Here is a 72,089-nt window from a genome sequence, read left to right as displayed (position 1 = left end):
GTACAAACCTATTTGTATATCCTTTCTAGATCTAATATGAGCTTACAAAGAATTATTTACTCTTTGTGTTCTTGAGTTTACATGATGATTCACTAGATCTTTTCTTATTCCGCACATGCCATCATAATCAACACCACTACACATAGCCCATCAGCTGTAAACCAAAAGGCCCAAGTCCAAACCCAATACATCCAATTTTAATTAAAATGAAAAACATTTTGAAGACTTAAAAAATTAAAATAAAATAAAATCTAAAAATTTAAATTCAAACTAATAATAACGATTAATTAATTTTGATTTTTTAATTTTTAGAAAATAAAATTAAAAATAAAAATAAACTAAAATAACTCTAATTGCTTTTCACCATTTCATTTTTTTTAATATACATTTGGGATCAAAGTTTTTAGACAGCGTTAACCTGTTTTTCTATACCTGCACCTTCATGAATAGATCTGGTCAATCACCGGTATTGTTGTCCACTTAAACACGAAAGATTGTGACAAAATTTTGACAGACAATAAGTGACAAGACTTTTGACCCTGTGTTCCTAAATAGTATTCCTAAAGGACCATTTAGCTGACGACGGCCAAGGATATTGTTGTCCACCTAAATTTAGCAGCGAGATCTACAGACAACCTATTAAAGGTTCAATTTTAAATGTGCTAGAATGTGATTCCTGCTTCCTGATATACCCCGGTAATCAAGAACTTCCAAAGTACTCCTTACTTTAGATGAGCAGACAATTATTAAGGAAGAAGATAGATTTAGAAATGCATATGTCGTATTCCCAGGTCGGATCTCTTCCAATCACGCAGAGGGATAACATATGACTAACTGAATTAGAGGGATTGAGAAGTAGAATGTTGCATATGCTGTGTTCCAGGTCGAATCTCTTCCAATCACGCAAATGAGACAACGTATGACTAACAGATAGAAAGAATTGCATAGATAAGAAGATGCATAGAGATAGAGTTGCATATGTTGCAGTCTAGGTCGGATCTCTTTCAATCACGCAGAGGAGGCAACATATAACTGACAGAAAGAAAACAAGAAAATAACCTTCTACATACCTACTTTATCGGAACTCCCCAGTCGGCCCATCAGTACCAGAATTAAGGACATGAGTCCTTACGTCGAGGAGTAAAGCCACAATTCTAGATATAGATTATTTTAGTGTATCCCGCAGATTCCCTTGTATATCTCACTGCTTAATCTACCTGAGCGTCTTATTGTCAAACCAAATGGAACTATCTAAGTCAATATTTGTCAAGTCCTTTCATTGTCAATCTATGCCTAGTTTAGTCTGTTTAAATCCTTCGTGCCTACCAACGCATTGAACACAGAGCCTAGACAATTCAACTTTGGTACCTTACACATGTTAAAATTGCCTGTTATTACACTTTTGATATCACTTTCCCAAATAATCACCTTCAAATGAGCCATCACGAGACAATGTTATTTGGATTTTTGCTGTATAATTGTTTTGTTTTTATATCTCCGCCTAAATTTGTGCATAGGAGAGAAAGGAAATAAATGCGCAAATTTAAACTATTCTAAAATAAAATTAGTCTTCAAAACTTATCATTTTCAAAAAGCTCATAAGCACATTGAATCGAGCTTTATTGAACGGTTTGGTGAACAGATCCGCCACATTATTATCAGTGTGAATCTGTTCCAAACGAGTGAGCGAGCGCTCATAAAAATATCTAATAAAATGAACTTTGATGTCGATGTGCTTGGTTTTGGAGTGTTGGACAGGATTTTTAGCTATTTGGATTGCAACATAATTATCATAAAAAATTGGGGTTTCTAGAAAATTCAAACCATAGTCCAGAAGTTGGTGTTGAATCCAGATGACTTGGGAGCAACATGCAAAGGCAGCAACATATCCAGCCTCAGCTGTTGATGTTGACACAGTTTGTTGCTTCTTACATTGCCAAGACACGAACCGATCTCCTAAAAATTGACACCCTCTCGATGTTGATTTCCTGTCAAGCTCACATCCTCCATAGTTACTGTCAACAAATGCATATAGATCGAAATCGGGATTTTTAGGATACCAAAGACCCAATTTAGGGCTACCTTCAAGATACCTAAAAATCCTTTTGACAACTATTAAATGAGAGAGTTTAGGGTTAGCATGATAACGCGCGCATTGACAGACTGCAAACATGATGTCGGGTTTGTTGACCGTTAGATACATCAGGGAACCAATCATCGAGCGGTAGTCAGTTTGATCAACAGGCTCCCCCTCAGGGTCGGGAGACAACAACGGTCTTTCTGCCATTGGATTCAAAGCGATCTTTGAATCTTTAAATCCGAACTTCTCCAGCATATCTTCAATGTATTTGCCTTGATGTAACAAGATTCCGGCTGAATCTTGTCTAACTTGAAGTCCTAAGAACATGGTCATTCCTCCCAACGAACTCATCTCAAATCTCTTCTTCATGACTTTCTCGAACTCTTTGCACAACTTGGAACTTGTCTACCCAAAGATAATGTCATCAACATAGATTTGCACAAGAACCAGGTCTGCACCCACATGCCAGATGAATAAGGTAAGATCGATCGTCCCCCGTGTATACCCATGAGCAAGCAAGAGCTCTGTAAGAGTTACATACCAAGATCTGGGAGCCTGAGGTAACCTATATAGAGCCTTGTCCAACTTGAAGACGTGATTCGGAAGCTTTGAATTGACAAACCTAGGAGGTTGATAAACATAAATTTCTTCTTTCACATCACCGTACAAGAAGGTGATCTTGACACCCATCCGATAAACAGTAAAGTTCATGTAGGAAGCATATGCAAGGAATATACGGATGGCTTCCAAACGTGCAACCGGAGCATATACTTTCGTGTAGTCGAGACCCTCAATTTTCTTGATTCCACGGACGACCAATTGAGCCTTATTTCACACAATCACCCCGGAATCGTCTTGCTTATTTTTGAACACCCGGCGTGTGTCTAAAGACTTCTTGCCCTTCGGTAACTCAACTAGCTTCCAAACACCCAGTTTCTCAAACTGATTTAACTCTTCGTGCATCGCATCAACCCAACTTGGTTCATTCAATGCCATTGTCACATTCTTGGGCTTGATCTGAAAGATAAAGCAAGAATAGAGACATGTATTGACATCTCCACTCTGAGTTCTCGTTTTAACCCCTTCTCCCAGTGGGCCGATGACATTTTCGATCGGATGATCGTTTTGAATTCTAGACGGGATCTCTTGGCTGATGTCATTGATTGTGATAGGAAGGTTGTTGATATTGATTAATCCATCATCTGCCGAATCATCTGCCTCAGACGATCTGGAGCCGTGAGCGGTGCTTGCTATGTACTCGTTTGTAATTGGTTCGGGAAAGAGAAGCTCCATGAATGATTGAGTGGCAGTGGAAGTATCTCTAGTCATGAATTCTCTTTTAGTCGGAGTAAGAGGAGTGGTATCAGAATCAGGATTGATTCTTTAACTTGGAGAATCTGAAGATGTCACACCCCAAACCAGAACGGCGGAAACGTTCGGGGGTGGATGACTTCATGTATAGTATCATAACAATGAATATAATAGTGAATAACGTAAACACAACCATCATAAATATAATTTAAAAGGTTACATTGTTGCACGAGCTACATGTTTCCAAATAAATTACAACATGATGACAAAATGAGTTTTGAACTTAACGCCTTAGCGTCCCGTCCTCAAAATAGAATCCATGTCCTAGGTGTATCAAAAAACATTCTTTTCACTAAGCGTATATAATAAAATAGAGTGAAAGGGTCCACCCCAAAACCAAGGGGGTACTAACTAACATCTGAGTCCTCTCCGAACTGCAGGAGATAGTTGCCCATCATACGGCTCACCAACTTCACTTGCCTTTATGGGGGCTCGCTCCGGGTAGGTTCGGATCACTTACAATACATGGCTCTAGGAAGGAAGGGCTTGGGTTAGGAGCGTTTTCAATATGATTCTTTTCTTGTATTGGTTCGATGAGAAATGCGAATCTGTTTTGTCCACTTTCTCCATCCCCCTCTATAAAAATGAAAAAAAAGGTAATGGAATTACTTCTTATTCCCGTGTTTGATCTATTCCATCGCGGCCTCGCTCCTTGTCACCTATGTTGAAGAAAGGTTTGGAACCCTATAGAGAATGAAGAGGGGCCAAAGATCTTCCTCTCAATAGTGCTTCTCGAGGCTCCACTCTCCCCCCTGAATAAGTAAGGCCCCGTTAGCCTGGGCGCCTTCCCGGCCCGAAACTTCGCTTCTGAAGACTAGCTTCTACCGCTAGCGCTTGGACTTGGAAGCAAGCTAAAGCTACCTTGAATCAAATCAATCAATGAATGAAAAAAAACCGCTTACCGAGAAATAGAAAGGAAGGACAAGTTAGTTTGAGGACCCGTTGGTCAAAGGAAAGGGGGGTCCTGATTCCGGGACGGAGCCGTATGACGCGAGAGTCTCACGTACGGTTCCTTTGAGAAGGGTGTGATACCACCACCTATCAGGCTGGGCATTACCTGTTCACTGATTTCCTGAGAATACAAGTAGTTTTGAAAAAGTGTCAACAATTAAGTTCGTGAGTTCATAAGAGTTTTATTTGAGAAAGATGTCGTTTTCCTTGTAAAAGTGATAGAGTATGATTCCAAAAAATCCAATATTTTCTTTATAAAATGGGAAGTGTAAGTTTTTATGTTATACAATAGTGTACCCTAGAAAGACTCATAGGTTTCTTCTATAACCTCCCAGTGTATATAAGTTATATAAAATTAAAGTTAAATAAACCGTCGAATATAATGGGTCTGCCCTAGGCCCACAACCAAACAAGGAACATGAAATAAGGCGGACCCACCAATTCTAAGTCGATCGCAACTAAATTTTTATATAACTCTAACATATACACTTAGCAATTATAGCTGGAAACTAACAATTCTAGAAGAAATATAGTTTTAATACCATAAAAACGTTTTGTGTAATTACTGTTCTACTATATAATAATGTAATGTAGTTTTAGTTTATAATAAAACTTTTTGTATAACCCGGTACTTTGCGTTTATGCCCCGTTTAGTAAAACCAGGTACTTTGTAGTTGTACCCCGTTTGGTAAAACCCGGTACTTTGTAGTTGTACCCCTTTAGTGTAAACTCGGTACTTTGCATTTGTACCCCGTTTAGTAAAAACGCGGTACTTTGTAGTTGTACCACTTTAGTGTAAACCCGGTATTTTGCATTTGTACCCCGTTTAATAAAACCCGGTACTTTGTAGTTGTACCCCTTTAGTGTAAACCGGGTACTTTGCATTTTTACCCCGTTTAGTAAAACCTGGTACTTTGTAGTTGTACCCTTTAGTGTAAACCCAGTACTTTGCATTTGTACCCCGTTTAGTAAAAATGAAAACCTTTCGTAGTGAGTTCGTAGTGTAAATGAAACATAAACTATACAAATTATAGTTTATCATAATTGTTTGTAGTGTATATGAAACCTAACTATGCCTATTATAGTTTATCATAATTGTTTGTAGTGATAGTAATCCTTTGGATATGATTTATACCTTTTTAATAAGGTAAATGATATGAAATATAAACAACATGTATTTATATAATAGTACACACCTTGCTCAGCAAGTTACAAGGTGTAAATGGAATTGTTAACTATTTGCTAGTTTTTAACTTTTCTGTTCCTGTTTTTAGAATAATTATAGAAAAATCATTGAAGGTCGAAATCAGAATCCGTAAACTCTGAGAGTTTTTAAAATGTGTATTTTGATATTAACTTTTATTATAATTTTTAGTAGCCTCTAACTTGTGTAAAAATGTTCAACTTCACAGACTGGTCCGAAATTGTTTTTGAAATGATAGACAGTTTTGTAAAAATTGGCATAAATTCTAGAAAAATAGTATGAACATGTGCAAGTAGTCCTTAGAAAGGTATGAACCTGAACCACTTGCCTCTTTTAAATTTTTGAAAGATAAAAATCTTAAGATGTTCAAAACAGTCCGTGAATGGAAATCAACTTTCCTGTTGAAAGCTGATGTTTGAGTTTAGTTAAGTTTTTGGTGTTATAACTTGTATTCCCCCCCCCCCCTCCCCCCTAAAACTTGAAGAAACTTGAAACATGTAAGGGTATGAACTCACCTTGAGTGATTCCTTGAGATGGATGTTGAAGAAAAGAGGTTTCCAAGTCAAGAACACTTGGAGAATGCTTGAAGATTTGAAGATCCTTAGAACAAAGACGAAGATATTTGTATAAGAAATCCATGATATGAGTGAAGGAGTGTGGAATATTCAAGAGTAGGATGAAGTTACTTACCAAGAGTGGATGAGAAGCTCAAGATCAGCCTTGAAATCTTGAATTCTTAGAGAGAGAAAGTGAGAGAGAAATGAGTTTGCTTTTGGTGAGAAGTGAAGTCTTAGAGGAGAAGGTAAGGTTTGTCTAAGGCTTGATTAAGGAAACTTGTTCAAGAAGGGTGAGAGTACAATGAGTAGACTAAGGCTGGTGTGAATAGTGACATAAAGCATGAATAGTCACCAGAAGGTGTCATAGCTTTATGGAAAAGTCAAAGAGTACCTTATCGTACTTTGGACTTATCTTAAACAATAGTAGGGATTATATCTTAGAAATCCCCAAGATATGGATGGATTATGATTTTAGAGGGTTGAAAATAATAAAATATGGATTTATATGAAAATCCCACGTCAAAATCACAAAAAACGGGCTTAAAACGTGAAAGTGGTCGAAAACCGGGAAGAAGGAAGCGAACCTACGAATATCCAAGGTCAGGACCGAAGGTTCGATCAAATGAAGTTGAGAACCGAAAGTGTGTTCGGTCTTAGAGGGAGTTCAGTCGCAAGGATAGGGACCGAAGTTGGAGGGAACCGAAAGTAGCTGAACCGGATGTGAGTCTCGGACCGAAGGTTGATAAACCGAACTAAAGGTGAGTATCCATACCGAAAGTGAGTTCGGTCCTTAGGTGGCTTCGGTCCAATGGGCAGTTTCGGTCGTAATGGAGCTTCGGCTCCGAGAGGTTCGGTTCTTATGGTTTCGGTTCCTAAGGGTTCGGTTCTTAACGGTTCAGTTCCTAAGGGTAGTTTAGGTTCTAAATGGCTGTTTTTCAATTAAACTTACCGTTTTGAGTGGTTTTTGACTAAGTTAAGGGTCGGGATGCCGCGGGTGATTATAAAAAGTTTAAATAGATTTTGAGAGAGATTTCAAAGAGATTTGGGAGAGAGAGAGATAGAGTGAAAGAGATTGAGAGAGATCATGTTTGTGACTTTTGCGAGTGTTTAGCCTCGTATTGCAAAGTTTGTAAACCCCGTTAAGCCTCTTTATGAGTGTTATACGCCCCTGAAAGATATGAAATAGTGTTTTATCGAGTCGTTACATCACTTACCCTGATTAGGGTTTTGGATTTCTGAACATGCGAAATTTCCAAGCGATACTTTGTATTAATATAGCGAGTTGTACAATAGTAAACATAATGTAAACCCTAATATACAAGGGTTAGTTGAGTTGACCGGTTTGACTTGTTGACTTTATTTGACTTTGACTTGACCAGAAATTGACGGTTGTCACATCATCCACCGGTTAGAAGGAATTTCATCCCGAAATTAGTGTTCAGAATGGGACTTGAAGACTTTGGGGGAAAGATGTGGGTACTTTTCGTAGTACAAGAAAATGATATGGTGCGGACCAAGCCAACTTATGTTACATAACGACGTTGGGACATCTTATTGTAACCGGTGTTAAGTCGATTTAAAACCAAAAGTGATTGTTTTGTAATGATAGTGTATTCTATGTGTATGCCTTTATACTCTCCGCTTTATCCTGGTTATTACTACTACGGATATTTTATACCGTAGTTAGTGAGTACTAGCAGTACGAGTGCTTCGACAAATAGTGATGAAATTTCGTAGTATGATTCCTACCAGTTCTTTTATAATCCCTTGGTGTAAACTAGTCGTATATCATTAAGATTGCAAGGGCAGTCGAATGAGTGACTCTGCCTTAACCCCACAACCAAACAAAGAACAAGAAATAAGGCGGAATTACACATTCTAAGTCTATAGAATCTTAATGATATATGACCATAATGTTTACACTAGCCATCATAGATTATTTGTAAGAATCCTGAGTTTTTATATAAATGATATGACTTATGTGGGAGAGAGAGGCAGTTTATGACTAGGGTTTGTCGTGTTCTCGAGATATATGGTTGATAAAATTTAATTGACGCTAGTTTTAGTAAAAATTTAAAACCTAAACGTTGTGGTTAGAAGCACGTACCGATATCCACGGGTGGTTCCGGGGGTGTTTCTCCTGCAGTGATCATAAGCACCCTTCCACCATCACCAACATTCCTTGCTCTTGGACAGTCTCTCTTGAAGTGTCTCGTTTCACCGCACTAGTAACAAGCAGGGCTTACTCTAATGTCGGGGACCTAGGTGATAGGTTGTGTTGGTGCCATACAGAAACAGACGGTGTGCCCCTTCCTATTGCAATTTTTGCAATGCATCTCACGTCAAACCCCAGTATGATGGAAGTTACACTTATTGCATTTAGGAAGGGTTCCAACGTATCGATTTATGGGTGCTGGAGTGGCACGGGTTGAGGCAGCATGAACAACAACAATCTGTTGTTTCTTGGTGGAGTTCTGGTCCGGGTGGTCCTTATTGTTGTTCTAGTACTTCCTTTTTTGTTTCCCCTCTTGCTTGCTCCGAGGTGGTTGTCACAGTGCTATGGATGGCCGTATAATCGATGAGTTGTTGTGCCAACTCCTTGGCACTGTCAAAGGTAGTTGGTCTTGAGGCCAACACGCTACTTTGAATTTGGGGAGACAATCCCCAGACGTATCGTTCCACCTTCTTGTCTTCCGGAGTGACCATCGCGGGACAAAGGAGTGCTAGATCATTGAATCGGGCAGTATAAGTTTCAAGGTCACAACCTGTCATCTTGAGATTCCACAGTTCTTGCTCTAGTTTTTGCACTTCGCCCCTTGGGTAGTACTCTTTCAGCATCATCGTCTTTAAGTCCTCCCATCTTATCGAGTTAACCACTGCAAGCGTCAGTGATTTAACATGGCTGTTCCACCAAGTAATGGCCCTGTCGGAGAAAGTGCAAGCTGCAAATTTGACCTTGCTTGCTTCGGGGCATGCACAAATATCAAAGACTGATGCAGTCCTGTCGAACCATTGCATTAGTGTGATGACACCCCCGCTTCCATTGAAAGAATTGGGTTTTCCATTAGTAAAGTCCTTATGGGAACATTCCCTTGAATGTCCCTGGCTATCTCCATGAGTAGATTTAATAGTACCGCTCCCCGTCCTTCTGGTACCGTCGGTGCTGATTTGTGACATGGCAGCTGCCACTGCGGCTGTGACGGCAGCCTGAAAAATAGTAGGGCAATACTGGGGAGGCGGCGGCGGGGGTGGACTTTTTTGTGTTCGGTTAACACGTCTGGTCGATCTACGAGGTGGCATTTTTCTGTCATAGAGTTTAGAAATGATGGTAAGTTTCCAGTAGTGGTTATAAGTCGGGTATTCTAGAACTATGTTATCCCAACTCTTTACATATTATATTCCGAATTTAAAGTAATTGCAAGCAATTCATGGTAGAATTCTATATAAATAAACGTATGAATTTAGTAGTAGTGACTCGAATGTAATTTCTATGACTTGAACCATGCTTGATCCCCTCCTAAGATCACTTGACGTATACCAGTTGCGTGTAATTAAGGTTCAATAGGCCGTTGAACTTAATAAGTCTTCCCTAAATCCACAACCAAACAAGGAACAGGACCCAAGGCGGACTCACCATTTCTAAGTCGACCGTCTCTTAATTACACATAACCTTGAGGTCTACATTAAGTAATTTTAGATTTACCATAAGCAAATCGTTTGTAATACCAAGTTATGAAATATATGGTAAACTCCCAATGAAATAAAATGCGTGCCAATTTCATTGATATAATCTAATACATAGAGTTCGGGAAAGTTTGTCCTTATATTAGGTCTACATTTCATTAATGTAAGGAAAAATTTTGACAGCGACACGACCCCTTGAATAGTGTAGTCTCTTAATTTGAAGGGTTGAATTTTATATATATGCAAGGGTAGTAGTTAAACGCATGCTAGTAGTCCGAGTCTGTATCCATATGTCAGTAGTGTACACACTACTCGCGGCGGGTGATGTTCCGTGGGGCATAGAATGAAGGCATGAAAGTCCGCATTGCCCTAACCTCCGCCCTGGCTTCTGTCATTTGATGTTTTGCTTTTATCACGCATTTTCTCTAATGCTGTTTGACATTCCCGATACTCTCTAATCTCGGCTCGAGTTGAGGTCACTTTTCTCTGAAGGGCTTTAGTGTGGTTCTTGGTCTGTTCATCGTCTTCGTCCAGGTGACGAAAGCGAATTGCGGTGATCTCGTTGGTAGCGCCAACCTCCACGATTTGGTTGACCGATACTTGTGTTTGTACACTCTGGCGAGCGATGCGGCGTACTATGACAAGGAGGGCTCTGTCTACTCATCCTCCTCTGTTGAGGTTGTAGAAGCCTCTTCCATACTGTAGGGAGGGCGTTGAACTTATCCCTGACTCCATCTCTATAAATCCACGACTGCACGAGGTCTCGGACCATGGAAGTCTCGTTGGGGTGCAGAGATGGGAGGTGGATTGTAGACCTCGGGCTCCTCGTCAGGGTCCTCTCCCATTTCTTCTTTGTCTTTGTCTTCTTTCAGTTTCTCTTCCTCTGGCTCCTCATATGAATTGTCTTCGGGGTCTTACTCTTTTATTTCCTCAGGATCCTCTTCGGGATTCTCTACGATCGAACCACCATTTTCCTTGTTAGGAAAATAGGGGTCTCCTGGTAGGTGAGATACTGTCATGTTGTCCGCGCGAGAATGGGGAGACGAGAATTATATGAAAAACTTACATCTGATTTTGCCATATTTTTAAAGGACAGGAATATTTTTAATTAAAATTTTGTAATGAGACCTTAACCAGTCTTCCTATAATTACTTAGTGTATACCAGTTGTATACAATAAAGATTCAATAGGCTGTTGAATTTAATGAGTTTGCCTTAAGCCCACAACCAAACAAGGAACAGGGCTTATTGCGGACCCACCAATTCTAAGTCGGTTGAGTCCTAACTGTAAACAGCCCTAGCATATACACCTTTGAAATTATAGATCCACCAGTAAGGGTCCTTAATTTTTATGTAAAGGATTTTTACTTATCATTCGGCGAGAAGGATTCCTTATGTCTACTATTTGTAATAACTATCGAGGCCTAGAATATTTACGGTTTATAGTTTTGCAAAATACTCCTATAGTATTTTAAGCCTTAGGTTTCATTCCGGAGTTCCTTGGTATGTAAGGTTGGTAAGTTTTAGACTTGTTTCCCACTACGACTATCCCCTGGCATATGCTAGTCACCTCTCCAACAAATATAGTTGATCATGCTATATCTATCCTAGACGTGATTACATATTCCAAGGCATACTCACAGTGTTCAACTCATCCTTATACTTTTGTATTGTTCTATCTATAAAACTATACTAGCATGTATGTATGTGTTTATACTTTTATAAAATATTATCCTATTTGAAAAGTATAATTCTTAGTCAGGGTGTTTTTGTCCCATTATATTTATAGTTTGTATATCTTTTATGGTTCGATATACGTAGTTCATTATATACAATGCTCTGATACCAATCTGTCACACCCCCAAACCAGAACAACGAAAACATTCGGGGGCGGATGACTTCATGTATAGTATCATAACAACGAATATAATTGTGAAGAAAGCAAACACAACCATCATAAATATAATTTACAAGGTTACATTGTTTCACGAGTTACATGTTTCCAAAGAAATTAAAGCATGATGACAAAATGAGTTTTGAACTTAACGCCTTAGCGTCCCATCCTCAAAAGCTGGGCATTACTTGTTCACTGATTTCCTGAGAATACAAGTAGTTTTGAAAAGTGTCAACAATTAATTTGGGGAGTTCATAAGAGTTTTATTTCAGAAATATGCCGTTTTCCTTGTAAAAGTGATAGAGTATGATTCCAGAAAATCCAATATTTTCTTTATAAAATGGGAAGTGTAAGTTTCTATGTTATATAATAGTGTACCCTAGAAAGACTCATAGGTTTCTTCTATAACCTCCCAGTGTATATAAGTTATATAAAATTAAAGTTAAATAAACCGGCAAATATAGGCAGTTTTGTAAAAATCGCCATAAATTGTAGAAAAATAGTATGAACGTGTGCAAGCAGTCCATAGAAAGGTATGAACATGAACTACTTTCCTATTGTACAGTTTTGAAAGATAAAAAGTTTAAGATATTCAAAACAGTCCGTGAATGGAACTCAACTTTCTTGTTGAAAGCTGATGTTTGAGTTTAGTTAAGTTTTTGGTGTTATAACTTGTATTCCCCCCTAAAACTTGAAGAAACATGAAAAATGTAGGGGTATGAACTCAACTTTAGTGATTCCCTGAGATGGATGTTGAAGAAAAAAGGTTTCCAAGTCAAGAACACTTGGAGAATGTTTGATGAGTTGAAGATCCTAAGAACAAAGATGAGGATATTTGTATAAGAAATCCATGATGTGACTGAAGGAGTGTAGAATATTCAAGAGTAGGATGAAGTTACTTACCAAGAGTGGATGAGAAGCTCAAGATCAGCCTTGAAATCTCGAATTCTTAGAGAGAGAAAGTGAGAGAGAAATGAGTTTGCTTTTGGTGAGAAGTGAAGTCTTAGAGGAGAAGGTAAGGTTTGTCTACGACTTGATTAAGGAAACTTATTCAAGAAGGGTGAGAGTACAATGAGCAGACTAAGGCTAATGTGCATGGTGACATAAAGCATGAATAGTGACCTGAAGGTGTCATAGCTTTATGGAAAAGTCAAAGAGTACCTTATCGTACTTTGGACTTATCTTAAACAATAGTCGGGATTATATCTTAGAAATCCCCAAGATATGGATGGATTATGATTTTAGAGGGTTGAAAATAATAAAATATGGATTTATATGAAAATCCCACGTCAAAATCACGAAAAACAGGCTTAAAACGTGAAAGTGGTCGAAAACCGGGAAGAAGGAAGCGAACCTACGAATATCCAAGGTAAGGACCGTAGGTTTAGTCCAATGAGGTTGAGAACCAAAAGTGTGTTCGGTCTTACAGGGAGTTCAGTCGCAGGGATAGGGACCGAAGTTGGAGGGAACCGAAAGTAGCTGAACCGGATGTGAGTCTCGGACCGAAGGCTGATGAACCGAACCGAAGGTGAGTATCCAGACCGAAAGTGAGTTCGGTCCTTAGGTGGCTTTGGTCCAATGGGCAGTTTCGGTCCTAATGAAGCTTCGGCTTCGAGAGGTTCGGTTCTTATAGGTTCGGTTCCTAAGGGTTCAGTTCTTAAGGGTTCGGTTCCTAAGGGTAGTTTTGGTTGTAAATGGCTGTTTTTCAATTAAACTTCCCGTTTTGAGTGGTTTTTGACTAAGTTAAGGTTCGGGATGCCCCGGCTGATTATAAAAAGTTAAAAGAGATTTTGAGAGAGATTTGGGAGAGATTTCAGAGAGATTTGGGAGAGAGAGAGATAGAGTGAAAGAGATTGAGAGAGATCATGTTTGTGACTTTTGCGAGTGTTTACCCTCGTAATGGAAAGTTTGTAAACCCCGTGAAGTGTCGTTGTGAGTATTATACGCCCCTGAAAGCTATGACATAATGTTTTATCGAGTCGTTACATCACTTACCCTGATTAGGGTTTTGGATTTCTAAACATGCGAAATTTCCAAGTGATACTTTGTATTAATATAACGAGTTTTACAATAGTAAACATATTGTAAACCCTAATATACAAGGGTTAGTTGAGTTGACCGGTTTGATTTGTTGACTTTATTTGACTTTGACTTGACTAGAAATTGACGGTTGTCACATCATCCCCACGTTAGAAGGAATTTCATCCTGAAATTAGTGTTCCGACTTGGACTTCAAGAGTTTGGAGGAAAGATGTGGGTACTTTTCGTAGTACTAGAAAATGATATGGTGCGGACCAAGCCAACTTATGTTACATAACGACGTTAGGACATCTTATTGTAACCGGTGTCAAGTCGATTTAAAACCAAAAGTGATTGTTTTGGAATGATAGTGTATTCTATGTATATGCCTTTATACTCTCCGTTTTATCATGTTTATTACTACTTCGAATATTTTATACCGTAGTTAGTTAGTACTAGCAGTATGAGTGCTTCGACAAATAGTGATGAAATTTCGTAGTATGATTCCTACCAGTTCTTTTATAATTGCTTGGTGTAAACTAGTCGTATATCATTAAGATTGCAAGGGCAGTCGAATGAGTGACTCTACCTTAAGCCCACAACCAAACAAGGAACAGGAAATAAAGCGGAATTTCACATTCTAAGTCTATAGAATCTTAATGATATATGACCATAATGTTTTCACTATCCATCATAGATTCATTTGTAAGAATCCTGAGTTTTTATATAAATGATATGACTTTTGCGGGAGAGAGAGGCAGTTTACGACTAGGGTTTGTCGTATTCTCGAGATCTATGGTTGATAAAATTTAATTGACGCTAGTTTTAGTAAAAATTTAAAACCTAAACGTTGTGGTTAGAAGCACGTACCGATATCTATGGGTGGTTCTGGGGGAGTTTCTCCTACAGTGATCATAAGCTCCCTTCCACCATCACCAACATTCCTTGCTCTTGGATAGTGTCTCTTAAAGTGTCCCATTTCACCGCACTCGTAACAAGCTGGGCTTACTCCAATGTCGGGGACCTGGTTGATGGGTTGTGCTGGTGCCTTACAGAAACGGACGGTGTGCCCCTTCCTGTTGCAATTTTTTCAATGCATCACCCAGCAAACCCCAGTGTGATGGAAGTTACACTTGTTGCATTTAGGATGGGTTCCAACGTATCGATTTATGGGTGCTGGAGTGGCACGGGTTGTGGCAGCATGTATAACAACAATCTGTTGTCTCTTGGTGGAGTCCTGGGCTGGTTGGTCCTTCTTGTTGGTCCAGTACTTCCTTTTTTTGTTTCCCCTCTTGCTTATTCCGGGGTGGTTGTCACAGTGCTATTGTTGGCCCTATAATCGATGAGTTGTTGTGCCAACTCCTTGGCACTGTCAAAGGTAGTTGGTCTTGAGGCCAACACGCTACTTTGAATTTGGGAAAACAATCCCCAGAGGTATCGTTCCACCTTCTTGTCTTCCGGAGTGACCATTACGGGACAAAGGAGTGCTAGATCATTGAATCGGGCAGTATAAGCTGCAAGGTCAGAGCCTGTCATCTTGAGATTCCACAACTCTTGCTCTGGTTTCTGCACTTCTCCCCTTAGGAAGTACTCTTTCAGCATCATCGTATTTAAGTCCTCCCATCTCATCGAGTTAGCCACTGCAAGCGTCAGTGACTTAACGTGGCCGTTCCACCAAGTAAGGGCCCTGCCAGAGAAAGTGCAAGCTGCAAATTTGACCTTGCTTGCTTCGGGGCATGCACAAATCTCGAAGACTGATTCAGTCCTTTCGAACCATTACATCAGTGTGATGACACCCCCGCTTCCATTGAAAGAATCGGGTTTGCCATTAGTGAAGTCCTTATAGGAACATTCCCTTGAACGTCCCTGGCTATCTCCTTGATTAGAGTTAATAGTATTGCCCCCCGTCCACCTGGTACCGTCAGTGTTGATTTGTGACATGGCAGCTGCCACTGCGGCTGTGACGATAGCCTGAAAAATAGCAGGATCATACTGGGGAGGCGGCGGCGGTGGTGGATTTGTTTGTGTTCGGTTAACACGTCTGGTCAATCTACGAGGTGACATTTTTTTGTCATAGAGTTTAGAAATGATGGTAAGTTTCCAGTAGTGGTTATAAGTCGGGTATTCTAGAACTATGTTATGCCAACTCTATACATATTATATTCCGACTTTAAAGTAATTGCAAGCAATTCTTTGTAGAAGTCTATATAAATAAACTTATGAATTTAGTAGTAGTGACTCGAATGTACTTTCTGTGACTTGAACCATGCCTGATCCCCTCCTAAGATCACTTGACGTATACCAGTTGCGTGTAATTAAGGTTCAATAGGCCGTTGAACTTAATGAGTCTGCCCTAAATCCACAACCAAACAAGGAGCAGGACCCAAGGTGAACTCACTATTTCTAAGTCGATCGTCTCTTAATTACACATAACCTTGAGGTATACAGTAAGTAATCTTAGGGTTACCATAAGCAAATCATTTGTAATACCAAGTTATGAAATATATGGTAAACTCCCAATGAAATAAAATGCATGCCAATTTCATTGATATAATATAGTACATAGAGTTCAGGAATGTTTGACCTTATATTAGGTCTACATTTCACTAATGTAAGGAAAAATTTTGACAGCGACACGACCCCTTGAATAATGTAGTCTCTTAATTTGAAGGGTCAAATTTTATATATATGCAGGGGTAGTAGTTAAACGCATGCTAGTAGTCCGATTCTATATCGATATGTCAGTAGCGTACACACTACTCGCGGCGGGTGATGTTCCGTGGGCCATAGAATGAAGGCATGAAATTCCGCATTTCCCTAACCTCCGCCCTACCGTCTGTCATTTGATTTCTGCTTTTATCATGCGTTTTCTCTATTGATGTTTGACGTTCCCGATACTCTCTAATCTCGGCTCGAGTTAAGGTCACTTTTCTCTGAAGGGATTTGGTGTGGTTCCTGGTCTGTACATGGTCTTCGTCCAGGTGACGAAAGTGAATTGTGGTGATCTCGGTGGTAGCGCCAACCTCCACGATTTTGTTGACCGATACTCGTGATTGTACAGTCTGGCGAGCGATGCGGCATACTATGACAAGGAGGGCCCTGTCTACTCATCCTCCTCTATTGAGGTTGTAGAAGCCTCTTCCGTACCGTAGGGAGGGCGTTGACCTTGTTCCTGACTCCATCTCCGTAAATCCACGGCCCATCGAGGTGTCGGACCATGGAAGTCTCGTCAGGATGCGGAGACGGGTGGTCGATTGTAGACCTCGGTGTAACATCCCAAAAATACATGCAAAAAAAATTTCATTTTTAAATACATTATTATAAAACCAACGGTATAAGAAAACATAAATAATATAATGTCATGTAAAAACCCAAGTAGAAATAATCAAAACATGTTATCATAAAACAATATCAGAGTGTGAACCCAAAGGTCTCGTGTGCGGAAAACCATAGTGTGATGCGCTGCGATCAAGCTGGCTCCTTTCCTTCAAAAACGAAGTTCCTGAAACCAAAACTGAAAACTGTAAGTACAAAGCTTAGTGAGTTCCTCCATCATACCACATACCATACAATCACATAACATACATACTGCCGGGCAATTCTGGGGTGCTCGACCTACCCGGTACGACCATTCTGGGGTGCCGACCTACCCATGTCAAGCCATTCTGGGGTGTCGACCTACCCATGTCAAGCCATTCTGGGGTGCTGACCTACCCGTCGGTCCTAACAGCCGACCCTCGGGGACTATTCCACCCCCTACTGCTACTATCACATATATCATAACATAAACATACTATCAGACATATCTGGGGTGTCCGAACTACCCTTCGGTCCTAACAAGCGAACTTGGGGACTATTCCCCTCCTACTACCACTATCACATTTAACATATCATGCTAGCATATAAACATATGATCACATACTGTCAGACATATATGGGGTGTCTGACCTACCCTTCGGTCCTAACAACCGAACTCTACTACTATCATATATAAGATATCATGCCAGCATATAACATATCAGGTAGTAGCAAACCTAGATGATATCACAAAGACAATCATCTAACATACAACTCCTACTGGTGGGCCGACATTGTGGCCGTAGACCCACCGCTACTGGAAGGTAACTCACCTCACACCGCTGAAGTTCCGCAGACTCAATCCCACACTACTGAAGTCCCGCAGACTCAACCCCAGCTGCTGGATGACAGATTCCTGAACTGTCAACACCAAAATAACACCCAATTAATAATTGGCTCACAACACATATCCATAAATACATACTTGGATAATTACTACATTACCCCAAGGTTGGCTTTATTCAAGCCCAAGGCCCAATCTATAGGCTCAAAGTCCAACTAGGAATCAAGGCCCAACATATGGCCCAATTTTCCAAATTAGGCCCAAGCCTATACATGGTCTTATTCTGAGGTCCAACATCATATAGTCATTAAGGCCCAACTATGGCCCATCTATGGCCCAATTTTCCAAATTGGGCCCAAATCCTCGTATGGGCCTTACCTCAAAGCCCATTAATATTTCTAATCCATTTGCTTGATCTTGGATGGCCCATTAATAATCCAATCATCATGACCCAATAAAAGGCCCAACAATAAAACCAAGTGAAATTAGGGTTTCACGTAAAATGACAATTAGCGTTAGGTTTCCTACTTAACCCATTAAGGACTTATTCCTCTAAGGACTTAATCCATTAAGTCTAATATCGCTTAGATTAATCTTGCCAATGTTTATTATTTAATATTTCTAGTTATTAAATAATTCCCGTGTGTCCCGACTAATTCCCCAAATTAGGGTTTCCAACCCATATACTAGCCCACTAGTCAATTTGTTGGGCTTTTAGGTCAATTAGGGCTTTATTGGGCCTATTAAGCCCACTAGAATATTATTAAGCCCATTAGGATTTTATTGGGTTCATTACAGTCCATTAAGCTTCTTTGGGCCCATTAGGGTTCCAAGCACCCCAAACGAATCAACACCACGAGGCAAAGCACACCGCCACCCGACACGGCGGCCGGTGGCGGCAGGAGGCGGCAGCCACCACCCTAAGGTGGTGGTTTGAGTTTCTTTCTCATTATTCCATTTCCAATTACATTTTACAATGCTAAAACTCGAAATAAACACGCACACTAAACAACATAAACACACACACACAGCCACCTTATGGTGGCCGGTGGTGGTAGAAGGTGGCAGCCACCACCTCACGGTGGTGGCGGTGGTTGTTCTAGTTTCTCCGGCCAACAAGCTACATATATAACACATGCTACAGAAAGAACAAACACCCACACACTTTTCTTGCTTGCAAACAGATCCATCCACCCTCCTGGTGGATGTTGGCGGCGGCAGAAGTACAAAGCGACGGCAGTAGCGACGGCCAAGGGCCACTTCCGGCGACAACAGCAGCCTGAACGATGTCGAACACTAGAGAAGAGTGGAGGTGCGAGACGAGGTTGGTCTGACCGGTGGTTCTGGTCGTCAACGACCTTTTCTTCTTCGTTCAGAGCCCACACATGGTCTCGGTGGGGGGGTTTCCCAGCCACTCACGTCATTACGGCGACATCAGGCGGCGGAGAGACCTTGCTCGTCGACGCGGCAGCAGGTAGAGCAGCAGCGCTACGGCGGCGCTTACAGCGGCAGTTGAGGAAGGAGAAGAAGAATGAGAACGGTGGAGGCTTTGGTGGTCGGATAAGCGAGGAAGAGTAGGGTGGTGGTCGGCTGGGAATGATAGTGGAGAAGGTGGCGGCTAGAGGGCTCCGACGATGGCGGCTACCGGAATGAAGAAAGAGATGGCGACTGCAACTGTTTGCGCTAGGGTTAGGTTACGGGACCTTAAATACCCGACACCTTTAAAAGTTTTCCATACTGGCAACAGCAGTCCCTCCCTCCCACTTTTCTTTCGAATCAAGTCAATAATTTTCCCTTTCTACCCTAACCTCGAAAATCCTTTTCAAATCCAACCCATGAATTACTACACAACCCCTAATATCGTAATTATGACATATTCAGCCCCTTCACCTCTTTTCCTTTTTAAATTATATTCAATTAATTACCACGGGGTCCCTGTCTTCACATATTTTTACAAACTGAGTTCGGAAGTTACACTTTTAATCCGTGACTTCTAAAATCTTTACAATTAGCTCCTTGAAATCACACCTTGCTAAGTAATTATTGATTTTAGGGCTATAATACAATCATTAATTAATTTATTTATTTATTAAATAAACGGGTGTTACAACTCTCCCCCACTTAAATTAGATTTCATCTTCGAAATCATTCCTTACCATTCCTTACACGCCCAATCACTCTAGTAACATGGTCATCCTTCTGGGCACACCCTAGCCATCGCAGGGTAGCCGTGACCAATCTTCACAAAGACCTAAAATCCGCAGGTAAACGAACTCCTCGCAACAAGATCATATCTACTCCGTCTGAAATCTACTGTCTGGAGATGGGATGCTTCCCTGAAAGACCACTCATACTGAATCATTGTCAATGAAACCAGTCCGTTATCCCTTAGCCGACTACTCAGCTTCTAATAGCTTGAGGCTCCCACTAGAAAACTGAATTCACAGACCCAATTATCCCTGTAGATCACGTATACTTGGCCAAGGCTCAGCTAATCCCGCTGTGAGTGACTTGTCACTCCCCAATAAACCAGCTATCCGTGTGTACTTACAACCTAAAACACGAATATTAACACTGCCCAAACGCAGAAATTGCTCGAACACTGAACTGCCTGAGGCATTATGTCGCCAAATGGCTACTTTCCAAAATCTAACGAGACCTCCCTGGTCTCTATTCGTTCACCAATCATCTAAAATACCAGGTTCCGGCCCGGCTGCAGAGCCAAAGGACTCCTACTTAGTCGCCTCACACGACTTCTGAACGAAATCCTTCTCTGGAACTAGTTACCACCAGCTATCATGCCACTATGGCTCAAACATCCTTCTGATCTAACCGACCGGTTCCATGCGTCGAATCTTGTCATCATTAAAATCCAAGACTAAAAGTGATTGCTACCTGACTGATGGTAGACTTATATCATAAATGGCCTCATATGGTCCATTGCTTTCCTGATCTTATAACTGTAGTGGCGTTCCAACTATCGTATCGCTGGCTCAACCAGATCTAATCCCTTTGGGTAATTCCGAAATCATATCCGTGGATTTCCATATCTTCATTACTACACCCGAACTGGTGCGTACTACTGTTCCTTCCGCGTTCTAACAACACACTCAAACTATCTACCAACCTAGTGAATGCTACGACTACCCGCAGTCTCACGACACTCTATTACTATCTGACCGCTAGTGAATGCTACGGCTACCCACAGTCTCACGACACTCTATCACTATCTGACCGCTAGTGAATGCTACGGCTACCGTCGTAGTCTTACAGCACTTCCCATGCTAACTGACCGCTAGTGAATGCTACGGCTACCCTCGTAGTCTTACAACACTTCCCATGCTAACTGACCACTAGTGAATGCTACGGCTACCCCCGCAGTCTTACAACACTTCCCATACTAACTGGCCACTAGTGCATGCTACGGCTACCCCCATAGTCTTACAACACTTTCCATACTATCTGACTACTAGTGAATGCTACGACTACCCCCGTAATCTTACAACACTTTCCATACTATCTGACTACTAGTGAATGCTACTACTACCCCCGTAGTCTTACAACAGTTTCCATACTATCTGACTACTAGTGAATGCTACGGCTACCCCCGTAGTCTTGCAACACTTTCCATATTGGGTCGAACACGCACTCGACCTAACACATCACTGAACTAGAGTCCTAACCGGAACTCTAACCTGGTTCCCAAAACCTGCTATCACGTGACCCCACTGTATCAGTACCATACCCGTGCCTGTGATCAAAGCGTCATAGTAAACCACGAAATCATCTACACCCTATGGCAGGGTGAGAATCGGTGCCTTACACAACCGCTGTCTGAGAGTCTCGAAGGCTACTTGCTGCTCAGGCCCCCAGCGAAAGGCCACCGATTTCTTGGTCAGTCGGGTCAAAAGGAACCTCAATCTCGAAGAATTCCCGTATAAATATTCGGTAATAACCCACTAGACCCAGGAAACTCTGAATCTCGGATGGAGACCTCGGAATCTCCCACTGCATCACGACCTCTATCTTGGTCGGATCGACTAGAATACCCTTCTGATTGACAAGGTGCCCAAGAGATTGCACCCCGTGCAACCAGAACTCACATTTGGAGGACTTTATAAAAAGTCTCTCCCCCACTTAGATTCGACTAAGTCTTCACTACACGCAAGAATTGAAGGATTTCCAATCCCATTCTGGTTAACGAGGTGCCCTAGGAACTGGACCTCTCGTAACCAAAAATCACACTTGGAGAATTTGGCATAAAGCCTCTCCGGTCTCAAAACTCCAAGTAACTCTCTCAAGTGCTCCTCATGCTGCTCTCTAGACCTCGAATACACCATTATATCATCGATGAACACGATCACCGAACGGTCCAACATCGGTCTGCATACCCTGTTCATGAGATCCATGAACGCCGCTGGTGCATTGGTGAGCCCGAAAGGCATCACCACGTACTCGTAATGCCCGTAACGAGTCCTGAACGCTGTCTTCTGGATATCCTCATCTCGTACTTTCATATGATGATATCCAGACCTCAAGTCGATCTTGGAGAACCAAGACGCTCCCTGTAACTGAACGAATAAATCGTCGATCCTCGGTAAGGGGTAACGGTTCTTGACCGTCAGTTTGTTCAGCTCCCGATAATCAATGCACATCCGGTGTGAACCATCGTTTTTCTTGACAAAAAGGATCGGCGCTCCCCACGGCGAGCTACTCGGTCGTATAAACCCCTTCCCCAACAGCTCCTGAAGCTGCGAGGATAACTCCTGCATCTCTGGTGGCGCAAGGCGATCGGGCGCCTTGGCGATAGGCGCTGCCCCCAGAACCAAATCAATACGGAACTCTACCTGCCTCTCGGGAGGTACACCCGGCAACTCCTCGGGGAAAACATCCGGGAACTCACGCACTATCGGAACCTCATCGACCGACCTCGGTCTCTCTGCATCTACTCTCGTATCCACCACATAAGCCACAAACCCACTACAACCCTGCTGTAGACTCTGCCTCGCCCTGGCGGCCGAACAAAATGCTGACCCAGAACGGGTACCCTCGCCGTACACCGTAAGTACTCCCCCACTGGGGTCTCGGATCGTCACCAACTGTCGTTCACAGTCTATCACAGCCCCGAATCGGCTCAACCAATCCATACCCACTATAACACACACGTCCCCCATCGCAATCGGGACCAGATCAATCGGAAACTCGACACCGAAGATCTCGAGCACACACCCCCGGAACACGTCCGTAGCATACACTAATCGCTCGTCGGCTATAGAAACTCGTAGAGGTCGACTCAACGCCTCTCACTGAACACTGATGTGCCGACTGAACGCCATCGACACGAATGAACGACTCGCACCCGAGTCAAATAACACTAAAGCGGGTACATAACTCACAAGAAAAGTACCTACGCATAACATAATATAAACACAATATCACAAAATTAGCATAAGCAAAGAAAGAATACATACCAGCCACAACATCGGGTGCTGCGCGGACCTCCTCCGCGGTCAACTGGAAGGCTCTCCCTCGTGCCTTCGGCGCTTCGACCTTCACTGGCCGACTATCGGTAGCTCTCACTGCAGTAGGGGCAGATCCCGGAGATGCTCCCTGTGCTGACCCACGTAATTGCGGATACTCTGCCTTCCGGTGTCCGGTCTGGTTGCAGTGAAAACAGACTGCGAACCCCTTGGGACAATCCTTGGCCATATGCCCCTCCTTGCCACACTTGTAGCAAGACCCTGCTCTGCACACTCCATCATGACCCTTGCCGCACTTGCCACAAGTGCGGCCCTTCTGGCACCCAGATCTCGAATCGGCGGGCTTGACCCGCTTGGCTGCCGGCTGAGACTGTGCCGGTCGCCGATTCCTCCCCTGAGACTCCGCCTCCTCCCTAGCCTGAGTCTCCAGCTCTATCTCCCTCTTCCGAGCATTTACCTGAAGCTCGGCAAATGTCTGGTACGACGAGTTCGCCACGAACTCTCGTATATCCCTCCTCAAAACACTCAGATATCGGCTCATACGTGCCTGCTCGGAAGACACGTGCTCTGGGCAGAACGTCGCCCTCTCATGGAACATCCTCGTAATCGCTGTAACAGACTCGGTACCCTGCTTGAGGGTCAGAAACTCCTGGGCCAAACGCTCCCTCTCCACCTGGGGAACGTACTCATCTCGGAACATAGCGGTAAACCTCTCCCAGGTTACCGCAGCGAGCTCAGCAGACGAATAATGCGCCGTCACAAATTTCCACCAGTCCTTCGCGCCCAAGCGAAGCTGGTTCAGCGCGAACCACACCCTCAGATGCTCTGGACAAGAACATGTGTAGAAACACCCCTCAATGTCAGAGATCCACCTCATCACGGCTATCGGATCCTGCGTCCCATCAAACTCTGGTGGCTTCGTGTTGCTGAACTCCCGGTACAGCAACGCGTCACCCCCCTGCGGCCTGGCAGCAGCAACGGCTGCAGTGGCTGCAACAATAGCAGCATCAGTAAGAGCAGCATACCGCTCATAAAAAGTCTCAATCAATGTGGTCTTAATAGACCCGAACATCTCTGGAATCTCAGCGCGGATGGCAGCAGCCACCTCATCATGAATCATCTGGCGGAGCTCCTCATCGCTCACAACCCCCTCGTTAGTCCCTGGCCTGTGGCGTGTCCCAACCATGTCGTCTCTCTGAAATACAACATAATAAATTTCAGGGACTCACTCGAGTATACTCACACTCGATAACTCAACTCTACTTGCTCCTTAGTACCCAATGGATTTTTACTTAGGGTGCGCACTGCTCCGGTGTATTCAGTAGTACGGACCCTATACTACCGTCCCCACCGCATCAACATTCACTCTAAGTCCTCCTCCTTGGATACCAAGTCCCAAGTACTCTACTCTCCTTAACCATATGCTACTCACTAGCAGTTCTCTCATAAACTCCTCGCTGCTATCTAAACACTCTCTCAAGCATCCCTAGCAGCAAAACTCCTAGACTAAAGCATCACATATCAGGCCACTCTAGTCCTAATAAGAATACCTAGTCTACTCTAGCATGCATAACATAACTCATCATATATCATAATAAATATCATAACACCAGTTGCAAGGGTATTTTGGGAAATCACCGTTCGGGCGCTGGCTGATCGTACACACTGTTCTGCTCTGCTCTTTCAAAACATTTTACTCTTTAATAAAATTTTGTGAATTTTATTTTGAAAATTTCTCAAATCCTCAGTTTGAGTTCAGATACGCCCGAAGGTGCACCCGAATCCCTCAAACCAAGGCTCTGATACCAACTTGTAACACCCAAATTTTTCAAACAAATTTTTACATTTTAAAAACACCTTATTTCATAATATTATAAAACTCATTGTTTCATACATCCAAACATAGGTCAAAATCCAAAGATCATGACATATATAAAACTCCGCGTGTGTGTGTACTGATCATGTCGGCGCCTTCTCGCGATCCTCACTAGTACCTGGAACACATAACACAAAACACTGTAAGCACAAAGCTTAGTGAGTTCCCCAAAATACCACACATAACACATACTAGCCACTCGAGGCTATAAATCTGCGGGCCCTTGGACGCTAACTCTGTGGACCCTCTGGTCCTAGCTCTGTGAACCTTTCGGTTCCAACTCTGATATACTCTGATATATACACGGCATAAATCACATAGAAATAATGCAGTGCAACACATCACATAAATAGCATACAACAACTCTGTCACATAACTCTAATTACCTACTCAAGGTAAAGTATAGTGAGAAGACTCACCTTGATGTCTCGGTAAATAGCTGACTCGGAAGAAGTGTGATCTAGCCTCCGCCTAATCACATAAAGTAATACTCTCATAAATACAACTGTACTCAACCCTAAAAGTCAACAAGGTCATCGGTCAAACTTTGACCCGACTCGTCGAGTGCACTAGGGCGACTCGGCGAGTCTACACGTGTCCACTGACTCTCTTAGATCCTCTCTTGGCACGTCGAGTACTTCCCTTGACTCGACGAGTTCCACCTGGCATGAATCGCGGAGCCACCCCGACTCAACTCGCCGAGTCTCAAGAACAACTCGGCGAGTTCCAACTTGAACTCGGACCCCTGACCCTCCCTGACTCACCGAGTCATTCCCCCAACTTGACAAGTCCACTCACTGAGTGATTAACGGGCAACCTTCATACTACTCGTCGAGTCTGTTCTTTGCACTCGGCAAGTTCATACCATGCGCAAACTCAAAACAACTTCTGAGGTCAGATCTGTTCCATACAATCATAGATCTGGCCTCCCCAAGCATGATAATCAAGTAAAGTTCGGACCTTAACACACATATAACATCTAAATGGTCCAAAATGATGATTTAGCCCCAAAAATGACATTCTAAGCTCATGACTCCCACAATGACTCATAAAGCTCCAAAGGTTAAGGTCTCTGGACCCCCTTGGGTCCAGATCCAGAACACAAACTCGAGAAGGGGCCAAATACTCCACTTAATCATCCTCTAAAAGGGTTAGAAAACCCTAACACTAAAAATCAACACCAAAACTGAAGAAGGTCCGAGAATAATACCTCAATACAATCTCTATGAGCTCAAAAACCACCAAAACCGCACCTCCTTCAGCTTCCTCTTGCCTTGAACACTTCATTCTTGCAAAAATACCCACAAAAGTTCAAGATTGGCCTCTCCTTCCTCACAAGCACTCTAGATCACTTAGGGTTTCTCTCTGGGGGTTGATTGCCGCAAATGACGGCCATAAGGGCCTTTAAATAGGTCCCAAACCCGGAAAAATTAGGGTTTCATTAAACAGCGTGGACTCGCCGAGTCCACTCATGGACTCGCCGAGTCCAGTCATTAATCCGGATGAGAAATCGCGACCCTACTCGGCGGGTCTAAGCACCAACTCGCCGAGTCCCTCAACAAATTTCAAAATAAAATAATAAAATAATATACCTGGGAATCCGGATGTTACAAAGTTAGGGGTCGGGATGCCCCGGGTGATTATAAAAAGTTAAAAGAGATATTGAGAGAGATTTGGGAGAGATTTGAGAGAGATTTGGGAGAGAGAGATAGAGTGAAAGAGACTGAGAGAGATCATGTTTGTGACTTGTAGGAGTGCTTAGCCTCGTAATGCAAAGTTTGTAAACCCCTTTAAGCCTCGTTATGAGTGTTATACGCCCCCAAAAGGTTTGAAATAGTGTTTTATCGAGTCGTTACATCACTTACCCTGATTAGGGTTTTGGATTTCTGAACATGCAAAATTTCCAAGTGATACTTTGTCTTAATATAGCTAGTTGTACAATAGTAAACATAATGTAAACATAATTTAAACCCTAATATACAAGGGTTAGTTGAGTTGACCGGTTTGACTTGTTGACTTTATCTGACTTTGACTTGACCAGAAATTGACGGTTGTCACAGAAGAAGTACTTGGAAAAGCTTTATCTACCGAAGGAGTCGTAGGAGGCACAGAAGGTGGTATGTACACAACATCTTCCTCTTCATCTTCACGCACAACCTTTGAAATGAGCACGAAGCTGACACATCATCTGAAAACACATTAAATGATTTCAAAAATGATGCATAATTAGATAACCAGTCAGGTCCAACTCTCGGATCTGTCTCATTCTCCTCCAGCCAGCGCACGTCATAAGATTCCATAATTTTCTTGGTAGCTTTGTTATATACTCGGTAAGCGGTGTGTGCGGTGTATCCCACAAAGTAACAATCATCTGCCTTCAAGTTGAACTTGGGGTTGGATTCGAGGTGAAGAAGGGTGCAAGGACATCCAAATATTTTGAAATGAGCAACCGATGGCTTGTGATTGTACAATATCTCATATAGGGTCTTCATTTGGGCTTTGTTGATCAGAACACGATTCTGAACGTAACAAGCAGTATTGATCGCCTCAGACCAGAAGAAGACCGATAATTTAGAATCACAGAGCATCGTCCTTGCAGCGTCTATCAAAGTACGATTTCGCCGTTCCGCAACACCATTTTGTTGAGGTGTTCGAACAGCACTATATTGACGCAATATACCCTTTTCGGCACAGAAGTGGTCCAAAACAACATTCTTGAACTCCGTGCCATTATCAGTTCTAAGCGCCTTCACCTTTTCATTTGTTTGATTCTCAATCATTACAATGAACTTCTTGATCAAGTCAACAAGCCCAATCTTATTGGATAAGAAGAAAACCCATGTAAACCGTGAGTAGTCATCGATCACAACCAGGCAATAAGAACTTTTTTTTGATGTTGAGAACATTGATTGGACAAAACAAATCCATATGCAACAATTGGAGAACCTTGCTGATTGAATTGACCAACTTCGACAGATGTGGCTTGCGATGATGCTTGCCCTGAGCACACACCAAACACTTCTCGAAGGTTATAAAGTCATTAACTGGAAGACCACACACTATTTCATGTTTAGCAAGACGATTGAGATTCTTGGCATTAGCATGGCCGAGACGACGATGCCAAAGCATTGCATTGTGTTCTGAGACTTTTGAGAAAAGACAAGTGACTTGTTCTGGAATATTATGATTTATTTCAATGATGTAAGCATTTCCATCCCTCTTCGATTTCACCAAGATCCATTCTTCAGGTATGATGATTCCAGGCTTCAAGATGGGACAATCTTTGTCTGTGAAATGTGTTGAATAGTCATTGTCACAAATCTGTGAGACACTCAACAGACTATGCTTCAGCTCGGGAGCATAATTAACGTTCTCAAAGCTAAGCACTCCGTTTGAGATAGTTCCCTTCTAAGTGATCTTCCCACCTTCTCCTCCCGCAAAGGAAACATATCCCCCATTAAAATTCCGAATGTCATGCAGTTGGGAGATGTCTCTTGTCATGTGCCTCGAACAACCACTGTCGACATACCAAGGTCTGACGACATTCCTCCGTAGCTGTTCCTGCACGATGCGCGGGATTAATTAGATTTTGGAACCCAGGTCATAACAACACTGGGTTTTCCATTGTTAGCAACAAAATTAACTTTTTCAGATTTTGAATTTAATTTTTTACCAGATGCACATACAGAAGGCTGAGGTGATTGAACATGTAAATTTTTGGGCACCCATTTATAGTTAGGTTTAGAAACATTTAGAGGTGATTTTGAAACATTTTTCTTTGGTTTTGATTGTTTGCGTTTCCGTCTAAGATTAGCCGAAGACCCAGACGATGACTTTGACGAAACCAATCCTGGCTTAACCACATGTGGTTTCGTTAAAGTACCTGTTGAATTTTTATATAAAACATGTTTATTCTTTTCAATCTCAACCCGTTTTCTATTTTTATTGACATTCCAATCACCATCACTAGAACGAGATCTCGAGAATTTTCTTATGAGAGATCTTCCTCGTGACTCGTTCTCTCTTCTTTGTGCATAAAAAGGAACAAATGCCCGGTTTGGATAGTTTCGAGCAATATGACCAGTAGTTCCACATTTAAAGCATGTCTGTTTCTTAGCATAAAAACTGGTACCGCTCCTTTCTAGTTTATTTTCCTTATTGAAACCTTTACTTTTCCCACAAATGCATGTGCAAGATTCAGGTTGTGAGACAGGTGTAGGTGGAGTGTATGTGCAAGTGACAGGAACATTAGATTTATCAAATACATCACCACACTTATTAGAATCATCTGAATCATCAGTTTTTATCATAGAATGATAAACAACCAGAACATCAGTTTTCAAGTTAGAAACAACAACATCATTGTTTGAAAAAAAACACTAGATTGTAAAACAGAATTATTATCAGAAATACTCTCTCCAACCGTTTGCTTGCCTTGAACTAATGGTGAATCTGCATAGGAAGTAGAAATGTTAGTATCCTTTTGTAGAGTCAAATTTGTTGTAAAATGTCGACATCTGTTTAAAAGTTAGTTTCATATGTTCCTTTATGTATTTACTAAGGCATTGTTTGCACGAAGCGTAATGTCCAGTCCTTAGTATTTTTTGTACTTCCAGCCTCCTATAAATAGGAGCTGAACATAGAGTTAGATAGAGAATTTTCCCACTTCTACTGTCTATTTTTGTACTCGTGTTCTTGGAAGTAATATGAGCTAAATAGAATAATTTACTTCTCGTGTTCACAATACTTTGATTACTCTGATTTGATTTTCATACTCAATTAAACACTTCTACAATTGGTATCAGAGCAGGAATCAATACTGCAATGATCTGATTTTCTATTGAATCATCCATTTTTAAGTCATGAGTTTGTCTCAAAAGTTTCCGCACTGTTTGGTTCTGAAAATCATATCTGATCTACAGTTTTGATTTGATTCTGCATTTGAATTGTGTAATCAAGTAATCGATTTTGAGTTTCTGATCAATTTATTCATTCAATTTTGAATTTCTTCAAGTTTTTTTGAAAAATCTCATCCGTACGTTAATGGCGAATTTCAACATGAACACGATGACTTCATTTTCTCATCTGTTAGGATCTTCTACGAAGATTCCTATGTTGATTTCTGAGTACTATGTTCAGTGGGTTGATCGAATGGAGGATTACTTGAACAGATTGGACGAGGAACTCTGGAGTTGCATTACAGGAATTGCTCAACCTCCGTCGTATGTTCAAAATATTGGTTCATCTGGATCAGCACCTGTTGTTACTGATCAATCCACAAGGCTGAAGAACAATGAGAAGCGTTGTTTGAGAGAATTGTGAGGAGCATTACGTGCTGTTGTTTACAATTACGTTCGTGATTGTAAAGCTGCAAAGGAAATTTGGAACACACTTAAGGAAAATATCAGGGAAGTGAGAAAACGAAGATAAACTCTGTTAAGCAGTGTCTTGTGGCGCTGAAAGAGTTCAGAAAAAAAGAGAATGAATCAACTGAAGTGTATTATGATCGTCTTAATGAACTGATCTATAGATGTAATCTTTATGGTATCACAAGGTCATCAATGGAGTTCAATCTCACTATTGTTATGGGACTTCGTAAGGAATGGAGAAGTGTTAGCATGATGGTGAAGAATCAACAAAATTTCTATACTTCATCTCTGAATGATTTGTATAATCAGTTGAAAACTCATGAAAGTGAAGTGAATGAGATGGCTGAAGATTCGAAACTTGGCTTGGGAGGTCCTTTAGCTCTTGTTTCGAAAGTGACTTAAAAAGAGGCAGTTGAGAAAGATGATTCTGATGAAGAAGGTTTTATTCTGAATTCTGATGTTGAAGCGATTGCTTTTTACTCAAACAACCGAGTTAAAAAGTTTTTCAAGAAACCTTTCAATTCAAAGATGAAGCAGAGTGATGTGAAAGGAAGCTTCGTTAACAAGTCTATGGGTGATGAGAAGAAGAAATTCGAGAAGAGTGATGTGAAGGCAAATGATTCAAAGACTGAGAAGAAACTCAAGCGGGATTTAGGATCTGATGACGAAGAGATGTGTAATCCGACGCATGGTGCCATGTTTGCACAATTTGAAGAGAATGAGAACGAAGTGGTGACTAGTCGTTGTTTCGTAACCAAATCAGGAGACAAATCACCGATGACAACGAAGGTACGTTCTATTGTTCAATCTTTTAATATTCCTTTACAAGCTTATGATTCTGAGATAATTGCCTTTGATGATACTGTTGCTTACTTCGATACTACTGTTGTGTCTGCTAGTAATGAAGCCAAGAAACTAAATACTCAACTCCTAGAGACTCAAAAGTTACTAGATTCGAAACGTAGCAGGGTAGAGTATCTAGAAGTGCAATTGAATAATGTGAACAATGATCAGGAAATTTCAGCAAAAGATGTACGAATGTTACTTGCACAAAGAAATATATACTGTAATTCGGCTAAAAGACTCTATGCTAAATTGAGTTCATTGCATCATTCATCTGATATTAGTAAAGATCAACATAGGAAATTATTACCTTTTCTTATTTTTGAAAGAGAGAAGGTTGATATTTTATCCTATGATTGTGAGCAAACCATAGCAGATTTTTACAAAGTGCCTGATAATAGATTTGCTTATGGAGTTGTTAAGATAGACGAATATTTGAATACTGATGAATTGGTAGAAATAGTGAATGATACTTTAACTAAAAGCGAACAAATCAAAATTTTGAAAAGAACTGAGAATTCGAAACTTGACTCTTAATCTAATTTTGCTGATATCGAAGATAATTCTGATGGTTTTAGCGAACTTAGTGAAATTGAGGAGGAGGAAAGTGTCGATTGTTCTCAGTTATCAGTCATTAATGTCACATCTAAGTCAAAAGGTAAATAAATTTGTGATGATTCGATGGTTAAGGATGACACTGATAGTCCTTCTACTTCGAAAGTTTGTAAATTTGATCATGTGGATGTAAGAGACAGTCAAACAGATAGTAGTGATGATGAAGATGAAGAAGAAGTTTTGAAAAATTCTGAGCCAGAAAAGAATGTTTCGAACGAAACATCCATTCCGCGAGTTGTTGTTGATCAAGTGTTTGGAGACACTGAAAATTTCGACAAAGTGTTATCTGAAAAAGGTGCTCATTATTTGGAAACGAATATCATTGTGTATCCAAACTTTAAGTGCACGAATGATATTGTATTTCCGAATCAAGTGTTTTTCACTGATGGGAATGTCGAAAACATCAAACTGGAGTTCAACAAAATGTTTAAAGATAACAAGAAAACAAAAGACGAAGGATTCTTTTCAAACCAAAGCACTGTCGACATTAATCTAACAAAGAACTCGTATGTTTTTCAAAGACAAAAATCACAAAGAAAATGGGTTGAAAAACAAGAAAATACAAATGAGATTTTGAAACAAGATTCTAATGAAACAAATGAGAATGTGAAACTCAACTCAAAAGAATTTAAGGATCTTGTTGAAAACTTTTCAAATGAAAAAGGAATTTCAAAAAGACAGGCACGAAAGAATTTTTTTTTGGAAAGTAGTGTCAAATGAAGAGCAACCAAAAATACCAATCAAGAAAATGTATGAAAATGGGTTGTCTAAATCAGAACAAACAAAGTTTTCAAATCATTTAGATAAAAAGGAAAATACCGCTCAACCAATTTCGTCTAATTCTAAAAATTATTCAACGAAATTTTCAAAATCAACATTTTCAAAAACTTTTCACACAAATGCTCAACAAAGGAATTTTCATTCAAAAAGCCAACAAAAATTTTCAACTTCAAATTCATCTTTTTCAAAGCCAACAAATGTACAAAACAGATTTTCATCAAATAGAACAAATCGACATTTTGAGAATATTCGAAAATTTGAGAATGTTCGAAAATTTGAGAATGTTAGAAAATTTGAAAATGTTCGAAAGTTTGAAGACAATCAAACAATTGTGAATGATAAATTCAAATCGTCTGTGAAGTTTACTCCATAAAAACCAAATTTTCCAAATCCATCAACACTCAAAGCCACTAAAGTTTCATACACAAAAGGTTCATCTGAGGTGGAAACAATCAATCATTGGCTTGAAGAAAAAGGGAAAAAGTATCAATCGGGAAAGTTTTCTCAACATCAAGTCAAGAGTACCTATGAACAGTATTTGAATGATACTTTATCTGGAAGTTCATTTTCAAAAGAAGCAAATACTCCAGTTCAAAAGTGGCAACCAATCTTAAACGTCAAGCACACTGAGAAGCATGAGACGAAAATCAGCGAAAATCCAAAACTGTCGAAAAATTATGTTTCGATATCTTTAACTAATGATGTTGACATAATTGATACTTTCAAGATCAAAGTTCAAAATTGGGCTTTAGGTTCTAAATTCCATTCATTTTTCCAAGCTAATAACCAAGGACCCAAACAGTCTTGGGTGCCTAAATTCTTTTAATGATTGCAGGTTCTATGTGACGAGCAATATGATGAGAAATGGTACATTCATATTGGTTGCTCACGTCACATGACTAGAAGAAAGGAGAACTTGAGAGATTTTAGAAGTTTGGACAATGCTGCTGTTGTCAAGTTTGGAAACAACCACAAGTGTCAAGTAAAAGGATACGGGAAAGTAACGAATGGAAAGTTTACTGTTAATTGTGTTGCTTATGTCGAAAGTCTTCAACATAATTTGATAAGTGTTTCACAACTTGTTATGGGCACTGACAATCAAGTTGTGTTTAATGAAGAAGGAAGTATCATTTCCAATGTTGAAACGAACAATGTTTTTTTGAAATCCAAAAGATATGGTGATATGTTTACCCTCGACATCAAACCCATTGTTGGCAAACCCTCAGTCTGTCTACTTTCGAAAGCTCCAATTGATGTCAGCTGGTTATGGCATCGACGTTTATCTCATTTGAACTTTCGAAATAAAAAAAATGGTTGTAGAGGATCTTGTTCGAGCTTTACATGTATTAAAGTTTGACAATGATACTCTATGTATAGCATGCGAACAAGGAAAACAGCATCGCAAAGGGCATCCAATTGTCATATAACCGAAAATTGTTGAACCGTTGGAACTTCTTCATATCGACCTATGTGGACCATCAACTGTTGAAACACTCAACAAGAAACGGTATATTTTGGTTATTGTTGATGATTTTTCATGACTCACTTGGGTGTATTTTCTCAGGTTAAAATCTGAAGTCGCTCAAACAATGATTGAATTTATCAAGATGAAAAAAGTTATTTTGAAAAAGAACTGAAGATGTGTGTGCTACAAAAAGAATGATTGATTATTTAATGAAGGAATTTTATTTAAATGAAAGATATTAAATAGCACACAACATTCAGGGAGGGTATGAAGAAGGTATTTAATGTGACTGCGGATGGATTCCGATAGCAACAGAATCAATTTGCTCAAATTATGGAGTCTACCGAAATGGGCTCTGATATTTTCGGGAAAATTCTTATTATTGATAGAGAAATGGAATTCTCTATTAGGAGGTGTAAGTCCCTAATCTGCTTGTGTATCAATCAGATCCGTTTGATGGTGCGGAATCCCAATCAAACGGATGATGTCAGATCAAATAGAAGAGAAGGAGAAGAAGAATAATATGAATCTCAATGTATTAGTGAATAGAATGATGATCCTTTACATGAGATTCACACACACTAACACACACTTGTTCTTCTCTCTAGTTTCTCTCTCTAGAACACCTTCAAATGCACACACTTAAGCTCCTCTAGTGTTCATCAATTCTATTCCTCACACCCCTCACCCCTATATATACTCGACTGGGTCGCAAACTGGGTTTACGGCCATAAATGGGTTTACGGTCGTAAACACCCATTGGGCCGTAAACAGGGTTTACGGTCGTAAACCTGTTTACGGCCGTAAACACTAACTGACCGACAACCTTACCGTAAACACATATATGACCGTAAACACTGAGCTGTTTACGGTCCTAGACATAAAAATACATTTTCCTAGAAAAGCAAAGTATAAACCATATTTTTGACCCAACAATCTCCTTGCTCAACCTATCCGAGCGTCGTATTGTCAGGCTAAACAGATCTAACTAGGTCAAGATTTGTCAAGTCTATGAATTCCTTAAGTTCAACTCTGCCTAGTCATGTCCATTTAGAATCTTTCGTGCCTACCAACACATCAAACCCAAAGCATAGACAATTCAATTTTGGGTATGTTACGCAGACTCAGATTGCCTGTTATCACTTGATAATATCACTTCCCTAAACATCTCCCTCAAGCACATTCCATAACCAACATATATTTTTTTTTGATTTTTTGATTTTCTAATGTTTTTGGATTTTTTAAAATTTTAAAATTTTTGTTTTGTTTTTATTTCTCCCCCTAAATTTGTGCATAGGAGAGAAACGAAAGTAAATGCACAAATTTAAACTATCCTAAAACAAGAATTAGTCTTTAAAGCGAATCAGCTTAAGAAAAACTCAGGAGTATAGAGAGGAAAACTCAAACCGTAAGTCACCGATTGAATTTATATCCAGAAGGTCTGAGAACAGCACGCGTAATCTTAGAACATATCCGAAAATTCTTCATGTCATTAAGCACTAACCCCGTTTGTGATCTCTTCCTTTCTTCCCTTTCCGCAAAGGGCACATACTCTCAAGCAATGTTTTGAGTGTTGTACAGTTGAGAGATGCCTCCTATCATGTGCCAGGAACAACCACTACCAACAAACCAAAGTTTGATGATATGCCTCCATAGCTGCTCCGACACAGAGCGGGATCAGTTGGTCTTTGGAACCCAGTCCATTTTGAAACTGGGTCGACCTTTGTCATCTTGGCAAGGAACATTCTCCCATGACATGTCCTGTTTATCACAAACAGAAGATGAATAAACGTTAGAAGCATTAGGAGATTTGGGAGATTGAACCTTTGGTACGCATCTGTAATTGGGTTTAACCCATTTCTTTTTCGATCTGATGGGTGCTTTAATACTTGCATTTGAACTTGAGGTCTGTTGTCGAGATGACGTTGACCTAGCTGGTTTTGGTTTCGTTGATGAACATAATTCATATCATCAATACATTCAAGATTCATATTATTCTTCTTCTCCTTCTCTTCTATTTGATCTGACATCACCCGTTTGATTGGGATTCCGCACCATCAAACGGATCTGATTGATACACAAGCAGATTAGGCACTTAGAATTGGTATCAGAGCTTGGATTGTATCACTCATCTTTGTCAGATCTGGAGCCGATTTGATCTTATTTTGGAAAGATTTTTGCGTTTTTGGATAGATCTCTGAAAATTAGGGGGGTTTGTTCTTCGCGTTTTTCATAAAAACGAGTTTTTGATCGAGTTTTGGAGCAAAAATGGTGAAAAACGTCGTTTTTTTCGCGATCTAAAGCTGTGTTTACGGTCTTTGAAGGGTTTACGGTCCGGAGTTTACGGCCGTAAACGTGTTTACGGTCGCCGGAGTTTGCGGCCTCGGCTAGAAATTCGTCTCGGTGAACGGCTTGAAGGACGGCTTGGCTCAGCAGCAGCAAGCTTCGCATCAGCGCTTCAATAAAAATAGAAAGCGGATTTGGAGGTGCCGGGGTTCGAACTCGGGACCTCTGATTTATCAACATCAGCGCCTTACGAGTTGATCTACCAATCACCTTGTTACAATCCTTCCGATTTTTATTCAAAACCACTCCCTGTCGCATCCAGTTTCGAATTTTTGTCACTTTTAACCCCAAAATTAAATTTCTTTTATTTTTAAATTCCTTTTTCATCTAAAAAAAAATAAATAAATAAATAAATAAATAATAATAATAATAATAATAATAAAAATTATTAATAGTTTTTTAATTTTTGACTTTTATTTTTGACTTTTGACTTCAAAAATTAACATTAACTTTCAAGTTTGACCTTTGACTTTAGACTTTGACTTTCTCGTTTAACTTTTAAATTTTCAAATTTAGCTTTTCGGTTTGACTTTTGAGTTTGATTTTTTAAATTTGACTTTTGAGGTTTATAGTCAAAGGACATTTTTAAATTTAAGTTTGACTTTTAAGCTTGACTCTTTAAATTTGACTTTTAATGGTTTTTGAGGTCTACAAGGGAATTGAAGACATGAAAGAGAGTCGTCAGGAGATATTAAGACAAAACTTCAACATGTTCGATTATATCCCTGGAGAAACCCTGGAAGCTCAGTTGCAGCGATTTACCACACTCGCTACTGAGATGAATATAGCTGGGATCTTCTTGACTAAATATGAGATAAACAAAAAGCTATTGAATTCACTTCCGAAATCGTGGGATATGAACGTGGCTGTCATCAAGAAGACAAAAGATCTCAATCGTCTTAGTCTTGCTGATATAATTGAAGAACTTGACGCTTTGAATTGTCGTAAAACAATGAGTTCCGCAAACCTTCCGGTCAATGAAGTTTCATGTTCTCAATCATGTGAAGTTTCATGTACACTATCTAGTGAAGATACGATTAAATTTCTTCGGGAACAAATTGATTTATTAAAAAGAGAAGTTGAGGACCTGAGATATGAAGGATATCAACTCAGGAAAGGACAGAAACCCCTGAAGGCTGAATTAGAAACAAAGATAAAGGACTTTAAGAGAATTCAGCAAGACTACAGTGAAAAATGTGAACATTATGATTATATCAAGAGACAGAATGTTGAGTTAATTACTGAGATTGATACATTAAAAGGGCAATTTGAAACTACAAATTTTGATTTTAAAAAGTTTGATGTATCAAGCGAAGTAGTTGCCAACATGATAGACCATTACATGCAATTTAAACATAATCAATCAAAGGGTTTAGGATACGATAATGTACCTCCTCCTTTTAATCATACATATCAGTATCAACCTTTGTCTAAAGAGGAGATTGCCAACGAACCATTCATGGTTTATGGCAAGCCATCTGATTTTGTTTCAGGAGGATTTATTAATGTTGAAAATGCTAACGTTTCTACTTCCCCTGCAGATCAATCCTTAAATCAATCCAAGCAAGCAGCTGAAGAGAGTGTGTCTGATAGTAAAGTAGCAGAAGATGAGAACAAGGAGAAAACCATTGAACAAACCAACATCTCCTTGAGCTCTGAATCTGTTGCTTCGAACTCAGCTGCTTCTCATCAACCCGCTGTTGAGAAATACAGGCCACCAAATCAAGTGAAACAACCGACGGCTTGTTGCAAGTGTGCATGTGGGAAAAATAAGAGACAAGGCAAGGATATGCCACCAGAGGCAGGAAGAAACAACTTCATAGTGAAGAAAAAGACATGTTTTCACTGTGGAACACCTGGTCACATTGCTCGAAATTGTCCTAATCGCGCATATGTTCCCTACTATGCACAAGGCTGGCAGAACGCGCCAAGAGGGAGATACTTCAAAAGAAAACCCTCAAGGTCACGTTCTGACCATGGTGACTGGAACGCGCAGAAGGCCAAGAATCCGAGTCCCAAGGGAAAGAAGGGAATGCCGGCCAAGAAGCCAAATCCAAGAGATGCTCCCGTGAATCCAAAATCAAATTCATCTCAACGGCCGACATCAAGATCAAAAGCAAGTACTGAGCCACCCATGAGATCGAAAAAGAAATGGGTTAAACCCAACTACAAATGGGTTCCAAAGGATCACTCTCCCAAATCAACTAATGACTCTAATATTTCTTCATCTTCTGTTTGTGATAAACAGGATATGTCATGGGAGAGAGTACCGTGCAAGGATGACAATGGTCGACCCAGTTTCAAAATGGATTGGGTTCCAAAGACCAACTAATCCCGCTCTGTGTAGGAGCAGCTATGGAGGCATATCATCAGACTTCGTTTTGTTGGTAGTGGTTGTTCCAGGCACATGATAGGGGACATCTCTCAACTGTACAACATTCAGATCTTTGTTTGAGAGTATGTGTCCTTTGCGGGAAGGGAAGAAAGGAAAGGATCACTCATGGGGTTAGTTCTTAATGACATGAAGAATTTTCGGATCTGTTCTGAGATTATGCGTGTTGTTCTCAGACCTTCTGGATGCAAATTCAATTGGTGAATTACGGTTTGAGTTCTCTTCTCTATACTTCTGAGTTTTTCTTAAGCTGATTCGCTTTAAAGACTAATTTTTGTTTTAGGATAGTTTAAATTTGTGCATTTACTTTCGTTTCTCTCCTATGCACAAATTTAGAGGGAGAAATAAAAACAAAACAAAAATTTTAAAATTTTAAAAAATCCAAAAACATTAGAAAATCAAAAAAAAAAAAAAATATGTTGGTTATGGAATATGCTTGAGGGAGATGTTTTGGGAAGTGATATAATCATGTGATAACAGACATTCTGAATCTGTGTAAGGGACTGAATTTGAATTGTCTAGGCTCTGTGTTCGATGCGCTGGTAGGCACGAGAGATTAAAATGGACTTGACTAGGCTTGGTGAACTTAAGGAATCTAGAGACTGTAAAAATCTTGACCTAGATAGATCCTTTTAGCCTGACAATACGACGCTCAGATAGGTTGAGTAGGGAGATATACATGATAATCCACCGATCATTAAAGTTATCCATATCTAGAATTGTGGTTTAACTCTTCCTCGATGTACAGACTTTGTCCTTAATTCTGGTATTGATGGGGCGACTGGGGAATTCCGATAAAGTAGGTCTGTAGAAATTTATTTTCTTGCTTTCCTTCTGTTAGTCATATGTTGCCTCCTCTGCGTGATTGAAATACATCCGACCTGGACTGCAACATATGCAACTCTATTTCTATGCATCTTCTATCTATGCAATTCTTCCTGCCTGTTAGCCATATGTTGTCTCCTTTGCGTGATTAACCATCCGACCTGGTACACAGCATATGCACCATTCTACTTCTCAATCCCTCTAAATCTGGTTAGTCATATGTTTCACCCTCTGCGTGATTGGAAGAGATCCGACCTGGGTGTATAGCATATGCATTCTAAATCTGACATCTCTCATAATAATTGTCTGCTCACCTAAAGTAAGGAGTACTTTGGAAGTTCCTGATTATTGGGGTATGTCAGGAAGCGGGAAACATGTTCTCGTACATTTAAAATTGAACAATCACTAGGTTGTCTGTAGATCTCGTTGCTCAATTTAGGTGGATAACAATATCTTTGGTCGTCGTCAGCTGAATGGTCCTTAAGGAATATTATCTGGGAACTTAGGATCACATTGTCTTGTCACTTATAGTATGTCCTAATTTTGTCACAATCTCTCGTGTTTAAGTGGACCACAATACCGGCGATTGACCAGATCTATTCATGAAGGGAGAGGTACTGATAAACGGATAAAGGTTGTCTAAAAACTTTGATCCCAAATCACTCTTAAAGTTAGATATCATTTTTATTTTTGTTAAATTTGTTCATAGTTTTCTTCTAATTTAAATATCAGGGTAGAATTAAAAATTTTAAAAACCAAACAAAAATTAGAAAATTAAAAAAATCCAAAAATAGTGTTATTTCTGTTTTATTTCTTTTCCAGAAAATATGAAAAATCCAAAAAATATTGTGTGCTAAATTTTCTTTTAGTTTTGTTTTGTCTTGAAAAGAGAATTTAGGTGTAGATGAGACTCATGGAGACTGTATAAAGATTTCTGAGCCAAAGTTTCATCCGTGATCATCGAAGAATTCTCATTCGAAGGAACAAGAAATGAAGATTATTCTTTCGACATTCAATCTTTCAACCCTAGAAGCAAGGTGAAGCTGACTTGAAGATTATGTGACAGATTGCATTGAAGCCTCCTCAATCAATTTGCTGCTATCTTGAACCTGCTGAAGTGATCCAAAAGATTAGTTCTCTCTGATGTTCTCTCTGAAGATTATCAAACTGAAATCATTATCTTTCAAGAATCAGTACAAAAAGCCTCCTCACCCAATGTGCGTTCAATGTCAAATTCTGAAGAAAAGCCCAACTGCTCAAGATGAAGTCATTCATTGAAGATTCATCAAGTTCATCTTGAAGTTGTGAAAAATTTGAAGATTAAAGTTGAAGCCAAAGCTCCCAATGAAGATTAACAAGAAAAGCCAGCTACTTTTTAGGGTGAGCTTGTTGGGTCATTTAAGAAAAGAATAGAAAGCTATAAACCAAGGGGGAGATTGTTGGGTCAAAAATATGGTTTATACTTTGCTTTTCTAAGCATTTATTGTTTTTATTATTTGGGCCAAAAATAGTATAAGATTAATTGTAGCTTGGACCGAGCATTGGATTATTTGTATTTTGGGCTTGGCCTTAGGTCCATATATATATATATATATATATATATATATATATATATATATATATATATATATATATATATATATATATATATATATATATATATATATATATATATATATATATATATATATATATATATATATATATATATATAGGGTGAGGAGTGCATGTGAAGGATGAACACATTGAATAGAGGAGCTTAAGTGTGTGCATTTGAAGGTGTTCTAGAGAGAGAAAAAAGAGAGTGTGTGTTAGTGTGTGTGAATCTTGTATTCGGATCTTCATTCATATCAATACATACAAGATTCATCATATTCTTCTTCTCCTTCTCTTCTATTTGATCTGACATCACCCGTTTGATTGGGATTCCGCACCATCAAACGGATCTGATTGATACACAAGCAGATTAGGGACTTACAGGAGGGATGTAAGGTCAGTCTTTGTTGAACCGAGGAGAAGAGTCTTTGGTTGAATAACCATTAGACCAGCCCCAGTTATACGTGTTATCAATCGTTCCATTGTTAACAAGATTTTCAATGGCCTCACTTTCATTAAATAGTTTTTCAATTAAGAGATTCAAACGTACAATTTCCTTTTAAGCTAAGTCTCTCTGATTCAAGGCTATTCCTAGTTTAGTGTCACATAACATTCTAGCATCTTTTTCTAACACTAAGTCTTTTTCTAACATGGTCACTTTTAGTCTCTTGTCTTCTAGTGTCACACCCCCGAACCAGACGGCGGAAACGTCCGGAGCCTTGGGTGACTTGATCTTGTAATATCATCACAGTGTATATGTTGAGTTTAGAGTGTTGCATCATTGGGCTTAGTTTGTTTAGTCCAGTTTTGTCACGGGTTTGGGCCTGTCCAACCGTGTTTATCTTTCTAGGGTTTAGTATATAAGATGCATGCATGCATTCTTATCATTAACGCTTTAATCATTATCTCAATTACTGTACTATAAACCCTAGCACTCCTCTATAGTAGAAGTTCTTTATCGAGCTCTGCTAAGGTGTGACTATATTTTAATCATTCGACTCTCGTTTGATTCACTATGTGTTCAAGTCTTTATTACTTTATTGATTTACCTGTTAAGATTTTAATCGATCTTAAGAGTTCTTAACTCATCAATTGGTATCAGAGCATGAGACTGTGTAATCGATACGCATCTCTTCTAATGAAGAAAGTTTTAGGGTTTTCCGCTATAATCGTTTTCTGTTAAGAGCTGTCATCTTGCTATTGACATCACTCTTAGATCTCGATCATACCCTAATTGTGTTTACAAGTCTGAATCTTAGCAGGTTTTTAAGTTAAAACATCATGTCTCACGATGATTCTCAAACGAACCCTATCAATATCTCTAACAACATTGGATCCACCACTAGGATTGCAATTGTGTACACTCATGATTACGAAGTCTGGACGCACCATTTTGAAGACTACGTGATTGGCTCTGAAGACAATGGGTATCTAATCTGGGAATCAATAACTATAGGTCCCTTTGTTCATTGTGGTACAAATAGGACGATCAAGACACAAAAGAAATACAACCAAATCCTGATTGATGTAAAGGATGTTCCCAAGGATGAAAAAGAAAAGCTTATGAGCAATATCAAAGCGTTGTGGATGATCAGATTTGCTTTACAATCTGACACCTTTCGTCTGGTCAGTTCGTGCTCAACGGCTAAGGAGATTTGGGATAGGCTGAAAGAACTATATTCCACTGATGCGGATCTTGAGCATTCCATCCAGACTCTTCTACTATCAGAGTTTGGAGACTTGAAGCAAAAACCGGATGAGAAGCTTATTCAAGCGTTCGATCGTTTCAACCATCTTCTAAGTTAGATGATAAAGCATTGTATTGAAAGGAAGGTGATTGAACAAAAGGTCACATTTATGAATGGTTTAAGACCTGAATGGATGGCAGTGGTTTCAACTGTGAAAGCTCATGAACAATTCAAAACCTATTCTCTGGCAAAGCTTGTGGGGATTCTAAAGTCACATGAAAGTGCTATGACTAAGGAAACAAATGTGGTTTCAAGCATGGGATCTTTAGCTCTAATCTCAAAAGGAAAGAATGTGGCTGAAGAAGAGGACGAATTGGATCTTTCCGAATATGATCTAACCAACGAAGAGTATGCTTTGATGGTCTCTAGTCCGAAGAAGTTTATTCGAAGAAAGTTTCCTACCTCTAAGAACCGAAACTGGAAAGGAAGTTATAGTTCTGATAAAGTGAAGGAAGAAGCGAAGAACATTTCTCAGAAGGAGGAACCGAAGAAGGATAGTAAGATAATTGGTGACTCCGGATTTGATTGTCACTTTTGCAAAGGTAAAAATCACTTTGCCAAAGATTGTGTCTTGAGAAAAATGTCTGAGAAGAACGAGAATGAAGATGATGAAGCTTATTATCTGAGAAAGTTAGAAGAATTAAAGAAGAAGAAAGCTGCTGCTAACAACTCCATGAATGCTTTAATTGTGCAGGAAAATCTCATGGATGATAAGTTCGGTGGTGTGGAAGTCTGGTCTACAGAATCTGAGGATGAAGATGTTCGTAAGCCCACATACGGCAGGGCTTTCGTGGCGAAAGAAGCTGAAGCTGAAGGCGCAGGGAAGTGCTTCATGGTGACTGCTGGAGTGTTACAGATGAGAGGCTATAATACCGATGGGGGTTGTGATGAAGCAAGGGAACGAGAAGACAGGTGCTTCGCTGCCAAACCAATGGGCGAGCATATCAACGAGTGCGACCAGTTGATCAGGAAGGTACATTTTATTCTCGAATCAACAAAAATCCCTGTCACTAACTATGAAAAAGAACTAAACGAATTAAAATTTAAATTTTCTAGTTTAAGTGGTAGTTTAAAGCAGAATCGTCTTACAAACTCTAACCTAACTGATCAACTCAGCAGGGTGTGTTCAAAGAGTGAGGAGAGACGGATGTGGATAGAGCAAAAGGAGAATGAGTTAGATAGAATTAAGGACGGGGAAATTTATTTGCAAAGGGATAATTTAAAGCTTTTGAAACAGAGAAACGTTTTTGTTTAATTTCTAAGCGTTTACATTCCAATATCACCCAATTGCATCTGGATTGTGAAATAGGAACGAAAATTCATAGTATGATTCTGCCTTTCCTTGAATTAAAAGAGGATGAAATTGATGTTGATGTATATAACTATGAAGCTGTTGTATCTTCTGATGAAATTTAACCTACAGAATTGGTCTTGACAAAATAGAGTCCTTTATTAAGTCCAAAGACCATAAGGACATGCTTAAGAACCTGTTGGACGAAAATGAAAAATTAAAAATTAAAACCGAAACTATGCAGAGGTTTGACTCATTGAATACCAAGTTAAGTTCAGAAAACAAGATTAATATTGAAAATACTTCTGAATTTGACAAGGATGATGATATGAGTGAAATATCTGTAGAGGATGAGGTGGACTGTTCTGAATTCGTCAAGAGCAAACCCGAACCTATCAAAAATCTCATTTCTGAAAATTCAATTGAGTTCGCTCGTTTGTCCAAAGATAAGACCAAAGTCCTAAAAGAAAAAGTTGTAGTGTATCAAAAGGTGCAAACCACACCAAATCAGGTCTATGTAGTTACAGGAATCACACAGAAGCAAACAGCCGAACTAACAGCAATAGTGAACGAGGATAATTTTGAAGGCTGTGATGAGTTTTTCTGGTCAGCTCCAATTGACAATGCTGATGAGACGGTCGGTCTGTCTGAGAAAACAACATGGAGGGTTAAAGGCAGATATGTGGCAGAACCACTCAAGAAGCCTACGATTTTTGATGTACCAAGCATAAGTGGTACCAAAATGATTCCAAGTGAACCAGTCAAGGCGACAAGTGAAACCTCCTCGCAAAAGAGCGAATCTCATTATAAAACACCGAAACCTAAAGTTAATATCCATAAAACTCCAAAGCAGTTGTCGGAGAAGAAACATGAGCATAACCAATGATATAAGAAGAACTTAACCGAAAGGAAGCAGTTTTGACAGTCACAAAACCCTAATAACTCTCGCTCAAACAAAGCTTCAAACTCTAAGGAGAAAGAAAGATCAAAGGGAAAATCCACTGCTTGCACTCACTGCTCGTCGTGCAGTCAAGCGAACCGAAGGAGTAGTTTCGGTTCTCCATCTAGCAGCGAAATGAACCAAAGGAGTAGTTTTGGTTCCCAAACTAGTAGCAACAAGAACCGAAAGCATGGTTTCGCTCCTAAAACCCATTCCTCTCAATCAAAGCAGAATCCAAACGTGGATGTAAAGGGAAAAGGGAAGCTCGTCTCAGAAGATGAAAAAAAGACAAAGCAGATGACTGCTAACCCTAGGAAACAGAACCAAAAGTTTGTGAACAATAAAAACACAATTTCTAAGTTTGAAGCTAAAGATACAAAAGCTAACGAAATCAAAGTTTTCACAATTAAAAGAAAAGATGAAACCACCTTAATAAAATGAACTTATATGGTTGATCTTTCTCTTGTTATTCCCTGTTTTGTAAAAGGCTCACAAGGACCCAAGAAACTTTGGGTTCCTAAACTGCTTGATTTTTGCAGGTGATAAGTGACGAGCAGTTTGACAATAAATGGTATATCGACAGTGGCTGCTCACGTCACATGACAGGGAGAAGGGAAGAGCTACGAGAGTTTCGGGCTCTAAAGGATGGTGGATGTGTCAAGTATGGAAACAATTCTTTTGGCACGATAAAGGGATACGAAATGATAACAAATGGTGATTTCTCGATCAGAAAAGTAGCATATGTGGAAGGCTTGCAACACAATCTCATTAGTGTCTCACAACTGGTGGTGGGAACAGGACTGAAGGTTTCATTCGATGATGAAGGGTCAGAAATAATAGAAAAGAAGACCAAGACTATTCTGCTGAAATCCCAACGAAAAGGTGAAATGTATCAACTGAATCGCAATCCAATACAAGGGAAGCCAACTGTATGCCTACTAACGAAAGCACATTCTGACGAAAGTTGGCTATGGCACCAAAGGCTCTCGCACCTCAACTTCAAAGACATCAACAAGCTAGTTCTTGGTGATCACGTGCGAGGACTTCCACTTCTCAAGTTCGATAAGGAACATTTATGTGCTGCATGTGAAATGGGAAAGAAAAGTCGACAAAGTCACCCTACACGTGTAAACACACAGATCATTGAACCACTAGAGCTTCTACACATTTACCTATGTGGTCCATCCTCAATCAAAAGTTTCGGTGGCAGTAAGTATATACTTGTAATTGTAGATGACTTTTCACGTTTCACTTGGGTGTTCTTCTCAGGCAGAAATCAGAGGCGACTCCAAAGCTCAAGGTTTTTATCAAGTAGGTGGAAATTCAACTACGCAAGGTGGTTCGAAACATAAGAAGTGACAATGGACTGGAGTTCAAGAACAAAGAATTTGAAGATTTTCTTGCTGAAAAGGGAATTTCTCACAACTTCTTGGCTCCATACACTCCACAACAGAATGACATTGTTGAAAGGCGAAACCGTTCTTTATGTGAAGCTGCTAGAACAATGCTCAGTTTCGCTTCATTACCTCTGTATTTCTGGGCTGATGCCATCGCTGCTGCTTGTTATACACAGAACAGATCTTTTCTCAACGAGCGCTTCTCTATCACTCCATACGAGATTTTGAACAATCACAAGCCAAACGTCAAGTTCTTTCACGTCTTCGGTTCTAGGTGCTTTATTTTCAATTCTAAAGAGCACCGAAACAAGTTCGATATCGAAGCAGATGAAGGGATTTTTCTTGGGTATTCATTAAACTCCAAGGCATATAGGTTTTTGAACAAACGTTCCAAGAAAATTGAAGAAACCTATTATGTCACCTTTGATGACAATTATGTCAAGAAACTTCAAACAACCGACGGTTCAATGGAGGAAAATTTTCTAACATCTGGTCAAGTCACGGTACCGATTTCCCCTTTGTTTGAGCAGTACATGCTGCTCTTCGATGAACCAGAGAAAGCAATTCACTCTGAGGTAAAGGCAGCAGATAATAAGATTGACAACTTGAAGCAAATAATTGATGAAGCTGCAAAATAGATAGAGAACAAACAACAAAGACCAACCTAACAGCCTAGTCCAAGCGAACCTCCAAAAGAAAATTCTAAATTCCAGGGGGAGGATTCGTTTCCATCTGATAACAGAATCATCTTTCCAGGGGGAGAATTCTTCAAAGACCCCAACCAATGAATGTCCAATCGAGGGGGAGAATTCTGAACCAGACATGGAGGTCGTTACGTCATTCGAGGGGGAGAATCATAACACAAATGACGAAGACACTCAATCAGAATTTGAAGAAGAGATAAACGCTGAGTTGGATCTTGTTTATGATCCAAATTATCCTCCTCTTACAAAATGGACAAAAGATCATCCAAAAACTCAAATTATTGGTGAATCATCAGAGGGAGTCCTTACTCGGTCCCAAATAAAAGCGAAGCAAACTGCTCTATTCTCTCAAGTGGACTTTTGCATGTTCAACTCGTTCGTCTCCAAAGTAGAACCGAAAACGGTTAATGTTGCACTTCATCATTCTGATTGGGTACAAGCGATGCAGGACGAACTCCACGAATTTGAGCGAAACCAAGTTTTGAGATTAATTCCCACACCAAAGGATGCATCTGTTGTTGGGTTGAAAATGGGTTTTTAGAAACAAGATGGACAAATAAGTAAATGTGATTCGTAACAAAGCGAGGCTGGTTGTGAAGGGATATTGTCAGGAAGAAGGTATAGACTATGAAGAGACCTTCGCTCCAGTAGCAAGGTTAGAATCGGTGAGAATCTTTCTGGCATATGTTGCACACAAAAATTTCCAAGTGTTTCAAATGGATGTAAAGTGTGCCTTCCTAAACGGGGAACTAGAGGAAATGGTCTATGTTGAGCAACCACCGGGCTTCGTGAATGAGAAATACCCCGATCATTGCTATATTGTGGACAAAGTGGTCTATGGTCTGAAGCAAGCTCCTAGAGCCTGGTATGAAACCCTTACTCGATTTCTAAAAATGTCTAAGTTTAAACAAGGTTCGGTTGACCTAACCTTCTTTCGAAAGAAAGAAGGTGACCACCTTATGATCGTCCAAATTTATGTCGATGATATCTTTTTCGGTTCCACGAATCCTAGCTTAACGGTTGAATTCAGAGAATTGATGGAGACTAAGTTTGAGATGAGCTCAATGGATCCGATTAACTTTTTCCTTGGCTTGAATATTAAACAGGTACCCGAAGGCATATTTATTAATCAGGAGGCATATACAAAGACCTTACTAGCAAAATTTGGCATGATGGGTGATTCTAAAGTAAAGGTTCCTATGGATTTTGGAACGAAGTTCACACCATCTCTGGAGAAACTAGCTGTGGATATGACTCTCTATCGACAAATGATAGGATCTCTTATGTATCTAACAACTAGTCGACCGGACATAATGTTTTATGTTTGTTACTGTTCCAGGTTTCAAGCAAATCCACACGAACCCCATATGGTGGCTGTTAAAAACATCTTCAGGTATTTGAAGCGAACCTTATCTCTCGGTCTTTGGTATCCAGCCAAGTCTGGATTCTTTGTTCAAGCATTCTCAGATGCTGATCTTGGAGGATGTGGTTTGGACCGAAAGAGCACGACAGGAGGATGTCAGTTCCTTGACGGTAAACTTGTTAGATGGCAAGCGAAAAAGCAAACATGTGTGTCTCTTTCTACAGTCGAAGCAGAATACATAGCCACTGCGTCTTGTACCTCACAGGTCATATGGATACAAAGTAAACTGAGAGACTATGGCCTGAACATGAAGAAGATTCCTCTATACTATGACTCTGAAAGTGCAATAAGGATATGTCACAATCCAGTGCAGCACTCAAAGACGAAACATATAACACTAAGGTATCATTTCATCAAGGATCACGTGGAAGATGGTAATGTCGAAATCCATTTTGTTCGAACCACTGATCAATTAGCTGACATCTTTACAAAAGCCCTACCTGAAGCAAGCTTTAACAAAATACTTCAAGGTTTGGGAATGATGGAAGCAGAGTTAGTACCGAAACCGCTTTCACCTCATTAAAAATTGGCAAGAGAAATAGAGCGAACGCTTGGTCTATTTCGGGTCCGGAATTTTTGGGAACCGAAATGAACCGAACGCTCGGTCCATTTCGCCTCATTACTCAAAGAGGTAGTTTCGGTTGTATTGTTTGTACACTATCTTTTCTCTTAACTTATTTTATGTTTTTCTTTTCTTTTTCATAAAATCCAAAAATATTTCTTTTCTGTTTTTATTTCTTTTTCAAAAAAAAAATTTCATAAAATCCAAAAATATTTTCCTTTCTGTTTTATTTGGTTTGTTAAGTCTTATTCCAATAAAGGTTTATGGGCTACTTCTTCTGATGGAGCTGGGGCAGGTATAACTCTTTATCTTTGTATTAGCTAGGTGTCCCTAGAAGCATGCTGTTGCATGTTGTCCTAAGCCTCATAGACTTCAAGTGAAGCCTTAATGATTCGATATATACAAATCGATTCTTCCCAAATAGGCTGATAAATTCACTTATGTCACGAGCTACCTTACTCTTCTCATAATGAGTCAAGAGTTTACTGCTTGGTCACTTTTACATAGCATAGGTACCTTCGGTTCTTTAACCACCTCAACATTTTTCTTCATCACATTTCATTCCATGAATGTAACCCTTGAGACTCTCAGCATTTACCACTGAGGTTTACGGTTACACAACATCTGTGTTTATGATCTCAGCTTCGTTCCATTACGTGCTGAGTGAAACCCAAAATCCAATACCTACTCTGAATTGACGGTGAACAATCAATTGTTCTAGCTTTCCCCCATGATTTAACGAAACCACTCATGTGGAAGTACCATGAAATCTCTTTTTATTTTTTTAGAGGTCCTTATGAAATTGTCTATCACCAAGGCTTTTCTGCCCAAAGGATCCAGTTTTATTTTTATTTTTGAGATTTCTAACTTATCAACAAGTCATTGAAAGATGTTCAAACCTACTTGTTTAATAGGCTACACTGGTCTCACAAGTACTTCATCCAACTTTCGGTCTTATATCAAGTCCCTTAGCTTGGATTGAAGCGAAAGCCACCCATATAGCCTAAAGTCTAAAAGATGCCTTCGAATGCTTATTAATAAGCATCTGATGGTATTTTCACGGGAAACCCTACAGAACACTTCTAAGTCTCTCTTGACTTTGAAGGAAGAGATTCGTGCCCGGGATCCACTGCTTCATGTCTTATTTGACATCACTTATATCCCATAAATAGTTTGCTTTATTTCCTTATCTTTGACACTATCTTGCATGAAAATCTTCATGATTTTCCAAAATCTAGTTCGGTTACTAATAAGCTATTTTCAGATATATATATATAGCTTCGGTCCTATTTGATGGAAATGGTTCATTCTTTATAGGAGTGACAGTGTTTAAAAGCGCAAGGATGAGTCAGCATGATTTTGAAAGGTCTGGAATTTGAAACGATGATGAAAAGATAAGAATGGAAAAGGCGCGTGAATTTGGAAAGGTTGCTATCATCATGCCGACTGACGCTGACTGACAACTTTTTAGGGATGTCACAGCTGTCACATCACGCCTTTTTAGGCATCGATTCAGACGATTTTCAATAATTTGAGACAAATTTTTCTCTCTTTTTCTAATCGTATAAAAGGTTTAATCCATTCACTTTTTGAATCTTTACCACTTTCAAAATCCTCAAGAGCAAAAACCGGCGATTCTCTCTACTGTTCATCATCCCTTTCATCAAGCTCCTTCAATGGCAGAATCCTCATTTGTTCAAGAAACCTCGGCTCGATGCACTTTCCTCATGATTAAGGCTAACCAGAATCTCCTGGTCGATCTCACGTCGTTCTCATACGATGCTTACATGATTCAGGTGGTGGAATGTCTCAAATATTCCCCACTCGTGATTGCTCTGACGAAGGTTGAGTCAGTACCCATGTCTTATCTTTCTAGTGTTTACTCAACGGCTTCCTACGACAAGGCTCAAGAGAGGGTTTTCTTCGAAATCTTCAATCGAAAAACCTCGATTTCTAAAAGTCGATTCTGCTATCTTCTAGGGCTTCATCTCAACGACTCACAAACAAACCCAGACTCGATCATGACTGCCCAACTGTTCTCGATGTTTTACAACATGGGCTACATGGAAGTGCTCACAACGATCATTAAGGTCAAGAAATCATGCCTTCCTCCTCAATGGAATGGTCTCTTTACTTTGCTGTTCAAAGGTCTATCAGAGCGTGTTGCAGGTTCTGATGGAGCAAGTAAGGTTTTCATGACCATCCTTTATGGTTTGTACAACGGTCTCAACTTAGACTATGGGTCTATAATTTGGAGTCAACTGGTGCAAAGTCTCACTTCAACCTCTCGCCATTCTGAGATCTCGTGCGGACGATTTTGGACCATTGTTACTCACTAGGCAATGGACAGGGTTAACGTTCCTATTATGGCTGACTCCCTGCTCTCCTCAATAGCTACCTTTCATACCACAAAGATCATTGTCACAGATCCATAAAAGTACCTCTTTGTTGGTTCCATTCCTCAATCAATGTATCAATCTGTGTCTGAGGCAAGTGTAGTAATTCAAGAATACATAAAGCTCCCTTCTTCAGGACCAAGGGAATTGACTCCAGAGATGATCAAGTTAATCGAAGAAGCTGATAAACCAGCGAAAAAGGGGTAAGAAGCCTGACTCGAAAAAGAAGGAGAAGGAGGGTCCATCGTCTAAGGTGCCCACTCCTAAAAAGCGAAAGTATGAGAAGGCGGCTCCATCTCAGCCAAAGAAGAAAAAGGTCAAGAAGATGGCAATGAAACCAAGGAGTCCTTCATCAAGCGACTCAGAATACATTCCATCTGATCAGCAACCGAACCCTCCACCAAGTGAACGTGAAAGCGAAGACTCCCAAGATGAGAGTTCAGCCAGAGGAGGCACACCTCCACTTTCGCCTACTCATGAGGTACATAATCGCTCAACTTCACCTCCACCTAATTCAATACCCATTTCCATTGCACCTATACCAACTGTGGTTTCATCTCAACCTACTTCAACCATTCCCATTCCCACTCCAATTTTTACTAAAGCAACCACAACCACAACAACCGAACCTGAGGTTCACAGCAACGTATCTGATACGGGGGTAAGGACTTTAGCAACCGAAACACCTGTTACTTCAAAACCACTCTCTCCTACCCAATGAACTGATACAAACACTGTCCTTGGAGGTGAGGATTTGGACTTTGATACTTGTTATTTCAGTCCATTCCGTGTACAGAGTGATGAAGACGAAGATGCTCCTCTCACCAAGAAACATTTTAAGGACTTGAACGCCAAAGTTGATCAGCTTCTGTTCTCATCTTCTACTTCTCACTCATCATTTTCTGAGGCTGCAGTGCAACTCATGATAGAAACATTTGTCAAAGAGCATGACTCCTCCATCTCTAGGGCAACCAAAGCGATAGAAGAATCTACCTCAGCTTGCTAAAGCACCAAAGCAGCTGTTGAAGAGTCAACCAAAGCCTGCATTCAAGCGACCGAAAAAGTCGATAAACTAATTTATAATGCTAATCTTTTTCTTGAGTCCTTACAGGGTGCTGCACAGCAAAATGCTGAGACCGTCAATGCTTCGGTCGAAACTCTTACCCACTCTCTTCAAGAAGAGAAGAAGCATTTTCACGCCTTACGCCAAACCCTCAACTCAGACAACGTGAAGCTTCAAGAGTCAGTTTCTGAGCGTTTGGATAAACTTCAGGCAGATCTCGCCTTGGAGAGCAGAATCATGGATGAGCTCTCTCTCAAAACAACTCAACTCAAAACCCAGACTCTGAAGCTCAATCATGCAAATAAGGAACTTGACGCACTCCGTTCTGAGCGTGCCGTTATCAAAAGATGTGTTGGTGATGTGCATGGTCTCCTCTCCAACTTATTAGAAGCTCATGACTCGGTCCTAACCATCACGGTTAGACATCATTTGGCTGGCAAGCTCAGGCTAGCTCTTGCAATGCTGAGTCGTTTAGAAGGTGTTCCAGAGCCCGTTGTGCATCCGAAACAAGGGGGAGAAGGAGCTCAGAATCAATCTCATCAGAACCAATCTAAGAAACCACCAACCAGTCAACAACAGAATGCCACTCCAACAACAACTCAACCAACAAAGGTCACCACTGCTGAACAACCGAAGGTTAAAGTAGCTTCGGGTTCGGGTGCCGTTGACAAGGGAAAGAAGGTTCAGGATGACAGTGAAGAAGAAGAAGAAGAGACTGTTGCTGAAGCTCTCAATCGAAAATGAAGGGACAGAGAGATTGATGAAAACAATTGTATAGCTAGAGAAGCAAAAGAGAGAGAGAAAAGAGAAAAAGAGGCTCATGATCTTTTGGAAAGCAGGAAAATACTTTTTCCTCTTTCGTCGTTGGAGAAATTAATTAAAGAGGAGATTGAGTGTCCCAATACTCATTGGCTGGAACCTGTTGTATCCTTCGATCAACAGAACTCAAGGGACTCTCAGTTTGATATGGCTATAACACGAAAGGCATTTGTGTTTCACAGTTTTGAGCCAACTATTGCTATTCCATCTCCAGACGCGAAGGTTGATCTCGATCTAATTGATTTTTATTTGGAGTTTGCTCAACCACAATACTTGACATGGAGTGCCCTGAAGATTACAACTGTCAAAGTGATGAAGCCATATTCGGCAGGGAAGTTCACAAATGTCAAATTTTGAGTGACCAGAGGATCAGCCAATTCGGTTCATGAAATTACTCTTGCTAATCTGCCTAACCTGAATCCTCATGACTGGATCCTTCTTCACAACATTTTGCTCTTAAATGCAAAACAATATGAGCCGATTTTAGATCACATTAAGCGAATGTAGGTATGTTATACACTTGAAGTGGCTAAGATGGACCAGGAGATCGCTACTGCCGTGAGGAGGAAACCAACGATTAAACCTATTGGCAAGGCAAGCGATGTGAACAAAATGAGGACGGGCAAGATAGACCCGACATACCACACTGTGATGTTTACTAGGGCTGAAAATCAAAAGTGTCTATTCGCTCTTGATGACAAGCATTTGTTCCCCACAACTTGCTTGGAACATATTTTGGATATTATCCACAGATGTAAACAGAACAGTGAAGCGGATAAGAAGTACTTCACAGAGATGCTTCTGTGGTATATTGACTTTAGACAAATAATGCTATCCATCATACTGAAGATCTTCAAGACGGTGAAGAATTCTGCTCTTGCACAACCGAAATAAGTCTCGCCTCAATTGACGGAAAGGGGGAGATTGTTGGGTTTAGAGTGTTGCGTCATTGGGCTTAGTTTGTTTAGTCCAGTTTTGTCACAGGTTTGGGCCTGTCCAACCGTGTTTATCTTTGTAGGGTTTAGTATATAAGATGCATGCATGCATTCTTATCATTAAGGCTTTAATCATTATCTCAATTACTGTACTGTAAACCCTAGCACTCCTCTACAGTAGAAGTTCTTTATTGAGCTCTGCTGAGGTGTGACTATATTTTAATCATTCGACTCTCGTTTGATTCACTGTGTGTTCAAGTCTTTATTACTTTATTGATTTACCTGTTAAGATTTTAATCGATCTTAAGAGTTCTTAACTCATCAGTATATAATTGAAAGAAGACAACACCATCATCATACATATCAAAATACAACCATCATTGTTTACATCAAGTATAGTATCATAAATTACAAGCCAAAATATTCAATGTATGATGATAAATAAACACGATAAATTCCACATGTTCTTGTTGACCTTTCCGCTTAACGATTCCCTGAGAATACAAGTTATTTTGAAAAAGTCAACATATGAAATGTTGGTGAGTTCATAAGCATGTTTGAATGAAAAGTTTTGTATTGTTCGTAAAACACCAGAAAATATGTTATTTTCTGTAAAATAGTTTGAAAGTGTTGTATCAAAATCAACTACTAATGCATGTGTGTTTTCTGTTTTGGAAATGTATATAAAAAATGTAATCCAGAAAATCATGTATTTTTCTGTTGTAAGTAGAAGGTAGTGTATAAATGTATTTTTCCCAGAAAATCCTATATTTTTTGGTTAAAAAAGTATCGTGGTCTTAAAACCCTAAGACCGAGTATTGGTGTATGTATGTTTTTGTATCGTTAAGATTTGTATATGTATTCCGTAAATTTATGAGGGAGTTAATCTCTATGTGAGTCGTTATAACCATACTTGATGATGACTAACGGTTTTCAAACGCCGACTTGTTTAAGCTAAGGTTTGTCACCCTAGACTGACCGAGTCTAACTGTAGCGAACAGCTCAGGTGTGGGGTGTCAACCCCGTATAAATCTATACACAAACTCTCGCTCTCCCTCCAGGAGACTTTGGTTATAACTACAGGCTACGATTTTACACTTAAGAGGTGTCAACCGACGTGTCTCACTAGATCCTTAACTGAGTTTACACGAATATTGTATTATACTGTGTATAATGTTTCCGTGTATGTTTTAAGTTTGCAAAGCGCAAAAGGTATGTATGTGAATGTATGAGGCCCAACAGACATGTAGAAGGACAACTAAGGCCCACTAAACATGTAAGTTATTTCCAGGCCCTATAAGCATGTAAATGGACCACTAAGGCCCAATAAACATGTAATGTATAATCCAGGCCCAATAAGCATGTAAATGGACCACTAAGGCCCAATAAACATGTAATGTATAATCCAGACCCAATAAGCATGTAAATGGACCACTAATGCCTAATAAACTTGTAATCGATGTATTTAGTGCGTTCGTTATTATGTTGTTTATTTTAGCTCGATTATTTACCAAAATGACATATAAGGCCCACTTTTTGTAATGATGACATTTTTGGCCCATTAAGCCGAAAGTTTACAATTTAGGTACACTTTTGGTAAGACTGACACTTTAGGTCCCTTAAAACAAAAAATTTACATTTATGGGCTTATTTCAATTAAAATGACATTTTTAGCCCATTTTCGTTAAAAATAACATTTTCAGCCCAATATCATGAAAATTGACATCTTCGGCCCAATTATATAGAAACTACCATTTTCGGCCCAATTATATAGAAATTGACATTTTCGGCCCAGTCATATAAAACTTTATATTTTCGGCCCAAACTAATAAAATTGGCATTTTCGGCCCAGTTATATAAAGGTTTACATTTTTGGCCCAATTTAATAAAATTGGCATTGTCGGCCCAGTTATATAAAAGTTTACATGTTTTGCCCAATTTAATAAAATTGAGATTTCAGCCCTTTTTAACCGAAAACAACATTTTTGGCTCAAATTTGTCTAAAATGACAATTTACTCCACAAAAGTCATACTTTTACAAATTTGGCCCATAAAACCGTGAAGGCCCAATTTAAGCCCATTTTGTAAAATTTACTCTTTTGGCCCTTTTTAAAATCATAAATATCATAAAGACCCATTTTTATATAAAAATGACTCTTTTGGTCCTTGAAAAACCATAAGTATCATAAAAGCTTCATCTTTTTGTTTATTTGTCAAAAATGGTCCCTTTACAAGATTTTGTTTAGTGTTTCAACATCCTTAACATGTTTAACACTTTCATCTTCATGGTAAGTTGCATAAAGTGTTTTAGTTTACAAATATCACCAAGTTTTCGTAGAGTTTTCGAGATTTATGAAGTTTCATCACATAATCACAACATATAACCTAGAAAACACACATAAACATGCACAAATACATAGATCTATCACAAGAGCAAGTTGTATTCTCCCCCAAAACATAGTAAAAACCGAAAACAAAGGGGTATAAACTCATATTGCTTTGTTGTTCTCGGTTTGGTGAAGAGTTTGAAGGAGTTTTCGGCTTTTGGTGAGGAAATGAAGAGATCTCAGCCCTAGATGTGTTCTTGAGAAGATTTTCGAGCTCTAAGATGTTCTAAGAACATAGATCATACAATAAGGTGAGTTAAGAATAGAGTTTTGGTGTAACTTTGAAGTGATAACTATGGAGTCAAACAAAAAGCTACCAAAAGTGATGAGCTTTGATGAAGAATTCTTGAACACCACACAAACACTCATGAACTTGGGGAGGGAAATGAGTTTTCTTGAGAGTTCTCGAGAGAATTCTTGGGTGAGTTTGTGAGCAAAAGTGAGGATGGTGAGGTGGTGGTTTCGGCCGAGAATAAGAAGGAAGGGGGGGGGGGTTCAATTTGGTTATTACATGTAGGGTTCATCATAGAAGTATGAGGGATAATGCAGGGATTACCACTAAATAATAATTAAGTGTCAACTTTTAATTTACTTGATTTGTTTTTTTATATACATATATATGGGTGGGCCGAGATTTTTCAAGAAAGGAAAAGAAAGAAGAAACGTTTTGGGTCTTACTTGCTTAATTTCGATATTATAAGGTCCAAGTGGATGGTTTTCGGCCCGTTGGGCCCATGTGAGGGTTCACGGCCCATTAGGGCTTATGAAACCATTTATGGCCCATCATGGCCCATTAGTGATAAGATGAATCATTCTAGGCCCACATGACCAAAAATGCTTTAGTTTCATGGATGTGGGTTCAATTAGAGCCCAAATAGGGTTCCTTGGTCCATTATAATCAAATTGAGAGTTTATTAGTTCAATAGGCCCAATAAAAGGATTCCGGTCCAATCTTAGTTTGAACCGGAACATTTGGGTTACAACCCACAATTGAGTGTATGAAATGCTTTGAATTAGGTTTTTGGAACGAACATCATGTATCATCAAGATTAAAATTGCAGAATACATCAAAATTTGATTACATATTGACAGAATTTCCTAGCCGAGAGTGCTAGTTATGACATCTAGTCTTCCTCTTACATGGAACATTTATTGGGACACAATGTTCTTCTCATCTAGAGCTTTGTTATAGTTTGAAAGGACGACAGCACGTGTGTCATTAAGTTTGTCTAAAAAGGGTTGACATTCATGTGTGCTGTAGTTATTAGTGTGGATCATGAGTTTTACCTGTTCGATGATGCTTAGAGTCCCATCTTTTACCATGAAGCAATAATTCTTTTCCAGCTTTGGTTAACCGTCTTCATCCGCAGCTGCTACCATGCAAAATTTTCCTTTGCCTATAAGATTGTGAAGATCTTCATCTTCATCTCCTGAGGACCAAACTTGGTGGTCCCTTTTGATTTGTGTCACATAGGCTCTTGCTTTCTCTTTTTATTCCATTTCTTCAGCCATTCTGAGATAGAATTCTTTATCCTTCATAACATTTGCTTTGTAGTTTTTAGCAAAATGATTTTCTTTGTTACATTTATGGCAAATAATAACATCATCCTTAACTTCAGTTGAGGTACCAGAGTCACTGGGCTTGGATGACTGCGGTGCCTGCTTTGGTTGATGAGTGTTTTGAGGTTGAAATGGGTGAGGATTTTTTAGATATCGAGAATGATTATTCTATGGGTTGAAGGGAGGCTTAGTGAACTGCAGGTTTTTACAAAAAGAAGATGGTGGCAATCGATTGAACTGTTGGTTGACCAGGGCAATTGCATTCTGGAACTCTTCTTCGTCATCATATTTTGTGTCTGCTTTGTAAGACTGCGGTGGGTTGTCATATGAAAGATGATGAGGCTCATATGGTTGGGTGACTCTGGGTTGCGGGGTTTGGGCTAAGAGAGCAAGGGGTCCTCCGAAGTCAGCATAATCTTTAGGACAGTAGATTCTCGTGCTTGGAGTTCGCCATATAACTTGAAGAGAGATAGTGTGTAAATCTTCGTATCTCCTTGGACTATCATTTTGGGCATAGTCTAGTGCTTTCCTAGACCATTGAGAAATTGGACGTCGGTTTCATGGTTACTTAGGATAGTACCAGCATTGGATAGTTTTGTGACAATAAGGTTGAACCTTTTGAATGAATCTTCAAGACTTTCACCAGTATGAGCTTTGAAGTTGTTGAACTCGTTGAGTGCAGTAGTGAGCTTCTTGTCTTGAGCTTGTTCTGAGCCTTCATATAAATTTTTGAGGACATCCCAGATTTCTTTGGCTGACTTGCAGTTGATGATGATGTCGAAGTTGTGTGGTGCCACTCCGCATGAGATCTCATAGAAAGCAACAGTGTCACTTTCCATTTTGTCAAGATCATCTTTCGTAGGTCGACTTAGAGCTGCTGTACCTCCACCTAGTCTGGTTTGAGTGTCGTTAGTTTGAACAGGAGTGAGAATAGGAACATGGGGTCCTTCTTCCACGGATCTCCATACATCTCGGCCAAGTCTCTTGAGATATCTTTCCATTCTTTGAGACCATTGATGATATACACTTGCAACCAGTATTGGGGAACGGTTAGAACCACCAACACTGTTGGAGACATTGAGAGATAAAGCTTGTGCCATATTTCCTTGTTTTTTTTGTTTGAAAAGAATAAGCTTTAGTGGTATAGAAGGCTTTTGGAAATCAGAGTTTTTGTTCTAAAAGCAACAACTTTGGCTCTGATACCAATTTTTGAGAGAAAAACTTTTGAGACACACTTGAACAAACGTTAGTACAAGTATATGGTTGAAGAAATATGTTAATCTCAAAGGATTATATGAGCTCAACAATAATAAGAAGTTAGAGGTTAGAGGTGTTAGATTGTTAGATACGGAAAAGTAAGGAAATATAAATGACAACATGTGACACCCAAAATTTTTTTTTTTTTTTTTTTTTTTTTTTTTTTTTTTTGCAACAATTTTAAACTTTTAAAACCCATCTTAAATTAAATTAAAACAACTGAAATAGTCATAACATAATCCATCAACTTAATAACCATATAAAATAAGTGCGGAAGTAATAATAATAATAAGGTCCCAACAAAATAACTAGTAGCGATGTCCCGATGCTCCATGTCAAGCCTTAGCCTCTTTAATCTTAACACCTGAAAAGTTATAAGGGAAAAACGTAAGCACAAAGCTTAGTGAATTCAAACACAGACATTGTACCAACATTCATATTTACTAGCCCTAATCCATTTTCCAATTATAACGATAAAGACAAAGAACGAATCAATGTCTATATTACGAGAAGGACTTGTAGGTTTGAACCGCACCGGGAAGATCCCGTATCATTTGGCCCTAATCACCGCACCTCACGAAGAGTATTACGTTGGTGATCTTACCTACCCACCGCACCGGTAAATCCGTATCCTTTGGTGGTGTCCCCATATCCATAATTAGTTACATACAGTGCACATGTACGAATTAAAACAATACTTATATAGCATGCTTTTATAATAAATTCAAATAATCACACACGAGCTAACTAGCAAACACAATCATCAATACAACGGTGTGAGAGAACTCACCTTGAGTGAGTATTAAGGATGGCTAACAATCAAATAATGCTACCAAGCTTGAGCAAACTTCAAAACCTCGCCTAAGAAGGACTAAAGGTTAGAAACGAGAAGTAATGAAGCTATGAGTTGAGAAAAGAGTAATCACAGCAAGGTCTCTAAAACAGACCTGCTGTTCAAAACGGATTTACTCCAAAATCTAAAATAGAAACATAGCTTTAACTAAATTTTATAGGAAACTATGATTGCTCAGGATTCCATAACTATAAAGAACTCATTCTAACTCCAAAAGATGAATTAAATATGAATTTTACAAAATGGTGTATCACTTCTGTCTCCAACAATACAGTCAAGTGATGTTGGCCAATTCTACCCAACTTGTGAGTAGAATTCGTCCAAAAGAAAATTAAGAGAAGTAAAGGACATACAAGTGAAAGTCTCAGAGTTGGAATTGAATGAAAAGTATCTCTCAAACTCCAGATATAAAATTCACATTGTGGACAATCACAGCACTAGCAAAAGCTGGTGACTGCCCACTGACCTGGAGTGTGGATCAATTCTAACCAATTTATAATTGGAAATAACACCCCATATTCTCCAGATCTTAAATTCATAATATAAGGAACATATAGAAACTTGGAATCACTCTGGATCCTTTTCCAAGCCTTAGAAATGATGAAAACAAAATGACATATCAGAACAGACCCGGATCAGACCTAACAGCAAAGATGCCATTCTTTCACATAGATAAAGCCCTTATCAGTGAGGTTGGCCTTCTTAAGAAAGTTAGCCAACTCAATGTGTGAACTTTTGGAACTGGTTTGGGGTCCGTTTGAGTTCTAGAGCTCCAGATATGATTTTTACAAAATGACTACAGATCTGATGGAAAACAGAATCGTAGCCACCCGTGATTCCTTTTTGGCTTATCCATCCTTCTCCTTTTGAAACACATTTTAAGATGTGTTCATCATCCCAATTCAGTCCCCATGATAATGGTGGTACTAAAAAGGGTTAGGGATCATTAGGATTTCATTTAGCCTCAAGGATGTAATAATAATCAACATGAAAATAAACATAAGCACATAAAATCATCATTCTCCCTTTTAGGGTTTCCATGATCTTTTGCCACATGTAATCCCCTAGATCCATCATCCACCATATATGGGGTGAAGATAGGATCTTGAGATGATGTATAACATACAATTACAAATAAAATAAGAAGGAGAAGAGGTGAAGATGAAATCATAAAACTAGAACAAGGTTATGAATCAAGTTGTAAGAAAGGATAAGGAGGTTCATACCAATACAAATCAAGGCTGGAAATGAACAAGAATTAAGCTCCAAATAGCCCCTTGGCTGCTCTTGATCCCAAAGAGAGAGAGGGGGACGATTTTTGAGAGAGAGGGAGGGTTTAGAGTGTTTTCCTTGTGTGTGTACCAAATGATTCAATTTACACATTAAGTACTATTAACTAGATGGACATTGCAAATAGGCCCATAGTCCATGGACTTCAAAAAGGAGTTTACAAGATGATCAAAAGAGTCCAATAACATAAGAAATTAGACATTGGTTAAATAAATTAACCCAAGGTTACAAGGATAATTAAATTAAAATAACCAAACGTACCGAGAAAACCCGGGGCGTTACAACTCTCCCCCACTATGAACGGACTTCGTCCTCGAAGTCAAAACCTAGAAACAGATCCGGATAATGAGTCCGCATCTCGCATTCCGGTTCCCAAGTCCATTCCGAACCCTTCCTATGTTGCCATTGCACCTTAACCAGGTTTATGGTCTTGTTGCGGAGAGCTTTCGTCTTTCGTTCTAAAATAGCGATTGGTTTCTCAACATAATTGAGACGCTCGTCAATTTGTATGTCCTCCAGTGGTATCACAGCGGTCTCATCAACAAGGCATTTTCATAACTGATACACGTGAAACTTATTATGAATTAGACTAAGCTCTTCAGGCAGCTCTAAACGGTAAGCCACCTTTCCCACACGGGCTATGACCTTGTAGGGTCCAATGAGTCGGGGTCCGAGCTTTCCCCGTTTTCGAAATCGAATCACACCTTTCCAGGGGGAGACTTTGAGCAACACATAATCTCCCACCTGGAACTCAAGATCGGAGCATCTTTTGTCGGCATAACTTTTCTGACGACTTCTCGCTGTAACCAAATGATCCCGAATCACGTGGATTTTCTCTGTAGTCCGAAGCACGATATCGGTACTCCCAAGTACCCTCTGCCAAACCTCACCCCAACAAACGGGCGCCACGAATCATATCTAACAAAGACGACACCATCGTCATCCGGAGACACTTAGATCGAATCGGTTCGGCAAATTGTTTACGACTGAGAGCATCAGCTACAACATTAGATTTACCGGGGTGGTAGTGAATTTCACAATCATAATCTTTTACCACATCCAACCATCGGATCTGCCTCATGTTCAAATCCCGCTACTCGAACAAATATTTCAGACTCTTATGGTCAGTGTATATGATACACTTCACTCCATAGAGATAGTGTCTCCAAATCTTAAGAGCGAACACAATAGCCCCAAGCTCCAAATCATGAGTGGGGTAGTTTCGTTCGTGGGGTTTCAGCTGTCGGGAGGCATAGGCTATCACCCTGTCCCGTTGCATTAACACAACACCAAGACCCTGAAGCGATGCATCACAGTAAACCACCATATCCTCAACCTTATCAGGTAAGGCCAAAATCGGAGCATCACACAATCGCTTCCTCAGCTCATCAAACGCAAATTGTTGCTCCGGGCCCCAAACGAATTTCACTGATTTCTTGGTCAATCGGGTGAGTGGCAAGGCGATTTTAGAGAAATTTTCAATGAACCTACGATAATAACCGGCTAAACCCAAGAAACTGCGAATTTCAGAAGGTGTTTTTGGAATCTCCCATTGTTTAACCGCATCAACCTTGGCTTGATCGACCTTAATACCGTGTTTGTTTACCACATGCCCCAAGAACTGAACTTCTTCTAACCAAAATTCACATTTTGAGAATTTCGCATAAAGCCTTTCTCTTGCCAGAGTTTCCAGAATCTCCCGAAGGTGTTGCTCATGCTCCTCTTTGGTCTTAGAATAGACCAAGATGTCATCAATGAACACTATGACCGAACGGTTAAGCATCGGGCTACACACCCGGTTCATGAGATCCATAAACGCCGCGGGTGCATTGGTGAGCCCAAAAGGCATCACCACGAACTCAAAATGCCCATAACGAGTACAGAATGCTTTTTCTCAATGTCTTCTTCACGAACCCGCATCTGATGGTAACCGCAACGTAAATCAATCTTGGAGAACCAAGACGCTCCCTGAAGTTGATCGAAAAGATCGTTAATACGTGGAAACGGGTACCTATTCTTTATCGTGTACTTGTTTAGCTCCCTATAATCAATACACATTCGCTGGGATCCATCTTTCTTCTTCACAAAGAGAATAGGAACACCCCATGGCGAGCAGCTTGGCCATATAAACCCTTTATCACTTAGTTCCTAAAGTTGATCTTGGAGCTCTTTCATCTCAGGTGGTGCCAAGCGGTAAGGAGATTTAGCTACCGGAGTCGCACCCAACACCAAATCAATGCGAAACTCCACTTGCCGAATAGGTGGCAAACCAGGGAGTTCCTCCGGAAAGACATCACTAAAGTCGGAAACGATAGGAACGTCGTCTAGTGCTATAGTAGAAGAGCAAGAAGCGATGGCCACGCGGGGAATGTCCCCCTGAATGATAAGTTCTCCACCTCTAGGGTTTTGAACACGAACTTGCTTCTTACGACAGTGGATTTCCACATCACACGCATCAAGCCAATCCATGCCTATGATAACGCAGAGCTCTCGCATCGCAATAGGGATAAGATCAATGGGGAATTCAACTCCAGAAAACTCGAGATTGCAACCCCGATAAACATCGGTGACATAAATAGTGCGGTTGTCGGCAACTTCGACAACCATTGGGTGAGCCAATTTTCCGATACTACGCCCCAAACAATTAATAAACATGCGAGATACAAAAGGATGGGTAGCACTGCTATCAAACATAACAACATCGAGCTCGGAATCTAGCAAATAAGTGCCTGCCACTGTCGCTGTAATCACCGACTCCTCCGCAGTCATTTGGTGAGCACGACCTCGTGTCACCATAGTGGGTCCCTTAGAGGACGATGCAATTGCAGGATTTGTACCCCCGTCTCCTTTACCAGTCTTCAACTTCGGGCATTCGGGCTTCTTGTGTCCCGTCTCGTTGCAGTGATAGCAGACGGGAACAGCAGAAGTAATATGAGGTGCTGCACTCGCAGGGGGATCCCTACAATTCTTCCAATGATGCCCTGGCTTTTTGCAGTTGTAGCATATCAATGGATTTTTCTCGCCCTGAAGACGTCCTATACTCATACCTTGACTTACTACCCTGCTTTCGCTTTTTCTGGGCATCTCTGGATGTCTTGGAAGAGGTGTCATTGGCCTCCCTCTTGGACTGGGTCTGCAACTCGATTTCCCTCCTCCTCGCTGCATTCATGATCGCGGATAAGGTCGAGAACTCCTGCATGCTAACAAATTCCCGAATCTCGGTACGTAGGATGGCCATGTACCGGCTGACCAACCAGGCCTCGTTCCCAGCAAACAAGGGGCAAAAAGATAGCATCTCCAAGAACTTGGAGTTCAGTTCGCTAACGGACTCGGTAGTCTGCTGTAAGGCCATGAACTCTTGCTGCATCCACTGCTGCTCCACCTTAGGCACATATTGTGCCTCGAACCTCTCCACAAATTGGGCCCAAGACATGGTCCTCACTTCTTCTTCGCTTAATAGAGCGGTGATGGTGTTCCACCATGTCTTTCCCCTTTTCTGCAGCTGATTCATGGCGATCACAACTTTGTACTGGTCCGGACACCCAACAGTCATGAAGGCGCCCTCACCATCTGACACCCAGTGCTTAGCAGCAACTGGGTCGGATTCACCGTTCCAAAGAGGAGGGCTACACTTGCTGAACTTCTCGAAGTAGTATGTCGAATCCCGAACGGGCGGAGCCGGTAACGCTCCCCCGGGAATAGCTGCGAGGCGCTCATCCAGAAGAGTACCGACTTGGTTGATTATGTCATTGGTCACACCCGGGATTAGTTCGTTGAAAGCGTTATTGAATTCCTCAACGACAATATCCCTAACTTGCTCCATTTGGAGCTGATTAAGTCGAGCAGGCGGAGCCATTGGTATCCACAGAAGAAGGAAAATCTTAGAAACAATTCAGCCTAGATATTTCTAGGAAGACAAAACACTCAGCTTGCCGAAAATTTTTCAACCTTGCCCCGACCCGAAACCGGCACCGATGTTTCAAATAGTAGGGGCCCTTCTACTACCTTCCACACAAGTTCCAATTTCGCATTTGCGTCTAGTTTCAAAATTTCCAGTTCGCTCTAGCCGTTAATTTTACAAATCTCTCACATGTTAACACTAAATAAGTGTGTAATCTAACATTTTAAGACTAATAGAATCCAATTCATAGTCAACAATTTAACATAAACATTTAACATAAGAAATAAGGCTTACTTGGCTGGCTGACTGGCACACCGCGACATCTTCCACTACTAGTCTTCAGAAGGTTTGAAAAATATTTAAAAAGAAAATAAACTCTTATAGAGCCTCAAATTTGAGTCTAGAACATCCACAAGAATGCCTAGTTCCCTCAAACTGTGGCTCTGATACCAACTTGTGACACCCAAAAATTTTTTTTTTTTTTTTTTTTTTTTTTTTTTTTGCAACAATTTTAAACTTTTAAAACCCATCTTAAATTAAATTAAAACAACTGAAATAGTCATAACATAATCCATCAACTTAATAACCATATAAAATAAGTGCGGAAGTAATAATAATAATAAGGTCCCAACAAAATAACTAGTAGCGATGTCCCGATGCTCCATGTCAAGCCTTAGCCTCTTTAATCTTAACACCTGAAAAGTTATAAGGGAAAAACGTAAGCACAAAGCTTAGTGAATTCAAACACAGACATTGTACCAACATTCATATTTACTAGCCCTAATCCATTTTCCAATTATAACGATAAAGACAAAGAACGAATCAATGTCTATATTACGAGAAGGACTTGTAGGTTTGAACCGCACCGGGAAGATCCCGTATCATTTGGCCCTAATCACCGCACCTCACGAAGAGTATTACGTTGGTGATCTTACCTACCCACCGCACCGGTAAATCCGTATCCTTTGGTGGTGTCCCCATATCCATAATTAGTTACATACAGTGCACATGTACGAATTAAAACAATACTTATATAGCATGCTTTTATAATAAATTCAAATAATCACACACGAGCTAACTAGCAAACACAATCATCAATACAACGGTGTGAGAGAACTCACCTTGAGTGAGTATTAAGGATGGCTAACAATCAAATAATGCTACCAAGCTTGAGCAAACTTCAAAACCTCGCCTAAGAAGGACTAAAGGTTAGAAACGAGAAGTAATGAAGCTATGAGTTGAGAAAAGAGTAATCACAGCAAGGTCTCTAAAACAGACCTGCTGTTCAAAACGGATTTACTCCAAAATCTAAAATAGAAACATAGCTTTAACTAAATTTTATAGGAAACTATGATTGCTCAGGATTCCATAACTATAAAGAACTCATTCTAACTCCAAAAGATGAATTAAATATGAATTTTACAAAATGGTGTATCACTTCTGTCTCCAACAATACAGTCAAGTGATGTTGGCCAATTCTACCCAACTTGTGAGTAGAATTCGTCCAAAAGAAAATTAAGAGAAGTAAAGGACATACAAGTGAAAGTCTCAGAGTTGGAATTGAATGAAAAGTATCTCTCAAACTCCAGATATAAAATTCACATTGTGGACAATCACAGCACTAGCAAAAGCTGGTGACTGCCCACTGACCTGGAGTGTGGATCAATTCTAACCAATTTATAATTGGAAATAACACCCCATATTCTCCAGATCTTAAATTCATAATATAAGGAACATATAGAAACTTGGAATCACTCTGGATCCTTTTCCAAGCCTTAGAAATGATGAAAACAAAATGACATATCAGAACAGACCCGGATCAGACCTAACAGCAAAGATGCCATTCTTTCACATAGATAAAGCCCTTATCAGTGAGGTTGGCCTTCTTAAGAAAGTTAGCCAACTCAATGTGTGAACTTTTGGAACTGGTTTGGGGTCCGTTTGAGTTCTAGAGCTCCAGATATGATTTTTACAAAATGACTACAGATCTGATGGAAAACAGAATCGTAGCCACCCGTGATTCCTTTTTGGCTTATCCATCCTTCTCCTTTTGAAACACATTTTAAGATGTGTTCATCATCCCAATTCAGTCCCCATGATAATGGTGGTACTAAAAAGGGTTAGGGATCATTAGGATTTCATTTAGCCTCAAGGATGTAATAATAATCAACATGAAAATAAACATAAGCACATAAAATCATCATTCTCCCTTTTAGGGTTTCCATGATCTTTTGCCACATGTAATCCCCTAGATCCATCATCCACCATATATGGGGTGAAGATAGGATCTTGAGATGATGTATAACATACAATTACAAATAAAATAAGAAGGAGAAGAGGTGAAGATGAAATCATAAAACTAGAACAAGGTTATGAATCAAGTTGTAAGAAAGGATAAGGAGGTTCATACCAATACGAATCAAGGCTGGAAATGAACAAGAATTAAGCTCCAAATAGCCCCTTGGCTGCTCTTGATCCCAAAGAGAGAGAGGGGGACGATTTTTGAGAGAGAGGGAGGGTTTAGAGTGTTTTCCTTGTGTGTGTACCAAATGATTCAATTTACACATTAAGTACTATTAACTAGATGGACATTGCAAATAGGCCCATAGTCCATGGACTTCAAAAAGGAGTTTACAAGATGATCAAAAGAGTCCAATAACATAAGAAATTAGACATTGGTTAAATAAATTAACCCAAGGTTACAAGGATAATTAAATTAAAATAACCAAACGTACCGAGAAAACCCGGGGCGTTACACAACAAGTTTATATATCAAGTAAACACTTCAAGCAGATTCTTAACATGGTTTGCAGTCAAACACAAGTGAGTAAATGTGATCAGCTTAGAGTGATTGAAGTCTCACGGACTTTCTCCGAAGGAGAGTTAGATCTTAGTATATTTAATAAGTTTAGTAAGATCTTTAGAGAGATGATAGAGAATGGAGAAGACGTTATTGAGAGAAGAGATATGAATGAAGATTAGAGAGAGAGGTGTTTCATTCAGGATAAGAGAACTCTATTTATAGAGTCTCAAACAGTTTACATGGAGTGTCTATGCAAGGTACACTGGACATTACATTGTAATTAGAAAAGATAAAACTAAGTATTTGTTGAGAAGAAGTTGCGGATGCGGATGGAAGTTGCTGATGAGATCTTCACTGCAGATTGCTGAAGATGACTTCGGATACATCAAGTTTAATAGGGTCACTTTCTTGCTTTAACACCCCTGCCCATACATCCCAACAAGATCCATTTGAAAATCCTCCTCCTGTCAGAACCACTCGAGTTGTTGACCGATTTGAACATGAACCTGCTCAAGCTGATCCAAAATTCACTTTAAACCTTAACTTACCGTGACAGAGCTCAAAAAGAAACGGTTCAGATCCAAATATTGTGATGGGTTAGGAATTTCGATGTGGGGTTTTCATGACAAGTTGAATTTATGGATGGTGAAGCATTGTCACACCCCCAAACCAAATCGGCGGAAACATTCGGGGGCGGAGTACGTCATTTACAGTATCATAACAAAGCATAATAGTAAAGCAAGCAACAACACCCATTTCATTAGTAGAATAGTTAATTACATGTGTGTTCTTTGATAAAGTTTAAATGACACCAAAAAAATGTATAATCAAAATAATGACGAGCCTGGAATCCACTCCGTCTTCTCAAAAGCTGCATGGGTGTACCTGTTTACTGGTTCCATGAGAATACATGTTATTTTGAAAGAGAGTATCAACATAAATGCTGGTTAGTTCAGAAGTATTTAGTGTCATTTGCTTAAACTTGTGTTGAAAATGTTTAGATTTGTATAGTAATATAGTTCGTATCTTTCTCCGAAAATCCTATATTTTCTCCTTTTAAAATGAAATGCGGTCTCTTACCCAAGACCCGACTGATTATGTGTTTGCTCTTATATAACAGTGTAAAATTTTAAGTTTGTACTTTAACTTGTATAAAAGTATGTTTTCCATATTAATACTATCTTTTACTAGGAAAATAGTAAGTTTTAACCCAGTGGTACTATCACTGTATAATGAAATGGAAAAATGAAGATTCTTAGTCGTATTAAATGTACCATATGTATTGGAAATCCTTATTGCCTTTAAACCGGTTTGGTTAATTAAGGTTAAAATATGAAGTGGTTATAACCATACTTGATCGACCTAGTATAATACACGCCTCTATTCGGACGCCGAAGTGATATGACATTTGATCACCCGTGGACATGCAGGTCCCACTGTAGCTAGCAGCGAGGTATGGGATGGTCAATCCCGTATAGATCTATACTCAAAATCATGCTCTCCCTCCTGGAGACTCTGGTTACAAAACGTGGCAAAACAGTGTAATCTATGCCATGAGATAGTATCTCACATTCTAGTTATCATGTACATGTTATAGCATGTTTGTACTTTCTGTTAATGTTCTTGTATATGTATATGTATATGTTCTCTCCTATGTACTTGTATACGTATATGTATATGTTCTCTTCTCTGTACTTGCATATGTAAATGCATATGTTCTCTAAACTATACCTATTATAGTTTACTAGTGGGTTTGTTTTGTATCTGACTTTGTAGAAACAACTCAATTGCTCAGCATATACAATTGAGTTAAGTGCAACTTGAAAATAGGATTTAATATTCATATATGCATTTATTATGTATAGTCATACGTTAATCGACAGTCGGACTAGTGCATACTACCTTAAGCCCACAACCAAACAAGGAACAGGAGTCAAGGTTATTAACAATAGTCCTAAGTCCATTAAAGTATACTTATATACTAATATATGCATGAATATGGTTTTGAAGGTAAAAGAGTTTAAAAGAGTTTAAAAGTGTTTAAAAGAGTTTACAAGAGTTTTGAAAAGGGTTTTAAAAGGAAGTTTAGCAGTGTTGTAAATGTAGTTGATAACCGTTTGAAACAAAATATTTAACAGTATATAAATGTTTATACTAACACGATTACAATTGTGTTCAACTTGTATCCCCCCCCCCAAAAAAAAAGCATTTAAAATAGTTAAAAGGTTGATTGTATGGGTATGAACTTACCTACAGTGAGTGGTTTGACTGAAAGATCGATATAGGAAGCTAACTATGCCAAGTGAAATCTCGAGCACAAACGGATCCTATTAAGCATATAATGACACATATATGTGTACAATTATTGCATATAATAACTAATCAAGTGTTGGAAGAACCTTATGGACTATGGAACACTCACAATGGAGTGTATCAATCACATGTGATTGATAAATGGGTGTTTACGGCGACACCAAAGTGTGTTTACGGCCACAAGTGCATGACTTTAAGAGGTGTTTGCGGCCCTAACTAACATCTAAGGAGTCTTTGGGGTTTTAATTCGCATCTAGGAAGCATCTAGTAATTGTTTATGGCCAAAGTTATGAACCAAACAAGGGTTTATGGCCGTGAATAGAGTTTACGGCCGTAAACTCTTGAAGATCACACACAAATCGGTTGATTTGGGTATTAAGGCTAGTGATTCTACTAGATAACAAGTTCACAGAAGGAATACTAATGATTTAGAAGCCTTTAGGGGTGTTCATGGTTACCAAGAATAAGTGTGTGTTCTTGGTGTTCTTGGTGAAATGGATGAAGATTTGAAGATCTATCTAAAACAAGATGAACTCATGGATGAAATCATAAGGAGTTACTAGATCAAGGAGGATATCAAGAAAGAATGGAAGAATCACTTACACTTTTGAAGGAAAATGGGAGTGTTCTTGATGATAGATGAGAGAGAAGTCGAGTTCCAGCCCTTGAAGATGTGAAGAATGAATAAAAATGAATGGATCCCATACTTAAGGGGAGGAGTTTACAGCCAAAGTGGAGTTTACGGCAGTGAACTCCTTGTTTACGGCCGTAAACTCCTGGTGATGGAGTTTCCGACCCGAATGCAACACAATGAACTTAAGTAATACCTCCCAAGACCCAATCCTTGAATGTACTAAGCTTAGAACACTCAAACGGACCTTTGACAAGGCTAAAAGATGGCAGAAATAATTCGACTTTAGATTGATTTGAATGAATTTACAAGATAGAAATTTTGGGTTG

The sequence above is a fragment of the Lactuca virosa genome, chromosome 3, assembly GCF_052849685.1.
Source record: "Lactuca virosa cultivar CGN04683 chromosome 3, Lactuca_virosa_CGN04683_v6, whole genome shotgun sequence".
NCBI classification, from domain to species: domain Eukaryota; kingdom Viridiplantae; phylum Streptophyta; class Magnoliopsida; order Asterales; family Asteraceae; genus Lactuca; species Lactuca virosa.
Note: the sequence above shows the minus strand (reverse complement) of the source record.